Source organism: Molothrus aeneus, chromosome 8 (genome assembly GCF_037042795.1).
Source record: "Molothrus aeneus isolate 106 chromosome 8, BPBGC_Maene_1.0, whole genome shotgun sequence".
Lineage (NCBI taxonomy): Eukaryota > Metazoa > Chordata > Aves > Passeriformes > Icteridae > Molothrus > Molothrus aeneus.
In genome coordinates this window covers 29,195,049-29,266,979 of record NC_089653.1, presented here as the reverse complement: position 1 = coordinate 29,266,979, position 71,931 = coordinate 29,195,049, and the positions used below count along the sequence as shown (strand labels likewise).

General features: G+C 41.9%; 1 protein-coding gene across 1 annotated transcript; it reads left to right on the top strand.

Moving 5' to 3' along the window:
- Positions 1–11,726: 11,726 nt before the first annotated feature.
- On the top strand, positions 11,727–65,253 carry HSPA12A (heat shock protein family A (Hsp70) member 12A). The gene is made up of 13 exons (XM_066554396.1): positions 11,727–11,835; positions 23,531–23,684; positions 25,439–25,524; positions 27,399–27,526; positions 33,754–33,940; positions 34,774–34,878; positions 36,727–36,843; positions 51,999–52,170; positions 55,194–55,280; positions 55,830–55,934; positions 56,851–57,109; positions 58,767–58,870; positions 60,100–65,253. Exons 2-13 carry the CDS (start codon positions 23,669–23,671, stop codon positions 60,732–60,734), a joined length of 2,001 nt encoding a protein of 666 aa, XP_066410493.1. The 5' UTR covers positions 11,727–11,835; positions 23,531–23,668; the 3' UTR covers positions 60,735–65,253.
- The last annotated feature ends 6,678 nt before the right edge of the window (positions 65,254–71,931 follow it).

Sequence of the window (71,931 nt, the reverse complement as noted above, 5' to 3'; positions counted from 1 at the left end):
AAAATAAGTTATGCTCTGAAAATATCCAACATCACTTATATCTGCTGATTTATATTTCATGAGCATTCCTAAGACATATTTTGTAAAACATCTGTTACAAGAGCTTAGCCTTTTATTTTTGAATAATATTCTTAGAAGTAAAATTCAAATTATATAATATTCATATAGATGATGTTCATATATATATATGATATGTTAAAGTTTGTAAAACCTATCAAAATATATTTTTAAGGATAAAAAAAAAAATCAATATTTACCAGGCACTTCTTAAGAGTCAGAGGATTCTTGCTTATTCTTCATTTCCCTGCAGAATCTAAAATTTCCCTGCTGCATTTAAATGTCAGATGGAAGCTGGAGGTCCATGGAATTCCTTAGGATTTACTCTAGTAAGTAATCGGCTTGTCCAGCCTTAGGTGGAGCCACAGATGCCTCTGTATACTGCAAGTAGCTACTGGTGTTATTTCTCATTTACTCAATGACTTTGCTCACCTCCATTCTGCAGTTGGCCTTTAAAGTCCTTTCATTCCTCTCTCTGTGTGTGTCTCAGTGGGATCCCTTCCAACCCCTAGACAGAGGTGAGGTGGATTAAATATGATGTGCATCCCAGTTCCCACTTTTCCACTTTATTCTCTTCTAATCTGGAGGATCTGGGTGACATTTTTATTAGGTTTGGATATTCTCCACACAGTTTCTTAAACACCTTAGGGAAAAATCCCCAAAACCATTAAGCTGACATGCCCCTACATAAAACCTAAATGTCTGTTTATGAGCAATCAATCTGTGGAGAATTCATATAATTCTAGATTCAGATTTTCCCCTCAGATTCAGTTTGTTTTGGGTATCATGTCAATCATGTTTTTCTTGTCTTTCAGCATGCTGCCTTTTCTTTCAGCAGCTTCAGGAAGCAGTTAGGAAGGAGCCTGGTAGCTCTCATACGTTCTGTGTGTATTTCTGTGATGACATTTTTATCTGTCACAAGTGCACAGTGAGAGAATGGACTCCCATGTCCCTTGATGAGTCTGATGATTTTCTGAGTCCTTTCCCCTTTACATTGGCAAATTTTGTATCTTGAGCTGCTGCAGGATATTTTTAAGGGACAGAACTCTTAACTCACTGTTATTTCAGAAATAACCCTGCAATTTTATAATGCTGTATAATTCAGTGAAGCAATCTGCAAAGCAAGGGTGTGAACAATACCTAAACCTGCCTCCTGAGGGGCACAACTTTCTCTGGGACAGAGAAATAAGACATAAATTAGGCAGATGATTTTGCAGAATTTTCTGTAGTTCCTTGGTTTTAGAGGTGGCTGAGCCATCTGCCACTTTTATTGACTTCAGTGGGAGCCAACATGCTCATCAGTTACTTGAGCACTGTACATGTTCAAAAGAGCCATGTCACAAAACTATATTGATTGTTTGATGCATTTAGAGCTTTGCTTCTTTTAGAGTGATGAGAAATGAGTCGTGAAGCAAGCCAATATGGATGCACAATCTGGCTGATATTTTAAAAATGCCTTGACAGAACAGCATTTTTTACTGTATATGGATGGGTGCATGTTTGGAGAGTAATGATGGGGTGACAACGTTGTTATGTAATAAATCTGTTTCTTCTGGGATTTTGTTTATTTGTTTGAGGTTTGTGGGGGTTTGATGGTTGTTTTTTTTAAATTTTTTATTTGGCTATAATACATCCAAGATAGAGGAAGGGCAATGGATTTAAAGAAAAAAATGGTGTTCAGGACATACAGCATGAGTGGAGATTTTTGGGACTGAACTTACTTTTTAGTTCTGTGCACACAGCAGCTACCACAGACCACTGGGTCCACGAGCAGACTATAGAACATTTATATTTTGGGAGTGCTGCTCACACCCAGACAGTGTGAGAACTTCTCACTTGAAAGTACTCTTGAGATAAGCGAGCCAGAGATCTGTGAGCATAACACACTTCAGTGCCTCCAGCCCAGCAGTTTTCCTGGAAAACCATCCTGCTGAGAAATGCAGGAGAATTCTTTGCAGGCAGTGTTTCCAGAGTGATCCACTTCCAACAGCTGTTGGAACATTGGAAATGAGAAATGTATAAAAGACAGGTGAAAATTATATAACCTGCTCCTTATGAAGAAACCCTTCATGTTCCTCAGTGCACAAGAAGCTTCTTTATTGAAAGGCTGTGGCAGTAATGAAGAGTATTTCGTTCTTTTCATCTTTATAGAGATTTCTTGAGTATTAAAATAAAAGGCTGGTTTTAGGGAGGGGGAAGATAAAATTGCATCTCGGCGAACAGATTGCCAGTTGGCTCTGTAATAAAAATAATTTCTAAGTTTTTATCCCAGGAATAAGCAGAACTGGAGAGGTTAAAGTGCTCTAAAGGTGAAAAAAGTTTTTGCATTTTTTGGAGGTTTTTCTTACGATTTTTTGGGGATTTTTTTTTTTATTTTTTCCCAGGAAATTTGGGGATTTTTTGTGGATTTGGGGCGGGGGGGATTTTATTTGATTTTTGGGGATTTTTGGAGGATTTTTGGGGGGATTTTTTTTATTTTGGGGGATTTTTTTATTTTTGGGTTTTTTTGGGGATTTTTTTGATTTTGGGGGATTTTTTGTGGATTTTTGGGGGGAATTTTTTGGACTTTTTGGGGGGATTTTTTTTTTGATTTTTTTTGATTTTTTGTGGGTTTTTGGGGGGGATTTTTTTGGGGTTTTGGGTGGGGACTTTTTTGATTTTTGGGGATTTTTTGTGGATTTTTGGGGATTTTTTGTGGATTTGGGGGGGGATTTTTTTTGGTTTTTGGGGGGATTTTTTGGGGTTTTTGTGGATTTTTTTGTGGGAATTTTTTTTTTTATTTTTTTGCCCAGCACCAGCACCCATGCAGTCTCAGGGGGTGGCCCGGGGTGAGCCCCTCCCCCCTCCCGCGGGGGATCCCATCCTGGAAACTCCTCCAGCTGCCCCCCAAGGCTGCCCAGGTGACACAAAGGTGCTGTCACCTGCCCTAGGCTGGGGACAGTGACAGCGCCACAGTCTCGGGGGACAAAAAATACCAAAATTGTACAAAACTAACCCAAAAAACCGCATTGAAATAACCCAAATTATCCCGAAATTATCCCAAAAACCCCGCCCAGGTGACCCCAAACCCCACCCAGGTGACACAAAGGTGAAGCCACCTGCCCCGGGCTGGGGACAGCGACAGAGGCACCGTCTTGGGGAGAGAAAAACCCCAAATTAAATAAAATTAACCCAAAAAAAACTGGGACTGAAATAACCCAAAATTATCCTGAAATTATGCCCAACATTATCCCCAAAATTACCCTGAAATTATCCCAAAATTACCCCAAAATTATCTCAAAATTATCCACAAATTATCCCAAAATTACTCTGAAATTATCTAATTTATCCCAAATTTATCCCAAAATTATCCCCAAATTACCCTGAAATTATCTCAAATTTACCCCAAAATTACTCCAAATTTATCCCAAATTTACCCCAAAATTACTCCAAATTTATCCCAATTTTATCCCCAAATTAGCCTGAAATTATCTCGAATTTACTCCAAATTTATCCAAAATTTATCCCAAATTTATCCAAAATTATCCACAAATTATCCCCAAATTACCCTGAAATTATCATGAAATTATACTGAAATTATTCTAAATTTATTCTGAAATTATCCCAAATTTATCCCAAATTAATCCTCAAATTATCCCAAAATTACTCTGAAATTATCTAATTTACCACAAATTTACCCCAAATTTATCCCAAAATTTAGCCCAAATTACCCAAAATTATCCCCAAATTACCCTGAAATTATCTCAAATTTACCCCAAATTTATCCCAAATTTATCCCCAAATTGTCCCCAAATTAGCCTGAAATTATCTCAAATTATCCCAAATTTATCCAAAACTAGCCTGAAATTATCCACAAATTATCCCAAAATCACCCTGAAATTATCTCAAAATTATCCACAAATTATCCCAAAATTACTCTGAAATTATCTAATTTATCCCAAATTTATCCCAAAATTATCCCCAAATTAGCCTGAAATTATCTCAAATTTACCCCAAAATTACTCCAAATTTATCGCAAATTTACCCCAAAATTACTCCAAATTTATCCCCAAATCAGCCTGAAATTATCTCAAAATTATCCACAAATTATCCCAAAATTACTCTGAAATTATCTAATTTATCCCAAATTTATCCCAAAATTATCCCCAAATTAGCCTGAAATTATCTCAAATTTACCCCAAAATTACTCCAAATTTATCGCAAATTTACCCCAAAATTACTCCAAATTTATCCCCAAATCAGCCTGAAATTATCTCAAATTTACTCCAAATTTATCCAAAATTTATCCCAAATTTATCCAAAATTATCCCCAAATTACCCTGAAATTATCATAAATTTATCTTAAATTTAATTTATCCCAAAATTATCCCCAAATTATCACCAAATTACCCTGAAATTATCATGAAATTATACTGAAAATATTCTAAATTTATTCTGAAATTATCCCAAATCTATCCCAAATTAATCCTCAAATTATCCCAAAATTACTCTGAAATTATCTAATTTACCACAAATTTACCCCAAATTTATCCCAAAATTTAGCCCAAATTACCCAAAATTATCCCCAAATTACCCTGAAATTATCTCAAATTTACCCCAAATTTATCCCAAATTTATCCCCAAATTAGCCTGAAATTATCTCACATTATCCCAAATTTATCCAAAACTAGCCTGAAATTATCCACAAATTATCCCAAAATCACCCTGAAATTATCTCAAATTTACCCCAGAATTATCCCCAAATTACCCTGAAATAACCTCAAATTTACCCCAAATTTATCCCAAAATTAGCCTGAAATTATCCACAAATTATCCCTGAAATGACACCAAATTTATCCCAAATTTATCCCCAAATTATCCCCACATTACCCTGAAATTATCTCAAATTTACCCCAAAATGACCCCAAATTTATCTCAAAATTACTCCAAATTTATCCCCAAATTAGCCTGAAATTATCTCAAATGTACCCCAAATTTATCCAAAATTTATCCCAAATTTATCTCAAAATTATCCACAAATTTATCCCAAATTACCCTGAAATTATCTTTAATTTATCTTAAAATTATCACCAAATTACCCTGAAATTATCATGAAATGATACTGAAATAATCCTAAATTTATTCTGAAATTACCCCTGAAATTATCCCAAATTAACCCAAAATTATCCTGAAATCATCCCTGAAATGATCCCAAAATTATTCCAAAAATTATCCCCAAATTTATCCTCAAATTATCCCAAAATTACCCTGAAATTATCTTAAATTTCTCACAAAATTATCCCCAAATTACCCTGAAATTATCTTAAATTTATCCCAAAATTATCCCCAAATTACCCCAAATATATCCCAAACTTATCTCAAAATTATCCACAAATTATCCCCTAATTACCCTGAAATTATCTTAAATTTATCCCAAAATTATCCCCAAATTACCCTGAAATTAACCCAAATTAACACCAAAATTACCCCAAAATTATCTCAAAATTATCCTGAAATTATCTAAAAATTATGCCCAAATTTATCCCAAAATTATCCACAAATTATCCCAACATTACCCCAAATTTCCCTGAAATTGTACCAAATTTATCCCCAAAATATCCCAAAATTACCCTGAAATTGTCTTAAATTTATCCCAAATTTGCCCCAAATTTACCCCAAATTTATCCCGAAAAGTGCCGCTGCCGTAAAAACTGCTGTAAAAACTGTCGTAAAAGCGGCCGTAAAGCGCGACTGTCGTAAAAGGTGCCGTAAAGCAAAACTGTCGTGAAAGCGGCCGTAAAGCGCGACTGTCGTAAAAGGTGCAGTAAAGCAGAACTGTCGTAAAAGGTGCCGTAAAGCAAAACTGTCGTAAAAGATGCCGTAAAGCGCGACTGTCGTAAAAGCGGCCGTAAAGCGCGACTGTCGTAAAAAGGTGCCGTAAAGCGCGACTGTCGTAAAAGGTGCCGTAAAGCGCGACTGTCGTAAAAGCGGCCGTAAAGCGCGACTGTCGCAAAAGCGGCCGTAAAGCGCGACGGTCGTAAAAGCGGCCGTAAAGCGCGACTGTCGTAAAAGGTGCCGTAAAGCGCGACTGTCGTAAAAGCGGCCGTAAAGCGCGACTGTCGTAAAAGGTGCCGTAAAGCAAAACTGTCGTAAAAGGTGCCGTAAAGCAAAACTGTCGTAAAAGGTGCCGTAAAGCGCGGCTGTCGTAAAAGGTGCCGTAAAGCAAAACTGTCGTAAAAGGTGCCGTAAAGCGCGACTGTCGTAAAAGGTGCCGTAAAGCAAAACTGTCGTAAAAGCGGCCGTAAAGCGCGACTGTCGTAAAAGGTGCCGTAAAGCAAAACTGTCGTAAAAGGTGCCGTAAAGCGCGACTGTCGTAAAAGGTGCCGTAAAGCAAAGCTGTCGTAAAAGCGGCCGTAAAGCGCGACTGTCGTAAAAGGTGCCGTAAAGCAAGACTGTCGTAAAAGCGCCCGTAAAGCGCGACTGTCGTGAACTGCGACTGTCGTGAAAGCAGCGCCGTTGAGCCGTGCTCAGTAGAGCCTTTGCACACAGGTGTTTAAAGCACTTTAATGGCCTCCCCCTCCGGGCCACTCCCAGCCCTCAGGCGCTGCTCGAGTCCCGTTTGCTGCACGGGCGCTGCCCGCAGCCGCCGCCCCGCCCAGCTCCGCCCCTCGCCGCCGCCGTGAGTCCGCAGCGGGACCCACCCCCGCCTCCCCTTGGGACCGCACGACTCCGGTACCCGCGGCCCCGCCCCCTCCCGCCCCCGCCGCTTCTCCCCCGTTCCCCGCGAGTGCGGCCGTTCCTCCCCCCCCCCCCGCCCCCCTCGCCGACCCAGCGGGGCCGGTGCTGGCCCCCGTCCCGTCGCTGCTGCGTCTTTGCAGTTCCCTGCTGCTCCCGCTTCTGCGGCGCCGAGCGTGCCTGGCGCGGCCGCGCCGCGCCCCCAGCGCCCCCTGTGCGCGGTGCCGCCCCCCAACCCCGGCGTTCCGAGCTGCCCACGGGCCCCGCGGCCGGGCAGACGCTCACGGTTCACTGCCGGCGTTTCGCCGCCATCCCCCGCTCCCGGCACAGCACCGGTGGCTCCAGCCCAGCCTCTCCGGTGCCGCCGCCCCTGCCCGCCGGGCCAGCAGCCGCCCCAGCTCCCAGCGGCCGCCCGCCGCGCTCCAGCCGCCCGACCAGCCCGGCACAGCTCGCCGTGGCCGCCCCGCAGCCCCTCCCGCCTTCCGCCACCCCCCCGGGATCATCTCCCGCTGACGGGGCCGCTCCGCCGCCGCCGCCGCCGCCGCGGTCGCTTCCCCGCTCCTGCCGCCGCCGCCGCCGCCGCCGCCGCCCGTGGTCGCTTCCCCGCTCCTGCCGCCGCCGCCGCCGCCGCCGCCGCCGCCGCCGCCGCCGCCGCCGCCGCCGCCGCCGCCGCCGCCGCCGCCGCATGGAGGGGCGGAGCCGCGCCTTCCCCACCGCGGCGCTCCAGAGCTGCTGGACGGCGCCGCCTCCTGCAACCGCGGCAGTCCCGGCGTTCCCTTCCGCGGCCGCAGCCCCGTTGCCGCAGCCCCGCCGCCTCCCTCACCCCCGGCCATGCCCGCCCGCCGCTAACACGGCTCCCTCACGCCGCCTTAGAGACGCAACGCGCGCGTATCCCACAGCGCCGCTTCCGGGATCAGCCGCGCGCATGCGCAGTTCAAGCTGCACGGTCCCGCAGCTCCTAGCAATGAGTGGGACTACTTTCCCCCCGAAATCCCACCAAAATTCCCCCAAAACTTCCCCAAAATCGGCCACAAACTCCCCCAAAATTTGCCCCAAAATTCTCCCCAAATTGTCTTCAAATTCTCCCAAAAATATCCCCAAATTTGCCCCAAAATTCCCCAAAATTTTCCCCTCAAAATCGGCCCCAAACTCCCCCAAAATTTGCCCCGAAATTCTCCCGAAATTGTCTTCAAACCCTCCCAAAAATTGCCCCAAATTTTCTCCCAGTCCCCAAAATCACCTGAAGTTCACCCAAATTCACCCAAATTTCCCCAAAATTGGTGAGGTTCAGATGAGGATTCCAGGTGAGAAGGACCAGGTGAGGGGTTCAGGTGAGCTGGAATGAAGGAGGAGACTGCAATAACAGTTACACAGGTGACAAATAAAAACCAGGTACTGTATGATTAGTGATGCTCCAGAAACTGCACAAGAGGAAATTTTGAAGTCAGAAACCATTACTCTTGGAATTTTAATTGAGCAGATGAACACAGTGCTTGATGAAGGGTTCCTGAGCTGCCAAGATTCAAGGCATGCTTACCTGCCCTCTATTTTGTTTTAAATGTGGTGTAGTTTATTTATAGGTTCAACTCTCCCTGGTGCCAGTACTGACCTGGGTGTTGGGCTTCAGTGGCTCACTGGTTTCTAATAATGTCTGGACATCTTGCTGCCAGGTGCATTGAAAACAATATTCAAATAACTCTATTTCTTCCAGATCTCTGTGCCTGGTGTTTCCATCTCACTGATTCTCAGTGCTACCCCATCAGTGACTCACTTAGACTCTGGTTCTCAGGAGTGAGAAGCACATAGCTCTTTTCACTGACCAGACCCAGTTTTGTGCAGCTCTTACCACGTGTGGGAATGGCTCTGAGAGGACACTGTGCTGATCTCCAATTCTCTCATGAAATTTTTATTGATGCTAATGGATAACATGCATGTGGTAGCTCTGCTAAAACCAGGGCTAGGTTAAGCAGCTATTTGTCTTGTACTGTCAGTTTATGCCAGTGTATCTGAGCCCTTTGTGTGATGAATGGAATGGATTGAGGCTGCAGCTTTCTGGGGATCACCCGGGCTGCAGACAAACAGTACAGTGTATTAAATCACTGCTTGATGGCTCCTGAGAGTTGTTCATTCCCAAGCAGATACAAGGGGGAATTACCAGCAGACACTGCCCCAAGCTTCTTCAGAAATCTTGATTTTCTCCATGGTCAGAGTGACACCATAACAACTGAGTTGGTGCTTGAGTTGAACACTGATGGGTGCCTTGGCTGTCTGACACAAAACCACTTTGATGTTTCAGGGTCAAAAAAAGGGTCTTCCTTTCTGCTGCTACTCCTCTGCAGTGTATTAAGCCAGCTGATGTCAGCTTCCTGAGAAAGAAAGAAACTCTTTCCAGACCCACACAAAAACTGACCCTTGGGCAAGGGAAAGCTAAGGTGTCTGTAAGAGCAGGTGTTCAGAGCATGTAGATGACTACTTGTGGCATCCTTTTCAAAGTTTGACCATCAATTTTTACATTTTGATCACTATATTTTGACTGATTTTCTGTTATGCTTATAGGATAACCTTTAAAATCACAGATTCCAAACAACCTTGCAAAATGACGATAAGAATGACAAACTTCCTATGGAGTAAGTAACAAAAATGAAGCCCCAGGGCAGGCTCACTTGAGACACTGACCTTTTGAAAAAGTGTTTTTCTTTCACATGAAATGTACTTCTTATTTTATTTTCAGGAGAGAGAGATGACAAGAGAAAAAACTGCAGTATTTTATTGTTCTATAATTTATTTTTCTATTATTTTTTTGCCTTTATAAAACAAAATTAAATTAAACGAGCTTTAGATCTTAATTTTATATTTCAGATTGAGAATCTAATTTTATTTCAAATGCTTTTTTTTTTTTAATGTGGTTCCTCTCATTAGGTCTTAAAAGGGCATACTAAGCTCTCAGGAAAAGGGTCTAATTTCTGAAACTAGCAGTCAGTCACATGCCTTCAAATATTCTCCTTCTGCATTATTCAAAACACCTACAGCTGAGTGTGTAACTTAGGCAACCTGGCTTGATATTGAATAACGTAGTCACTGCCGTGGCACTCAGAAAGATGTCTGTACCCAGTAAATGCTACTTTTGTCTGTTGTCTTGTTGCTTGAGGGATCACAAAAAACTAGCCTGAGTACTACATTTTATTTCCCAGAAAGTATATGATTTGGATATGTGTTTACGAGTTTCTTGGTTGCTTCTTTTCTTTTCCTCTGCCTTTGTTAATAACCTCAATACATGTTTAAAGCCTACCTACCATTAATTGCTATTGAAGTGCATTTAATCTGAAGCAAAAGTTTCTGCTATTTAAGTCTCTTGTCAGGAAACCAAGTATTAGAGTTGTTTGGTTTCTTATTTCCGAGGCTGTTTAATGACAGCATAAATATTCAGCCTGACTCTGAATAGGTAATTAAAGCTGACTCCTGGCCAGATGTTCCCCTTTGTTGCCTGGCGTGGAGCTGAGGGAAGAGCAGGAAGCTGCAATTCCAGCACCCCTGTCCCACTGCACGCTGTCCTTGCCTTTGGGAATTGTGCGAGTTACTGAGTGTCCCCAAGGACAGAAGGTTTCTCCCATGTGAGCAGAGGAATGAGCTGCTGTCCCCCTGTCCCAGCATGCTCCTTCCGTTTAGAAAATCCCATTTGTGCAGCTGATTTTGGGAGGCGGGAGAAATGAGTTCTGCATTTTCCCTGGATGAGACAATGGGATTTCAGGATGAGACAGTTTTTTAAGTGTGTGCAGGGTGCTGAAGGCTTTTGAGATGAGTCAGGTGTGCAGATGTGAAGATATTTACAGGTTTAACTTCTGTGCCACACCTTCAGTCCTCAGAGGCAATAAAGCTCACAGGGAGCAGAACAAATGCCATGAGAGCAAGAAACCAGGGAGCAAATAGAGGGAGGTGCTGACAGGCACCTGCAGTGCTGCAGGCTTTGCTTCAAAATTCCATGGTCCTCAAGGGCTTCAAAGGGATCCTACCTTGTGTGAGCAACAGCTTTGGTGAGGAGACTTGGGAGAACTTTGGGTGGATTTTACACTGTCCTGAATATCAGTGACCTCCTGAGCTCAGGAGTCAGCAAGGACCGAAGCTGTGCTGGAGTGAATGCCCTTATTTATTTCATGTGAAATACTAGCACTGATTTCAAAAGATGAATGGCTACTGAGGCTGGAAAATAAAGGAGAATTACACCAAGAAGCACGGGTGGACAAGAGGAAAAACCTGTTCTGGCTTCAGGATTGTTCGTGGGAGGGTACCAGCCTTATTTTTATTCTCTTGTGTTTGTAATGGTTTGTTACTTAGTTTGGAAAACTCTTAAACTTCATCCTGGATCGAGTGACAGTAGGGGTGTCTCTCTCCCAGGTCCTGGAGACAAGTAGCTCAAAATCACTGGAAACAAGAAGTTCTTGGCCTGACAGCACTGCAGAACCATGTGGGAGAGCTCACTCCGAAGACAAATATAAAGAATCCCATGCCGTACAAGCCACCCCGTAATACATGATGCCAGGGGACCCGTTCACGATTTCTGCCTGTCCGCGTTAGCTGTAGCCACACCCGTGACAAGCGGGAGAACAGCTGGGGTAACCTCCGCAGCCTCCTCACGCTCCATCTCTGCAGGACCCCAGCACCCTCAGCGGGGCTGAGCCGGGCCGTCACCTCCGGCCACAGACAGGGGTCTCTTTCTGCGGCTGTCACCGCGGAGGGCTTTCCGCTTCAGCGGCCGTGAAATCCGCATCTGGGGCCGGGCCGGCCCTGGCAGGCGGCCCCCCCGCCGGTGCCGTCCTTGTGCGGCTGCGGAGCGGGCGGGGAGGGGCGGCGCAGCCCCGCAGCCGGCGCGGGAAGCCGTCAGCGCCGGGCCGGCCGCGCAGCCTCTCCCCCTCGGCTCCGCACCGGCCGCAGGAAGGCGCAGCGGGGCGGGGACTCCACGAGCGGCGGAGCCTCCCCCGGGGTGGGCAGCGCAGCTCCGCCGCCGGCTCGTGCCCCGGCGAGCGCGGCGGGAGCGGGCCATGTCGGAGGCAGAGAGCGGTGCCGCAGGTGAGGGGGCCCCGCCGCAATGCAGGAGCGCTGCCGGCTTCCCCCCGGTTCATGGGGGGAAACGGTATGGAGGCGGAGGGAGCCCCGTCCGGAGCAGGGGAGGCGGGAGGCGGCAGACAATGTCCCGGCTGCGGCCGCGCGGGCGGGGCAGGGCAGGGCAGGGCCGGGCCGGCGGCCCCGCGGTGCCCGGCTCGGGGGATGCCCCGCGGGCAGGGCCGGCTGCGGGAGGCGGCGGCTCGGTGCGGAACCCCCGCCCGCCGGGCAGCGCCGCCGCTCCTCCACGTGCGGTGCCCGGGGAGCCGGTGCCGCACCGCGGGGGGACCCAGGTGACAAAACAATGCGGCGGCACGGCCGGGCGGCGGCGAGGTGGGGCGGGCGCCCTGGCCGGCGCCGGGCGCTGCGGCGGGCGCGGCATCCCCGCCGGACGGGCCTTTGTGGCTCCCTCCTCCCCGCGGGTCGGGGTCTCTCCCTTTGCCGGCAGCGGCCAGAGGGAGGAGGGCTCGGACTGGAGCTCAGGGGCTGCTGCTGACATAGAGGCAGCTCCCCTGTATAGCGAGAAGCCTGATGCACTGGAAAAGAAAGACCTGGCAGCCGGGTGGGAGAGACGGCGCTGTCTGGCTGAGCTCCTGAGCATCCTGGCGCAGCCCCGGGGACCAGGCAGCTCCCTGCGAGGTGTAGGGGTGGGGAAACCCCCAGCGGTGCCGTTTTACCACGTTAAGGGGGCCACATGTCTCTGGTTCTGCAGACTTGACTCGAGCTGAGCTGAATCTTATTTTGCCTGGAACAAGGATGCTGTGGGTTTGATCCGTTTGGGGTTACCCTGACCGATAGGAACAACACAGCCTTTGCAGGACGGGGTGGGCATTCCTTGTGTGGGAACGGAGCTGGGGGAGGGAAGAGGGTTCCTAGGATACAAATGATATGGGTGAATAACCCTAAGGGAAATGCAGACTCAGCCTGATTTCATTCGATCTCTCCATGCCTTCTTCCTCACTGTAATCTGCAGACTTGAGGAAACTGCAATGCTGAGCTAACGGTGCTGGCAGAAATGTATGGGGAAACTTGAAAGTTTAAGTTTGATTATAGTAGGATTTGGGGAGCGTTTAGAATGACATAGCTTATTTTCAGTGTAAGTGGAATAATAGAGTCATAAAGTGTCCATTAAAAAACCCCAAACTAAACCAAGAAACACTACTTAGAAACTAGTCGAATCTTCAAGATGCTCCACTGGGTTCTTCTGCCTCCCTTCATCTAAATGTTCTCTCAGTGCTTCCTAATTGAAGTCTCTGATGTCTGTTTGGTTTGAAGTAACCTGTAACAATTTTCCAGCATGCAGCTGACAAAGGGAAGAATAGACTGACAGGTTCATTTGTCTTTCAGATGGCAGGGTCTCACGTTTGGTTTTCTGCCAGGTTGCAAGGTTGGTGCAATGCAATACTGAAATGAAGTAACTTGTGACATAGGGAGAATCTGTGCAGGAGGGATTTGGTTAGAAGACAGAAGACCAGGTAGTAAAGCAATGATTTGTGATGCCAGAAATCTTTATGTTCTTTCCATGCGCTGGAATGCGGAGGCTGTCAGGAGAAAAAAAGGCTTGAGGGATAAAGCGTGATTTAGTGTGTGTTCTATTGACAGTATTGAAGCTGCAGGCACTTCTTGCAGCACAGAACAATGCGTAAAGGAAATGTCTGTATGTAAAATAGCTGAGTGCTGTATGCAGTGCCTGCCCATCATCTTTATAGCTCCACTTAGCACAGCACTGCGGTATCTGCAGCTTGCTTAGTGAAACTGTTCGTACCCAGGAGCTACTGCATGTAAAGCTTCTAATTATACTGATTTTTGGCATTTTTCAAGCCTTTGGCTTGTAATTGGGTAATGCTGGTTGAGCTGACAAGTTTTCCTTCATGACAAGCACCCTGTAAGCTTTCAGCCTGAGTGTTTAGTTCACTCCCATGGGGACAGCACTTGGTGCTCAAGAGATCTGCCCTGCTCTGTCCCTGCAAAGTCTCCCCAAAGCTTCAGTCAGCTGTAGAGAAGCCCCAAGAGGTCTGTTCTGTCCAGAGGCATTTTCAGCTGATGCATTTCTGGGTAAAGGGGCTTTATCCTTGTCCACAGGGAGCGACCAGGGTTTCTGACAAATGCCACTGTCACCAGGAGCTGGAAGAGGCTGCTGCAGCCTTGGATGTCAGCTCAGGTTAGAGCAGGCTCTGGGAGGCCAGGTCTGTGCAGCAATGCCAGAATGCTGCCTCTGCTGTAAAAGACCTGATCCCTTCATGAACATGTCAGGGTTTAGGCCGTGTTTTGTTTTCTAACTGTGTCACTGCTGGTTGGGGTTATATGGGACTTGACTGGTGTCTCATCTTGTGCTTTTTTTTCTGCCAAATGCTTCTTTTGTTGGTTGAGTTGATGTGATCTGCCATGGACAACTTTTCCCACTTTCATGGCAATGCTGTTGAAATTTTTTAGGCCCCTTCTGGACATCATATCTGCTGTTGCAATTAAGTCTGGATTTCTTTTCTTTTTTCCTTTTAAAGTTACCTATCTGGTCAAATATTTTAAAATTTCCAGTTACTTATTCTTCTAAGCTGTTCCAGGGGATTAATTCCTTTCTGCTCCCCTCTACTATGATTTCACCTGTTCTCTCTATAAATTCACAAAGCAACCATCCCTTTCTTAAAAAAAAAATCTCAAGAATATACTTTTTACTTTAAAACAATAATATTAAAAGATCCCATGGTGTCACTTTTCTGTACCTGAATTGGTTCTGCCTTTTGACGATGTGTCAGATGGGATTTCACAAGTATTTGACTTCAAAGAGCATACCAGTTACGGTTTTAGAAACTTCTCCCTGTGGCTGTTTTAGTCTGTAGGTATTGTGAAGAAGCAAATTACCTTTTTGGATTTTAAAAAAGCTGTGCTCTCTCCCAGTAAATGATAATGGAAAATGAGAAGGGAGTAAAAACAATGCACGCAAACAATGCTACTTTCGATTAGGAGGATGAGAACAGTCATGACCTTAATTTGCTTTGAAGCAGCATGACCTTTTTGGGGAGTTTGCATCTGTTCCTTTTTTTTTTGTTTTCCTTAAGTGAACTAGCTGTTGATATTTTCATTATGCAGCTTTAGTGAAATCTTCGTCCACCCATAGATGTCTTCTTACATAATTACTCAGCTCTTGTGTGGCACTTGTCACATTTCTATTACACAGCCTGGCTGGTTGAAAAGAAGGATGGGTGAAGCTCCAGCTTTCATCAGGTTGGTGTTTCTGCAGTGGTGAGAGGGGTGCCAGGAGGGCTTGGAGTCTGTTTCAGGGATGAGCTCTGAAGTCCATGGGCCGTGGCAGTAAATGGTACACTTGCTTCACAGATGTTCCACTGCAGAGTGTGCAGCTGTTTGGTGCTGTAAGGTCACAGATGTTGGTGTTGCACTGAGGGAGTGCTGCTGCCAAGGCTGAGCCTCAGTGATCTGAAATGCCTGTGACAGATCCATGGCTTCATCTCCCTCGCTGTGACAAGTGTCCTGGCTCCTGGGTCATTACATCCAATCTGCCTTTTCTCAGTGACCAGGCACATTTTTCATATTGGAAGAACATGCCTTAGCTCTCATTATTCAAAATGTGTCAGCTCTGGCCCGTGTTCTGTGCTGTTAAGAATCATAGTGATATGCATTTAAAATAAACAAATGCAAGTTTAAAATTTTGCTAAAACTGCTATTAAAACAGCAACTTTGCAGTGTTTTAAAATTAGCATGGCAGTGGTGATCTGTGTCAGTAATCAGTATTAAAACAGGAAATTCCTTCAAAGCCTGTCTCAGAGGGATTTGAGAAACGTTTTCATGTAAATGAAGAGGGAAATGCAGTCATTTCTAAGAAGTAAGCAAATAAATAAACAAAACTCCTCAGAATATGGTGGCCAGAAAGCCTAGAGTGCCTTTGTTTTTCCCCCAGGAGTGCACGAGGGTGTGTCAAGGACACCAGGGTGGCTTTGTGAGCTGTGCTGGTGCTCCCCTGCCCTGGCTCACTGATTCCACTCCCCTGTGAGTCACTGGGTGCTCCCTGGCCCAGATCAGGAGCTCTGCTGTTACAGATTTGAAGGCTCTGACCACATGGATCAGCTCCAAGGGTGCCTAAATTTGCAAGAATGGGAGACCTGAAGAGGATTTTGCTTTTAGATTTTAACTCAACACTCTCAGGGTGTGCTCTGCAGAGGCAGTTTCTGAGGAATATTGAGAGAGATTTCTAGTAATCATTACCAGTTGGAGTCCAGAAAAGTGTGGATGTGAATGTAGTTCAATTATAGCAATTCCATGTCATCTGAGGGAGTTAATCCCCATTCTCTCTCTGAAGAAAATCAGTTCCTATTGCAGGAGCCTGTCCAACCTGCGCTAGTTTCCTTGGGCAAGGAAGCAGAGATAAACTATTCTCCCTTTGCTACTTCCTTCCCCCAGAGGCAATGATCTGGGAACACAACTTCTGTTTGTCCATTTCTGGATACATCCCTAGTTCTCAGTGCTATTCAGGACCAGTCTCTAGGGTTGAAGCAGTTTCTCTCAAAGGGCTTTACAGTCCTGAGTACTCTATGTCCACCTGTCCCTGCGAGGTTCTGTGCATTTGTATCCATGGCTTTCTTTTTTTTCCTGTTCCCTGTGAGGTTGGAAGAGTGAATATTTGGGTGTGTCTTTCCACCTTACATGGATTGGGATATTTTTCTTGCTCAAGAGATGATAACATCATTAAAATAACAGTTCCTCAGTGCATCTTGCCCCCTCCTTTTGTCATTGTTTGGGAAATGTGACCATTTGGCCAGTTTCACCATCATTTGAGGACTCTTGATGCCTTCTCCATGATTAAAGATCAGAATACCTGTGATTAGACTGGGCTGACTGGCAACTAGTCCCACTCCCTGATGCCAAACAGATCCAACAAATTTAACATCTATTTCTCAAGTTTCCATGGATACCTGAGCAGAGCACTCACAGTAATCAGAACGGCAGGGCATGCCACTTAGAGCAGCGTTCAGTACTGGCACTGTGGAAGGGCTGCATTCAAAAATCAACCTTTTGTAGGAGCTCTCTTGCTTACTCAGCTACACTCCTGTTACGATTTTAGCCACAGGAACTCCTCTGAAGGTTGTGCCAGGAGCTTGTCACCGTGACAGTGTAAATTTGCAGTTGGTTTTCTGGCTGGTCACTGTGGTCTGTGCATGCACTGTCATGGCACTTGAAGGTAACCCTGATGGGTGTTAGCATAGAAACCTCTGGAAGTGGATTTTGGTTGGTGACCCCATGATTTTGTGATCTACTCTGCAAATACTCTATCAGGTAATTTCTTCTTTTATCATAAAGTATTTTTTTCTTTAAGCTTTTCTTTAAGCCTGCTAATTATGTGGTTTTGAGACCATCAAATAAAAAGAAAGAAAATCTGGTTTTGATACAGCAATGAAATATTGCTCAGAAGATAAATCAATAGCCATAGACTATGGTTTCATAGATGACTTTGCTAATGACTTTTGCAAATGTGATACCTATATTTGACATTTCGTCATAGTTGCTGTTCCTTTATTTTTCCATCTTTGAACAAAATTTGGTTTAATAGCCTTGAAGAATATGAAGGAATTTATATACAGCATCACTCATGCTGACTACTATAAGTAATGGCTATTCTAGTTTGGCTTTTCTTTTTACCCTGCCCCCTGCTCATCCTTTTTTTTTCCCCTGTGGATTGATGAGAGTGGTTGGTTTTCTCTTGTCAAGGCTCTGTAAATGTGTGAATCATGTTAAGCCTTCCAGAAGATTGTCAAAATGAAGACAAACATATTCAAATTTTTTTCCCAATTCATGTTTTAAGAAAAAGGTGTCACTACATTCATCCAGCTTGATGCATGGCGAGATGTTGTTCCTGAATCTAGGAATGCTTGAAAAGTAAATAACCTTTTTGCCTTCCAAGTGAACAAACGCCTCCCAAAATGTTCTTATTCCTGTGTGCTGGATGCACAGTCTGAAAAGGTGAACAGTGATTCTTTGAATATCTTGGTTGTGAAAGGTAGGATTGCATTCTTTTCAGGATACAATTGCATCTTGACGTGGTTCTTAAACAGAAACTTGTGGTAAAGCATGTTTATAACTGTAATATTTTGGTCTTGTTTTTTAAAAAGAAAAAGCAGTGAACCAGTCCAGTTGAGCTGGGAAATGGTGATTTTCTCAAAGAGAGTGATTAACATCACAAATGTTCTGTTTTATGAGCATGGTCCTGGGGAGCATAATCTTAGTAGTGCCATTCCTGACAACCAAGCAGTGGAGGAGATAGAGGACAGACATGATGATGAAGCAGCAGGAAACCTTTTCCAGGAGGGTATCTTTTCATTTAAGTTCTGTACATCTTGGGGTTTGTTTTCTGTTCCTTACCTGTTCCTGGAAGCAGCGAGGGAGGAGGTGAGAGATACAGGAAGGCAGTGCTTGCTCAGAGGCAAATGGTGCCAGGAAGTGTGAAGGAAGCAAGTTCAAAGAAGAGCTTGTTGAAGGGAGAGAAGTTTAGTTAGTGTGCACTGAAGGTGTCTCTTACAGAATTGTGTTAGGGAATATTTAGGGAAATCATGGAGAATTTTCTTTTACCACTCTGAGCTGCCAGATCCGTTGTTAACCCACCCTTATCACAACATAATACCTGCTGCCTTTTGCAGCAGGTAAACCAATATCAGAACTGTGAGACACAGAATTGTGTCTCACTACTCTGGCAGTAGCGCACGGCCGTGGAAGAGCTGGGATGTGGGAAGAAAGGATCACTGCAGGGCACTGCTGGTGAGTTCCTCTAACCCCAGGCTCTGGGGCATGAGCAGGTTTTGAGCACACTGCAATCCCATCAGGGGGTGGGGAAGGAATGGGAGGGAGAAGGGAGCTGGCTGATCACAGGAGCTGGAAAACTCTCAGGTCATTCAGGGTGGGGCTGGATTTGAGACCTTGCAGTGTAGATGGTGAAAGGGTTTGAGTTGAGGGCAGCTTAAGGACACACTTAGCTGTTGGTGAGGAGCTGCTGGGGCATCACACACCCAGTGAGTGTGATTGCTCAGCTTTAGTCCATCTTACCAAGCATTAGAGAGATCAGATGAATTGTAAGTAAAGTATTTTAGCCTATGTCCTGTCAAATGGAGGAGGAGTGAACATAACCCATGTGGCATTTTCAGAAGGTTATTGCGAGTTCTTGCGTGTTTCTTTCATCTCAAATTAAGTTCACAGAAAATTGGTGGCGTCTTTTGGTCTCCCTTTGCTGCCGAGGCTCAGGAAAATGAATTTTGTCCACAGAGTGAGTGATGGGATGAAACTGGGGTTGGTTTTTGATACTCTTAACAATAATGGTAAAATCTTAAAATTACCTTAGAAAGCATTCATAGTGTGGTAGAAATGTAATTCCTCTAGTCAAAGCATAATTGTGATGGGAGACAATATAGAAGCAATAAATGGAAAAGGTCAAAGTTGTAATGACAAACATGTCTTATTTTTAGAATTCTGTACCAAGTATTGGGAATTTTTTTTTTGTTGTTACTTAGGAAATCCTTGTGCTCTAATTGGTATCAGTGCAATGAATTCCAGTTCTTTGGGGGACTAGATATTATGAAAGGGTATCAGGAAACTTGGATTTGTATCAGATTAGCTATGACTGTACTCATGGAAGAGAAGTGTATTGCAGTCTTCAGCAGACCAGCTGGATGCCTACTGGCATTTTAAAACAAAGAACTCTAATTCCATTGATGGTCATAACAGTGGTGCCATTGGTTTCAGTAGGAACAGAAGGTTCTTACTTCTGCTATGAAATATGGGATCTTTTTATTATGCATAAGGATATTTTAAGATTTTTTATTTGCTTCTCTCCATCTCTTTTTTTATTGTTCTGTAATTATTTTAAAAGGCCATCTTTGTATTTACAGTAAAATGCTCTAGGTTGTCACATTGCATTTGGGTGCTCTGACATTTTGTGCTTAATGCAAAGGAAAATCTCAGCAATAGGAAAAGCTGGATAAGGTTTTCTTCATCAGTGCAGCAGTTGCCAGCTAATAGCAATATAGTAAACCCTTCTTTTCTTGTGCAAATATCATTAGGAAGATTTGCTTGGGTCAAAATTACTTTGATACTCAAAAGGTTATAATCTTTTGAATGAAAAATAATGAGTTTATTCCATTCTTTTGTTGCCTGTTGGCTACTTATAGCCACGTTTGGCTCAGTACATCCTTCTTTTTCCTTTTTATTTCCCTTCTTTTTTCCTAAATTTTAAATCCAGATATAGTGCCTGAATGGGAAAGAAAGAATTTGGCTAAGATTTTGGTATTGCCCACAACCTGACTGAGAGCAGAGCAGTGTATATACACACAGCAGCAGTCACCTTTACCACATGCTGGATGGCTGGAAATTCCAGACAAAGGGCCACGAGATACGTGCAATGTTTGATTTGTGACATGTCCAGTGTGTTCCTGGTGAATTCACTTAACATGGATTTATTGGAGCCACAAAGATCAGCTGCAATAGTGACATTTTTAGTAGGTCTAATGCATCCCAACTTCCCCTGTGCACCTGGTTCAGCAGCCTACAAATAGCTGAGTGCTGGGATGATTTGGCATTTGGAGCAGTGGATGTGCATTATACAAATCAAAAAGAGTTATTGCAGCTTTCCTTTTGAGCCAGGGTGGTGTCCTGCAGCCACTCTCAGCTGGGAGTTTGGGAGAGCCTGGAAAATGCTGTGCTGGGACTCACTGATGTCTTTATTGTGAAAGCACTCACTGAGATACTGGAACTCTGATCTGAAATGGGGAATGGTATTGATCCTGTTGTTGATTCAGAAAATTCTGGGAAGAGTTTGTGTTGGGTTTGTGGCCACTCAGTCAGGATAGAAATATAAATTAACTTGTGTTGATTGGGATATAAGACACCCTGGTGTTCAGGCACGTTCTTACAGCGGTGATACCATAGTGATGGTCCTTTGCTTGTTCTTTGCTTTGTGAAACTGCTTTAGGAGAGAGATCCAGTCACATGGGAGTGAGGTCTGAGAAGGTTTGGAAAGTGCAATTTCTCTGGTGAAGCCTTTGCTTTTGTAGCCATCACTCCAAAATAGTGCAGAATATGCCTGAAATGGCAGACTTGGGGCTTGAATCCTTATTTCTTCTTTTTTAAAAAGTTGTTTCTTCTCCATACACAGAACTGGTGACACGAGGCACATTCAGAAATGTCCCCCCTTCCCTGGTGTGACAGCATTTCTGGGCATTGTGCTGCACAGCCCCACACCCTATTCCCAGGTTCCTGATTTACTTGTCCTGTTAAATTCTGCCTGCTGACAAAGCCCCCTTTAGCTTATCCATTGCTTATGGCACCTGGGTTAGACAGAATCCACTGCTCTGGCATCTGCTTCACTGGGGAAATGAACAAGGTCCGTAATATGTGAAGCAGAAAATTTTACTGATGCTTTATGTAGCTGAATTATATACAGGTGAAAAGTTGAACAGAAAAGAGAAGATTTTGTGTGGCTGCTGAATTTTTTTTGTTTGAGTACCACCTTAGTGGCTTGTGGCTGGGAGGTCCAGCAGTCACCCTTCTTTAGCTGCTGGCTTGAAACTGATTATCTGGGACTGTGTTGGTCCATGTCTGGCTTTTTTAGTAGTTCCCTAAAGTTCATTTTTCCAGCCCTGAATAGGAATGTGTGGCAGGGGCTCTCAAAAATTCAGAACAGACTGATGGCCTTCCAGCTGCCATTAACTGATTTCTCTAATTAAATAATGAGCTTGGTCCTGCTCTCCAGATCTGTCAGAAAATCAGATTCAGCTGAACACGCAATCAGTGAAATATCCACACTGCATCAGCAAAGTTTTTATAAATGTTCTGGACTTTGCTTTTAGTCTGCATTCTTTGACACTTAAAGGTTAATCCTTCGTTGCATTTTGTCAAAATCTACAATGTTGCTGATAATTTACTGAGAAACAGAAAGAGCTAAACAGATTAGGCATTGCAGGAAACCACAGAAAATAAACTCTTGCATCTGTTTAGATGAAAAGAAGGATTAATTTAAATTAAGTCTGCTAAACCAGCAATTGGAGCTAATGTGATAATGGACATGATTTCATTATTAATACAATATCTTCTGATCTCATAATTTTGCTAATTCTGTAATGGTTTGGGAATCTGCCTGGAAATGGGAGCCTTCTGTCTTTTCCCTTCAACTTCTGATCACCTTAAAAATGCACAAGGTGTTCTTTGCCAATTGGTTAGGTTAGGACTTAAGTCAGAAATCCTGATGTGTTCAAATTTAGCCTATACACATTTATTGAAATTTCCCGAACCCAGGTTAATATTCATATCAAAGTAAATATAAGAATTTTTATTCAAGAAGTTTGCATCATATTTAGAAAAAGATTATTTTAAATACTGGTTTGTTTGAGGACTTATTTAATTTGGATTCTAAATCAGATTCCTCAGTTTAATTTGGTGTGTAAATTGGCAAGAATTTAAGTGTTTATTTAGTGCATACTGTTTAGCTGTGTTTTTGTCATAGCATGTAGTTTGACAGAGATAAAGATCCTTAGTAAACATGGAGATAAAGCTGGAACTTGAGCTATGTAGAACATTACTGGATTATGTTCTTTTGTTGCAGAAGCCATAAAAAGTCATTCTGATTCTAAGAACTGTTCCAAATACCCTGATCCTATCCAGGACAATCTAGGCATCATTTTTCAGTTTCATGATTGCAAATCAGGGTCCTTGGAACCCTTTTCCCATTCTCTGGCTTGGACCAGATGCTTTTGTTTCTGTTAGATCAACCAATCACAGTGCTTTAGAGATAAGGGATTTTTAAATATCCTGGAATATCCATGCATTTACTGTTCTTCAGAACACAGCTGTAAAAATTGTTACACATGCACATTTTTTTCACCATGGAAACACTAACTCAACAAGATACGAAAGCTCCCACATAGACAAATATATTTTAACACCTTGCAGTTCAGATGGGGTAGATAGTATAATGCTATAAATATCCTAATTTCATTTGCTTTTAGAAGTCCTTTCACTACCTGTTGAGAAGTTTTGGCATTAGATCCAGGATGCATTGTAGAATTATTTTATTTAGCTGGGTATTTGCAGGAGGAGCCGTGAAAGCAGTGCAGGATGGTCATGGGTTTGGAAGGGTCTTTTTTATTAATTAACTAGAATTAATTGTTGGTAGGACACCATTCAAGTTAGTGGTTTCACTGGATGGATATCAGTATTGCTCTGGATATTTATTCACTGCTCTCTGAGATACAAAAATGTGTATCCTGTCACACAGAATTTGCACACAGAGATAAAAATAACTTTTCAAGGCTGATAGCTGAAGACAGGTTGGAAAATGCATCTTAGAAACATAGTTTGGGAGGTTGGAAAGGACCTTGAAGATCACCTTGTTTCAACCCCCTGCCGTGGGCAGGGACGCTTTCCACTGGACCAGGTTGCTCCAAGCCCTGTCCAGCCTGGCTTTGAGCACTTGCAGGGGTGGGGCAGCCACAGCTTCTCTGGCCAACCTGTGCCAGTGCCTCTCCAGTGTCACAGTAAAGAATTTCATCCTGGTGTCTGAATGTCTAAATCATGTCCTGATAGAAATCTGCCCTTTTTCATTTTAACGCCCTTACCCTTCGTCCTGTCATTACCTGCCCTTGTAAAATGTCCCTCTCTGGCTCTTTTGTAGGCCCCCTTTAGGTACTGGAAGGTGCTCTGAGGTCTCCCTGGAGCCTTCTCTCCCAGCCTGTCTCCACAGCAGAGGTGCTCCAGCCCTGTGATCATCTCTGTGGCCTCCTCTGGACCTGCCCCAGCACATCTGTGAAACATGAGTGCCGAAACAGGTAACCAGAAAGTGGCAAAGTGAAACACTGAAAACTCATGGATTGGCGTCTGCACTTTGTGCTTGAAATCAGCATCCTAATTGTGGGTAAAGTACAGGTTTCCAAAGATGTTGAGTCAGTGTTGCAATGTCTTGGTCTGCTCAGGAAGTACAGTTCAGGTCCAACCAGGAACTACAGCTGGATGCAAGGAATATATTTTGTTAGTTATTTAATTTTTTTTTTCTGTGTTGAGATACTGTTTTTCAATTCTAAAATAAATACCATATTGCTGGTGGAAAAATTAAGAGGTAAAAATGGCACAAAGGAGGCTGATAACAGCATCTGTTCCAAAGATGTCTTAATGAACCGAGCAGATTCTGTGCTTGTCACATTTGGCCTGTGACTTTTTGTACTTCACTGCAAGAGGAGTAACTTAATATATTCCCAGAGAATTTGTGTAGAAAATGCAAATACTGTGCTTCTGCAAATGCTTCTGAAAATCAGGCTGAACATGCATGTTATAACTTCAAGAAATAAATGAAGTTTCAAGAGCAAAATTAAGATTTGGAGGAAGATTTTTTTCCCTGCAGGCAAATTCCCTCCTACTTGCCCACTGCAGGGTTTTTAAGTCTTCCCTGGGAAACAAGACATATTTGATTGCCATTTTTCCCTATGTAATTCTGAGGTCTTGGAGAGCCAGTGTCATCTTGGAGTGATGCTCTGAATTGTCAGTTGTGTCTAGGAATTACATGCTATGAATAAATGTGTGATGCATCCAAGTAGGTGATAAAAATACATTGAAATGTATTACTTATTATTTAATTATTATTATTCATGTTCAGAGGCCTATTACATCATTCTGCTTTACATCTAATTGCAGCTTGTATTCTGTGGAGGAGAATTCAGTGAGCACTTAGGGCTTAAATTTTGGAGCACGGGGGTATGAGCATGGACAGGGTGTGTGGTACCTTTTCTACATTCTATTTTGATAAACTATTGCATTCTTCAGATTTTATATAAATCCATCTAAGCTTGATTTGTTTTAAGCCATTTCCTTTTCTGTCATCAACAATGTAAATGAAAGAATGAAAAATAAAATTATTGCATTACAGTATTTGTTACTCATTTGGTCTATGCCTTTAAGTGAAGTTTTAGTACTGTGTGCTGGGTAGAAATATTTCTTTGATGACTTGTTAATAATGCTTTCCTTTTTCCCAGCTGGATTCTGTCCTGCAGTAGTATTAACAGCTGCAGGATGTTCCAGTGCAGAGTGTAGTGAGGGATAAAAACAGACAGTATTGGGAAAGTTTCAGAATAAAGGCTCAGGATGGACGAATTGCAGCTTACTGTTCCTGCTTTCTCCCGTTGCTGTCAGCTCCTCTTTTTCTTGTAAATGGGTCTGTCTTTTTGGATCTCACAGCTTGTGTTTAGGTTCTGCATTCATGCATTTAAATCCTAGGCAGTGTGTGGTGCTCAAGCTGCTTGTACCAGCTATGATTTTTGAATATGTTTAGGAAGACTTTTAAGATTGTACTTGACAATGTAATAAAAGAATGGTAATAGTCATGAAGGTCAGACAGACATTTTAAAACCAAAACAACAGTTGTGTCTTAGCATGTTTTAAAGGCAAAACATGTTTTAGATGGCAGCTATGGAATTTGCTTTGTATTTTAGCAGATTCTTTACAACTGGAAAACAGTTTAGCAGTATGCAAAGTAACTGTTGTATTTACTCATTCTGCTTGCTGACACTGATGGGTGTTTGTTTCCTTTTAGATGCAGTTTCCACATCTGCTTACTCATCACCAGCCAAAAGCTTGGGAGACCCTGGAATAACTCCACTGTCTCCATCACACATTGTGGTAAGAAATGCACTCTTACTTACACTGCATGCTTACATTACCTTCTCCTGCCTGTTCAGTGGGACATCATTTCTTTAGAGTTGTCATTTCCTCCATACTGATCCTCTTTATGCTATCCATAGTATTAAGTGAGATTTTGGTCACACTGTAGTTGTTGACAGAGCTCTGATTCCTTTCACTGGGCTCCTGTTTTGCTGTTTTTCATTTGCTAAACTCATAGACATGTTCCTGCCTATTTTTGTATCAAATACAGGGGCTTCTTGATCCTCAGGGTTCCCCAGGTCTGTCCCTGTCTTTATCACTGATTTGTTTAGACAACCCCTGAAAAGTCTTCTTCCTTTCAGAAAAAAAGATCTATATGGTACTCAAACAGTAAAACCTAAATTCTCAGAGAAAAGAATCTGCCCAAAGAGAGGGAGAGAGAGAGGTAGAAGCTCAAAACAGAAGTAACTGGTTTTATTTCTTAAGGAAAATAGCCACTTCTGTAAGCTTTTAGAATCAAGAGCATGTTCCATAGATAGTGTGTTTTAATCTCTTGTACATCATGCTAATTTTGTTGATAAACTCCTAATAAAACTAACTCCCACCCTTTTTTAAGATCATTTGTATGATTCGTAACACAGTACATGCACAGTGTGCTTCAAGTTATTGCAAGGGATTGTGTTCAGAGCACAATTTTATCCTTGTCAGCCCATGGTGGAACACTGCCTTAGCTTTCTGATTCAAGTTCAGAATTGTACAAAAACTCATCTTCAGGATTTCCAGTGCTCTTTCCCATAGTTTTTGGCTCTTATTGCCTTCTTTCTCTAGATACTCTTGAAATTCCTCTTTTACTTCTGTCATACTGATGAATTGCATCATATTTCAGTTAGATTTGCTCCTTAAATTCTTTGAGGAAGACACTGTCCTAGTCGAAAAACTTTTTTAGGAGAATCCAAGCAAGCCTTTTATGATTGGAGACCAAAACTTGTTGCTCTTGTTTCTCCATTTCAAGTAGCAGGTGTATGGAGAGATCTTGGAAAATGTAGGGATACAACAGGAATGTGCAGGAAGTGGGAGGTGTGGAATTAACAGAGATCTGTGGTGGAACACTGCCCATGGAGTGAGGCCATGAGGCAGCTGGTCTGTGAATGGTAACATCACTTGCTTCCAAGTGTTTCTGGGAGTACAGGCTGAGCAGTCCTGGTGGATTTAGGGCAACAAGGCTGGTGAAGGGTCTGGAGCATACTGCCCTTGACTGTGCTTTTCAGGGATTGCAGGATTACAGGTGGAAGGCAGGAGAAGGATTCAGATTCATCATGAGCAGCTGAACAGCTTCCCACATTGCAGCACAGGCAGGAGGAGTGCAGCATGGAGTGCTGGCTAAATAAGTGTTATATAAATTCTGCTTTGTAACACGGGGTGTAAACCTTATTGCTGTGTTTTGGGTGGGTTTGTCTCTGTTATTTCTGAATGGTAATAGTATTTCATGTTCATACTTATGATATAGTTAACTCCTAAAACCACCAAGTAAATCCCAAATATATCACATAGATGGACAAACCCTTCAGTTGATCAGTTTAAGGAAAAAAACCAACCAAACTAGCCCCAAACCCCTAAGTTTTAATAATACAGGATAAGAAATATTCCAAAAATGAGCATGAAGGAAGCTTTGATATATAAAAGGCTCTAGCATCCATGTTGAGTCATGTATTGAATTTCCAATTCCATTGGAATGTGCAGCCTTCCTATATCAACTTTGGTCAACAAGGGCAAATATAGGGAGGTCCCCATTTTCACTGAAGAGATATTCAGGTCTTGCAGAGCAAAACTTGTGACAGGTTACAATGATTGTGGTCAGTGACTGTGTCTGTTTTGCTTCTGCTGTTTAACAGAAGGACTCTGATGCAGACGATGCTGTAGAACAGTTATTTCTTGTTGTTGTGGCTATTGATTTTGGCACAACTTCCAGTGGCTACGCCTACAGCTTCACCAAGGAGCCAGAATGTATTCATGTAATGAGGTAAGGGCTGCAATGCAGCATTTGGTTTGTGACTCTGAGAACATGGGTTGCCTGCAGTAGCCATAGATATTTTCTACAGGAGCCTGAAGTGTCTGGATTTGTCTGGCATTATCACAGTGTGCAGATTTCTCATGGTTATGACTTTTTGTTGCATCTTATTGTATTCTGATTTGCTTTAGCAGTCCACGGGAGCACGTCCCCGTTCTTGTTTTGCTAAGGTTACAAGATGACAGAATAGAAGGAGGAATCTGAGTATTCAGAATTATTCAGGGAGCAGAGTTAATAAGTAAGTCAGGATGCCGTTATCTCAGACGCTGATTTTCCAAGGGTCATGGCATCCAGGAGGTGCCCATCCCCTGGAATCTCACTGTGTATAGTTGGGTGTACACCACCTGGTTACTAGCACTGGGAGTTTGTTTGGCTGATTTAAGTTTTGTGGTATTAAATCTGAATCAAATCTATTATAATGATCCATTGATAATGGGTAATAAGCAATTAAAAGGCATTAATGTGAAAATGAAGGTTTGATGTGTGAAATCTGTCTGTGTTATCTGTATGTAAAGGAGAGACTTTAGCTGCTGTGATGTAGGGAGTTTTTTTTATTCTTTTATTTCTTGATTAATTCAGCTCAGTATAACTCTATGCAATCACAAATGCAAAAACTGTTATGGCAGCTATGTGAGATGTTTGCCCTACAAACCATTGCTATAATATTTTATAGTATTTTTAAAAAATTATTTATAACTTAAAACATATTTAATTCTTATCATAGTATATTTAAAATGACCATATTCTAATGAGAGCAAGATGTAGATAATTTTAAACATAAAAAATTACATATGGAAAGCTCAACCATAGCTGTTCTTGTAAATGATGCTGCTGTTGCAGAAGTAGGTACTGTGCTGTAATGCTGAGAACAAAAGGTCAAAAAGCCTAATTTGCTGCAGTCCAGTGTGATATACTGCATTTTTTCTAAGCAAAGGTGGTGGCTGAATGCAGCTCCCTAAATCTCAGCAGACACTATTGATTGTGCAGTCAGCCTGCATAGTTGGTTTGTGTATGGCTGCAAACTAACGCAGCTGAGGGATTTAAAATGCTGTCTAAAGGAAAGTAAATTTAGAAATGGTATTCTGCCATCCAGTTGCAAAGCTATCTACCTTTTGCAGGATGGACAAGTAATGCTTTCCAGATCTCTGCATTTCAGCCATCTCTTGCTCTCTGAGCAGCAGAGGAAGATGCACGAGGCTGAAGTCAAAGGACACACTCGGTGTTGCTGCCTCGGACAGCTCTAAGGGTGGACAGGCTGGAACCCGTGTTTATCAATTCCTATTCTCTTTGGCAGCAAGTAATTGATTAAAGTCCTTAAAGAAGTTTGATGGAATGAGAGAAAACATCTCTAAGCTGTATCTCAGCCGAAATTGTGTTTAGAACAACTCTGTGTTGTTCCTGTAAATGCTGGAGGTTGTACAGTGTGGAATCACTGCTGTTTCTGGGGAAGTCCTTGAGGTGCCTTGGACTCAAGTTTTACCTTAGGACCTGGTTTTGCTGCTGGATTCACAATATGGATTAGATTCTCCTTCCCTGGGGAAATCCCTTCTCCTTACCAGGCTTCCTGCTGTCAGTCACTGGGACACTGAAATCCAGGTGCTGAGATTATATTCCAGATCTCAGCTGACATTTTGCTACTTGTGGTTCAAAACACGACATTTTCCTCCTTATGCAGTAATGGCAGCATGACTGTGATTTCAGAGCTAGGTAGCTGTGATACGAGATACTGAAGTTGAAAGAAATGAAATAAATTACTTCATGTGTTTCCAACCAGAGGGGAGGAACTTTTTTTTTTTTCAGGGGGGTGTATTCATATTTCCAACAGGTATTTCAAACAATGGCAAATATTTTAATACCAAGAATTATTTTAATTTTTTTAATAGATATTTCTATCTGGAAAGAATTTTTGCAAGAAATAATTGAAAAAGACTTAATAATATATGTAATATTTTTATATATATTTATGTATTAATACTCATGAAATGATGAAATTCAATCATGAATTCAACCATTCAAAAGAATGGTATGTTCATTAAGGTAAGTCCGCAGTAGTTCAGAAGGTATTAAGGGCTGTATATAATGAGGCTTACATGCAGGATAACTTACAAATATTTCAGCAGAGTAAATGTAGCTTCCCACAGGCACTCGAGAATGTTTACATTAAAATAAAGCATACCAGTGATGCATGGTCCCCTCTACTTCCTAACATTTTTTCCACCTTCCCTCCTTAGTGTTGATTCTTTCCAGATACTTAGTTTTCTGACTGCCTTTTAACAAAGCTGCTTTTCTCTAAAAGGGTTAGATGGGTTTATTTAGAAGGTCCTGCTTTGGAAAAGAGTGAACACACAGTGCTTTAGCTCCAGGTTTGAGTGTAGTGCCAGCAGTGCCATGATTCTTGTTGTGTAATTAGGAAGCAAACAAAGTCACATTTTTAACTGTGTGTTTATTTGCTGTGATGCCCAGTGCTAAAAAAAAAGAGTTTATAAGCATTGACTGAACAAAGTTCTTTCCGCATATATTTATCTTTAAATGTATGAGTGGCCTCACTCATCTCAGCGTGTTTGGAGTTGGGTGTGGGTTTGTAAATGTTCAGTGAATGACTTCACTTTGATTGCAAAACATTGGTTACTGTTTTATCAGTTTAGGTAGTACTGACAACTCTTGATAGTTGCCCCCAGCTTCTGTTACGGGTAGCTGCGGTTCAGGTTCTTTTTGCAGAGGGAATGTGTTACAATGACTGCTGTTTGCAGCCTAATTTGAGCCTGGAGGAAAGGCATCTGAGCTGCCTGGCCATGAGCTCAGCACTTCAGTGAGCCGGGCAGTGCCAGAGCCACATGGAAAATTTGCTGCTGTAGAATGAGTTAATAACATCTCATTTGGAGGGAATACATGAGATATTGCACAGTTCTGAAAAACTCCTCTTGAGTTATGTGCACTTACATGAAGTTACAGATGTTTTGGCTACTGGCTAGATAGCTGAATGGGAGTATTTCACAAATGGAAATAATTGAAGAAATGCATGTGGCTATGGAACAAATGGCAGTCTGTCTTTGGAAGGAGGGAGAATGTGGTCTCTTTTCAGTGCAACTTTAGGTTTTTCCCCTTTCTCTCTCTTCCCTGTTTGACTTTAATTAATTGGGAGGCACACACCTGCCTTTTTTCTGCATACATACTGCTGGTGGCATTCAGCTGCATTTTGATGACCCCAGTGTTTCATTTCCTTGCCTGTGGTGCTGCAGCTCTGGATCAAATCCCCATCACTTTGCACAGGTCCCTGTTTGGTCTGCCTTAGCCAGATTGAAGGCATTTCTCTAACCTTTGTATAACCTCGTCCTTCCTTCCTCACTGACTCTCCTGTCTCTATTTTCACTTCTAGTATACAGTTAGATGCTCTGTGGTTATAAACAGGTCTGTGTTGTTTATATTTCTGTTCAGATACTTCACTTTATATCATCCTAGGAACTCATATGTCTGCATTTGAAAGAAATCTACCTTCATTCTCTTTGAATAGTTTTTTTAACTGTGATTCTGCACTGCAAAAATATCCCCCACATGTATTTATAGCAGTTCTGGCTTGTATAGGTTTATGCTTTTGGTAGGCATTTCCTTTTTATTTTTCCTGATTTTTACCATTATTTTGCCTGTATTGGAACCATGAAAGGAAACTGCAAACTAAAGCATTGCAGTCCTAGTCCTACTGACAAATCCTCCTGTAGCTGGAGTGAGGTCAGGGCTCCACCTGGCAAGAGTGTTCAGCCAGGAATTACCATTCCCATGCTTTAGCATCTGCTTCTCTCTAGAAAAACATCACACAGGAGTATTTCTAAATCTCTGATTGCAGATGGTAGAGTCCTGCTTCCCCTTGTCTTTCCTTGCTGTCCTTTCTGTGACTGAACAGTAATACAAGCTGGGGGCTTTAGAAGGTGCTGAGCAATTACTGTGTCCAGTTTCCATCAGAAACTCATCAGGAAGCAAACATCCAATTCTCCAGGTGGCTTTGAAAATTTCATCCCAGGGCGTTGAACGTAAATTTGTCTTCATTTAAACTGCACCTTAAGCGTGCTTATTCCGGAAAGAGAAAATGTGCCTGGCCATAATGAAAAACAAAGAAGCATTGTTATTAGCCACAGCCTATTTATGGCATTTCCCACCAGTGACTCAGAATGAATCATTAATGATTCCAAGCAAAAACGATAGCAGTCTGTCTCCTCTCTGCTTGCAGCGGGTGAGTGGGATTTAACAATCTGCTGGAATAGCAGTGTTTTCTGTTCATGAGCTGTGAGATCCCAGCTTCTTCACATTGGAACCATATGTTTGCTGTAACACCTACTCAAAGATTTTGGAGTTGACCAAGTGCATTTCTAGCAGCAGGTTAGAAGAAATTACCTGGAGCAGAGCCCTTGCCAGCTGATCATGGCTCAGGGGCTGAGCAGCGGAACTGGGCAGATTTAGGGAAGTTTTTTCAAGTGGATGAATGTGGAAATCATTCCACTCCTCATCACGCTGTTTCTGCTTTCAGGGCAGTGGAATTGTCCTCTGCACTGAAGGAAGTTCTGATGTGTTATTCTCTGCTGCTTGAGCTAAAAAGAGAGAATTTGCTCAGTTTGATCCAGTTGAATGATGTGAAGGGGTCCCAGCCCTTCAGAAGATCCCATTCCTTGTTACTTTGCCAAGTACCAACCCCTTAGATTGCAGTTTGCCGTGTCAGTTTCTGCCTTGGTCAATTAATGTTCAATGGATTCAACTGTTTCTGAGTGAAACGGGAATTATTTTTTCTACATACTCTTCCTATGTCACATAAACAGCTACCACAGAGCAAGGCAGACTTTTTGTGCTTCAGAATGAGGGCTTTGGCAGGAGTATGTTCTGAAAGTACGTTTTGCTATCTTTAGAAAAAGCAATTGACGTGTGGTTTAATAATGAATGCAGTTGCCTGTGTGATCTTAACTTGGCTCCTGTTTGAGCTGTGTTATGATTATGTCTGAGAGTATAAACAGATTTTCCACTGATGCCTTTTTAAGAAAATGTTTTCTGGTAAATGTTTGTTTCTCATACAGAAAGTACTTGTATATGGTGGGGGGAGGAACAGTAATGTGAGTTTCTTCCATTCTGCCTTTTTTTTTGGGATGGAGAAGGAATGCTCACAGCTGTTTCTACAACTTTCTACTGTCTGACCTTTTTGTCCTGCCATGCCCCCCTTCAGTTCCTGCTGCTGGGTGTTCCCATATTCAGTGTTCTTATTTATTTCCTTATTTATTTCCTTATCCGTTCTGTGAAAGCAGCTTTGAGTTTACCTTTGCCTTAATACTTTCGTGGGTATCCCCTAAAATACCTTCACAATCTTGATGAGATAGGATTGTTTTATTCACCAGTAGTGACAGAAATATTTTGGTGCCTTTAGCATTCTTGGAGGTTGGGGAAGTCTGCTTCATTTTTGACAGTTTGAAACTTGTACAGAATTTTGGGTATTTGAAACACAAAATCCATCAACTTCGCATGAGTAGAAAGTGAAGTGCAGAGAGCTCAGCATCTGCAGGCATGGATGCCTTCAGAGTTTCAGGTGTCTAGGAAATGAAGCACATGATCAGATGTTGGTTGAACTGGCTTGTCTTGTTTCAGGGAATGTTCTGGGACAGAAGTGGGGATTTACTCAACCTCCCCATGGTGATGTTAGATGACTTAAGCAGGTCCCTAATTCAAAATGGGAAAAGTATCCCTTGCAAGTAACCATTCATGAAGTCTGAATCACAATTGGAAGGGCCATATTTGGGTTTTTATTAGTAGTGTTCTTGGATAATTACTGATTATTTTTTTCCTCTATAATATATATTACATGTGTTGGCTTAGGTAGAAATTTTAAGTACAAAACGGTTTCCTTAATTGTGTATGGCTTACTTCAGGAAACCTGTGTTCTTATCTGAGTGTGATGTGTCCTTAAGAATTATACATAACCACAAAAATGTGTTGAATTACCTGAAATGAAAATTGCACTCCTTTTTTCTTAGGTGGAAATAAACCCACTTGATTTTGGTATGGTAAGGTTTGAAATTACTATCTTTGAAGGGAAAAGCAATCTGTGTAATTTGCCACCACATAGCTTTTTCTCATGATACACGTGTTTTTTCCTGCTGCTCTGACCTTGAGCATCACTTACTGGAGCTGTTTCACTTTTTGGCCAGGCGATGGGAAGGTGGAGATCCAGGTGTTTCCAACCAGAAGACCCCGACCACAATCCTCCTCACACCAGAGAGAAAGTTCCATAGCTTTGGCTATGCAGCAAGAGACTTCTACCATGACTTGGATCCCACTGAATCAAAGCACTGGTTGTATTTTGAAAAGTTTAAGATGAAGCTGCATACCACTGGTGTAAGTAGCACCAAAACTGTGTTTGCTACTCGAGTTGTTTTCCTCTGAACACTACTAAATTTTTGTCAACTGGAAGTGAAGCATCTCTACGTTTGGAGAGTAAATTGAGGAAATTAAACTCTTCAGTTAGTGTTATGATTCCTTTTGTTTCTCACTGCATTTGGCAGCTGTATCTTGCCAGCCTTCCTTGCAGATCTTTAAAGTTCAGTATCTGCTTTGCTTAGATCTTCATGTCCTGTCTGCATAAGGTTGGTTTGTTCAATAAATCTGGTCAGCAGGAATGGGATATAAGAGCCAGACTGAGCTCTAGAGCAGCCAAGAAAATTCACCCAGAATTCATTGCCAGAACTGCAAGTGCCAGTGGGGCTGTTAATTTGACATTATTCCTACTGATTGTGTTTTTGTCTTTAATCCATTTTAGAGCTTTGGGAATTGGCCAGTACTTTCTGTTTTGAGGTGCTTTCTGGTTTCATCTGTTGGTGGAAAACCAAAAATCTATACCTTTAACTTGGATTAAGTTTCTTGCATCTGAAACTTTATTGCAGTTATTTACAGAGGTATATATTGCAGTTGTTTAATATTTAGTCCACATTTCTTTCTCTGCCTACAGTTATCTGTAGGCATGGTAAGTGTTTAAAAACAAAGTCTAAAATAAGGAGCAAAGTGTCATGATCCAGGAAATTCAAGTGATGAGTTAAATCCTCTTCAGAATAGTTTTGTCACTTTTTCCTAATCAGGTGAATAATGAAGAGTTCACTGTCCTCAAGCAGTGGGAATTAATTTGATGTTTGCCTTTTTCTTTTAATAACTTCCAGTTATTTTCTTTCATGTAGAATCTTACCATGGAGACAGACCTGACAGCAGCAAATGGCAAAAAAGTCAAAGCACTTGAGATATTTGCTTATGCTCTGCAGTTCTTTAAGGAACAGGCATTAAAGGTGGGGTAATGCTTCCTTATCAAGATTTTCTGTATTTATAACTAGTATAAATATGACCTTAATATTTTTAGCCTTGCCAAGCTTCGACCTAAGTTGTATTTGATGTAAACAAAGCAAGGCAGGTGTAGAAACTCTGGGCAGGCTGTGGACTCTGGAGAGCTCACAATAGCCTGAAGTAATTTCCCCTTGCACAGGTCAAGCTTGATTCACTAATAGCATCCCTGTGATGCAGAGTTCTGAATAGCTTTTTACTGGCTTAGGTATTTTCTACTGTATTTTTAATGGGGGAAAAAAAAAGGTACATTTGACAAGAAAATTTAAAAGCTTATTATTTTCCATATCTAATTTGAAATGTTGCAGTGCTCATTTGTTGCAGTCTTCTTGGATTACAAGATTGTTTTCCTTATTCTCCAATGGAATACATGTCCCCAGTAAACAGGTTTTGAGATGTTAAATCTCGTGTAAATAGTCAATTGTGAGTTAAGTAAACATTGGCTTCCAATGCCACTACATTGTCAGTGTGAGCAGAGCAATTCTTGGGTCAAATCAGAGTATTCATCCAAGCAAGTGTTGTTTAAAATAGCCTTGTGGTTAAGAGCTAACCTACTTTTTTGAATGGGTTTAATTTATTTTTTCTGAGATCCCAGTCTGTTCCTTATGGCTGCAGAGAAACAATCCTGCCACTACAACTCAAATGCCTCATCTTGTCAGGGACATTTTTAACTGTACTTTTTTGGGGCTGGTTGTGGAGTCACAGACTTGGACCTGTGTGTAGACTGGGGACATTTTTAGCAAATATGAATGCTGGATAAAATCCCATATATTTGCTGTGCCGCCTGCTCAGGGCTACATCCTTTTCCTGATGTTAATAACTAAATCCCTGGCATTTGTGAGTGAATCCTGGAACTAATTAGACATGCCATGTAAGTGAGCTGTTACTTTGCACTGTGCTGTGGCTGTCTGTGGTGCCCTGTGCAGTATAAAGGTGCTACTTTTTCCAGCATGGATTTTTGAACTGCAGCATAGCTAAACAAACACAACACCTTGGCTCAGCACATGCAGAAACATTTTTTTTTTTACATTCTAAAGGCCTGTTGTCCACCTTTCTGAACCTTTCTCTGTTTGGATGGAGATTTAGATAGGACATATGGTAATGACATTTTACTTGGAACCTTGCCCAAAACATGTCAGTATATCACCTAATTTGCAAATGCAGTACAGACTTCCCTCTTTTTTAAGGGGAGAAGAAAAAGGACAATAAAAGTACTAAACTAGTCTTGAATGTTTGCTTAAAGCAAAATTTTGAAGGACCAATCACTCATTTTTTTAGAGGGGTTAACTGTAACTTCCCCTTGTTAACTGCATTATAAAAGTTTGATTTAAAGGTAAGTGGTGTATAAAGAAGTCATTGAAAAATCCAGATTGTAAAACATAAATGCTCATCAGTGATACCCCAAATATTTTTCTGTGTATTAATCAAGATGTAAGCGTGAATTCTTCAGGCTAACAGCAAATCCCACACCATGGCTAAAGATGTACATAAATATGCTGTAATATTCTGTAAATTGCTGCTTTTGCAAAAGCCAACTTTTCTGCTTTATTTTGAGCACTAAACTTTTCTATAGGCCTCCTTGAGAAAGCTTCAACCTTATTCCCACCTTTTGGCACAGTAAAGCATTCTTGGCAGGTTGGAAGTAATTCTGATTTGTAGCATGGATGTAACAGGAAAAAAATTGAAAAGAGTGTTACTGTTATCAGAGCCAGCAGAAAAAAATGTTTTCCTGTAGACACCCATCATTTTACATTCACCTCTATTTTCTTTCTTTTTTTTTTCTTTCCCCTTTTTAGGAGCTCAGTGACCAAGGAGGCTCGGACTTTGAAAACACCGAAGTAAGATGGGTCATTACAGTGCCTGCTATTTGGAAGCAGCCTGCAAAGCAGTTTATGAGACAAGCTGCCTACAAGGTAATGTTACAGGCTGAATGTAGGAATGCCCCTTTAAAGGCCTACTTTATAAGCTAAATGATAAAATGTATTTGGGGCAATTTAGAAACGTTGAAAGAGCAATTAGCTCTACCAAGCAGTAGCTGTAGGTTGTATGTATTCACCTCTTAAATGTCTTTTTCTTACTATTTATTTTATATATTGGTGTCCCTCGCTGCAGACTCTGATATTTTAGTCATCTTGGACAAAGAATTCCTGCTGAATTCAGTGCACGTGGAACAGATGCAGTTTTGAGACCCTAGGGAAAGTTGAGTTTAAAATATTGGACACAGTTTTGTTTTGTTACTTTCTTTAGGTCATCACAGACTTTAACATTTAAAAAAAAAGGAAGGAAAAAGGAGGGAAAGAAAAGAGCCTCCTTGGTGGGACTTTTTTCCAGTTCCCATTTTCCCACAGTAGGAATGAAAGGACTGTGAACTGGATAGTCTGGATATAAAATTAAATTCAAATGTTATTTTCACCAGCAAGAGTTTTATCTGCATTTAATTCTTTCCCCCCAACCGCCCCTCAGATATTTGCACTTTCCATATGCATGTCCTTTATTTCAAATGCAGTTTGTGTCTCTAATACATGAGATGTACACATTCTTCTTTTCACCAGGATATTCATTTTTAGTTTGTTTTTTTTTTTTCTTTCTGATTTTTGGTCAGAGACTTGTGTAACCCATTGGCAGCAGCTATGCAATGCACAGTTTCTAAAATATCTTCTAGTTCATGAGTAATTTGCAGAGTGCTCCTGGGAAGCACCCAGATTTTTCTAACTCTGTTTCTAACTATCTCTAATGTTGAGCAACGTTTTTCTTAACAGTCTGTATTGTGGGATTGCTAATGCTAGTGCCAGAAGCAAAACACTCTTAAAGTTCTGATGGAAGGACACGGTTGTAGGTAAATCTGAAACACTAGAGACCCATTCATTCTCTCTGTATATTGTTGTCTGCCTGCTGTCTGTGTGCATGTGTGCTCGTGAAGTGGGAGCTGTGTAAGGAGCAGGGCAGGGTGCAGGTAGATCTCTTGGCATTTCTCATTTGTGGCACAGTGGAATGTTGTTAATTAGTGTCTGTGTCTGTGGTTGTGTCTGTGGTTGTGTACTTCTATGGGCCAGCTTGACAGACAGCAAGGGCTGACAAGGCTTTTAACTCAGGGTGTGTGATCCACTGCAGGAAAACTTGAGTTTAGGGAAGTAATTCATGTTAACTTGACACATGGCTGGATTTTTTCAAAGCAGTGGGGATGAAGAAACAGATGCAGAAAACAGAATTCTGAATCGCCATTCAGTCTTCCTGATTCCTGTTGCTGCATCCAAATGTTCCTCATGGATGGATCAGAAGTTGCAGCTCTTGTTGTTAGCTACTGGAAGATGGAAGCATCTTGAAAATGAGGGGCATCAGGTAGAGAGGAGTGTGAAAAGGCAGTGGTAGAAACCTTGTAGCAGGAGACACACTGAAGTACAGCCAGTCTGAGCTGAGAGTTAACTTGCAGAAAATATTAATGAGCTGTGGAAATCTGCTGAGCAATCTGTGTCAACTGAGGTAGCTCCAAGAGAAGTGAAGTACTAAAACAGCTTCAGTCACTGGCTCACAGTGTAAAGGCTCCAGCCTTTCTGGAATGGTTAAGGAGTTCTCCAGGCAAAGCTAATGGAATTAATAAAGTAAAGTGTTGGAAATCTACTTCTGTGCCCAACACCCATCAGCTTGTGACCAACCTGTGATCTCAGTGCACCTCTGATGTCCCCTCATCTCTGCTTTGCCTTAACAAAACCTTGCTAACCTGGAACTCCTCATCTGCCCAAGGGCTCCTACATTGTCCCCTTCCAGCTGCTGTGCTGCTTCCTCACTGAATGAGTAATCTATCTGCTTGTTCCCTTCAGCTCACAGCTCTTCCTCTCTCTTTCCATCCAGCCTATCAAAATCCTCCTAAGTCTGTCTGCATGACAACTTTTCCTGTCTTTGCACACTGCTGAGCTTTCATCCAGGCTGTCAGTGATTTTGCATCTTGGTTATTGCAACATCATTTCCTTGGCTTCAGCAGCTGTAGTCTGGCCTGGTTTGTATCTCCTCAGAGTGCTGCCCCAAAAGAGTTTTGTAGCCTTGCATTTAACAGTGAATCAGCCCACATTTGACTCCATCTGTGTCATCTCAGACATAAGCTGCATGAACATCTGCATTGCTTACTTATTTTCCTCTTCTGAAACTCTTTTTAAGATGCTGGGTTTTTTCATGCCTACAAAAACTTGACTGTGATTAACCCACTTACATGAGAAAACGACTCCTCATTGCTTCTTGCTGTTACTCTGCCTGCCCTATCTGTATCCATCTTTTGTGCTTTTTGTATCCTTAACAATTTTTATAGCTGAGTTACTACCTCTTTGAAGCAGGTATTTGTTTGTTCTCTCTGGGGCCTTCTGAGGGACTCAGTCTGGCAGGCTGTAGAGAGTTGCATGTCTTTACAAATTATGTTGCTGAATCAAAATGACTTTATTCCTGAATGACAGTTCACAGATGCTTTTTCCTGTGCCTCATGTTTCATTCCCATCTGTCCAGAGATGGCTCTGAGGCTCTGGGACACGTGCTGAGGTCTGGTCAGAACTGGAGAGAGCTCTGTGGCAAGAGCAGAGTGTTAACTCTGTAGGACTCACTTAGCTTTAAGTTTCCTTTCCCAAAACGTGTCTGCAGGGATTAGTGTGCATTGCATCAGTGTTCACCACATCCTTAGGAATGGCTTTCAGGGTTTATAGTCATATTTGCCATTCTCCCCACTGGTAGAATATAAGACGTCATAGATAGCATCAACTTTTCTTGTTTCTGTGTCTGTTGTTCTGCTTCACACTCTTTGGGCACAGGAAGTGCAGAACAGAATCTGCAGGCTGGAATTCCTTGAACATGCTAATAGGAATGAAGCCTTAAGGAAGAGTTTGGAGTGTGGCAGGGATATGTGAATTCAGAAGCTGTGAGATAAGAAATTAAAACATGGCATAACAAATGCACTTAGGGGGCAGGGCAAAAGAGCAGGAAGGCTGGTGCATTTTCATAAGCTTGCCCAAAATACTGTCTGGGCTTTCAAACATCAGTCAGGTGGTCTAGTCTGAGGTACTGAGGGTTCTTTTCTTTTTAATATGAACTCTTGAGTTTCGAAATAGAGTTCTAGAGCTCTGAAGTACATTTATTTTTTCAATTACAAATAGCAAATAAAATCATTTGCATGGTAAGCTCATATAAACAAAAAAAGAGGCAGTCTAGGTTGTAGGATTAAAGCATGTGAGCCTAAAATTCCAGAGGCTTTATTTAACCAGCTCCTATGCTGAACATTTATTATTGTTTTCACATCAGTTTTGTCATGGAATGTGCACAATGAGAATTATTTAGCACATTGTGTTCTGGGGTCAATGACATTACATTGATCAATATTGCTTTACTCTGGAGAAGCCTTCAGAGAAAAATAAACAAACTTGGCAAGAGAATAATGTGACAGCACAAGAAATTCCTTGCTAATAAAAACGTGACATGAAGTATATTTGATTTTTAAAAGATGGCTTGGGAGGCTTAACCAGATTGAAATTTGTGAAGCTACTCTTATTCCCTCATAAGTCTGTTCTGTACATAAAATACATGTAACTAAAATTTATTTGTGTAGGGACAGTTGTCAGGCTTCTGCTATAAAGTGCCTAAGAAGGTGTAAGCAGCACTGGGAAGCTGGTTATTTTCCTGAAACAGTACTTGTTAGTGAGGCAGATGAGGCAGAAGTGTGTTAATACATCAACCATCCTGATTATTTGTAGCTTGTGGGGGTCTGTTGAGTCTCTGATTTCACTTTCGTGGTATTAAGATATTTTTAATTATGAGGATTAAATTGTTTCTCGAGTGATGTTGGGGAAAATTCTGCATCTTATAGCTATGCTTAATTAGGAAATGATAACTAATTGAGGGGTGAAGATTACAGAAAATGGGAAAATGGGTACTAATTGATCTCTGCTCATTTGAGTTCCTCAGCCGCGTTCACATGAAGGCAAAGACATCTGCTAGTCCAGTTCTGTACATTTCTGTTTGTCCACTTCTCTGGCACAAGTTGCAGCATTTGGAGTCTTTTCTTCTGCTAAACAAGTAAAACAAGAGGTTTTAATAGCATTTTCTGTAAGAGTCAATTTGTGCCTTTCTTTTATACAAAGTTTTGAAACACACTTCTCAGGTTCTTAAAAATTGACTGAAAGCAACAGAAATAGCCAAAAAATAGAATCTTCATTCTGCCTGGTGGAAAGGCAGTGCTAGGTGGCATTTACGAGGCCAAAAAGAAAATAATGGTCTGAAAGGCTGCAAACTACAATCATTAGGGAGTGATAGAATCCCACAAATGTAACTCAGTGTGGACAGGGTCTGAAACTAATGGGTTTGATTATAATAAATTCATACAAAGGGTCAATAGATTGGTCTAAAAGACATCTTAGATGCCAATATTCAGTTACAAAGAAAAGAAATATGAGCTGAAATTGGAACTGTAGTGAAAAATATTAAGGCGAAATGAGAAAGCCCAAGGTACAGAACAAGATGCATCTTACAGAAAATAGCAAGAAGGCATTTTTCTCAGTGCAGGTCCTTGTCAGTGAGGGCCACTTGTGTCTTTTTAGTAAAATCAGCCTGAGCCATGAGGACCCACAATGAGGATGGTTCTAAGTAAAGGGAAGGAGAGAGCCTGAGACATTAGGAAGAGACTAGACTTGAATAGGAAGAGCCAGGCTTTGCTGTTGTGGTAACTGGTGCATGCCCTGGGGACAAAAAGCATTTCTAGAGTTTTATAACATTAAAAATTGAAAAGCTTATGAGAATTTAATGGCTTCATTTTTCTAATGCACGCTACTCATCAAACTTGCAAGTAATGTTGTCCTGCACCTTGGGGGATATAATGTAATGCAGCAAAAAATTCTTGGTAATGCCACTTGGAGCTCAGCTTTCAGTTACTGCCCAAATGTGATCTGTGTCAAGAGTCCCTTGAGAAGGAGCTGCAGCAGGATCACCCTGGAGAAAAATGGACCAAATGCCACTGTGGTCCCATTCAACGTAGCAAGAACCATGACTTCTACTTGGTATCATCCAGCAGTATGTAACTCAGCTTTAGTAGTGCTAATTTGGATTTATTTGTGCTCCCAATAGCTGAGAAACTTTTTGAGGGTGCAACAAGACATGCAATTTGTGCAAAGAAAAATGTTGGTGATTTCAGTCTCTTGTGGTTATTCCTTACCTAAAAAATGATCCAAGATTATTCTCCTTGGAAAATTGGGTCTGGGATTGCTTCTGAGACCAAAATGTGATACACTGGATCTGATGTCCTAAGTAAGGTTTGCTGTAATTACTGGTATTCTTTCATGTCTCACAAATACAAGAAATCCTTTTCTCTCTCATGAGGAAGAAATCTTCTGCCTGGCCTGTGTGTAGCAAGAAATTATCTTTCTTATGAGCAGTTAATAAAAGATTTTTGTCAAATAGGCACAGGTAAACTCCAGAACATTCTCCATGAATTGTAAACAAAAGTGCTGCTTCATGATTGGTAGCCAGTGGTCATAATTCAGATATTTCCTGACTTATGTTCCATCTTTCTTCCTAAAAGAAAAAAAAAAATTGGTTTTATAAAATTAAATAATGGAAAACTCCATGAAGCTCAGTTCTTATTGAAATTTTCCTATGGAGAATGAAAAACATTGATGGGATACCAGAAGCATGTAGGAGTTTAATGTTTCTGCACAGTGAGCACTGAATGGTTAAGGAATCAAGAAACAATACTGATATGATACAGCAGGAATTCTGAGAGATGTCTTCTACTTGCTCTTATCCCAACTCTTTACCTTCATTCTATCAATAAAACAAACATTAAATTAAAAAGGGGAAATTGTAATACAAAATCCAAAAGACCTGATAAGTATAAATTTTACTAATAGAGCCAGTCTCTACAGTTCCAAAGAATCCCAAGCTCAGGTTGAAAATAAAAGAATAGATAATAGAAGTAATGTATAAAATACGAAGTATAGAAAAGCTCAGGTAAAGCAATTTGTACCCTTAGCTGGGTAATAACAACACCAGAGAAATAAATTGAGGCAGTCTGGCTGTGCTCAGCAAAGGCATTTATCTCAATCAGACAGCCTAGCTGTCTGTAACAAACTGGTTCATCTAATCAGTGGCCACACAAATGCAGCAGCTCTGGCTGCAGCCAGTGCAGCTCCACACATTCATTATTTTTAGTGTTCTGAAAATAAAAGTCACACTTCATTATGGTTCCAGGTGCCCCATTTGTTTCTTTTCACAATGAGATAATGCCATAGTTTCTAGGCAGCCATTAAGGGGGAGAAATGTTCCATGTTATTTCTTGCCACAGGAATAGCTTTACTGACAGGTTAGCAAACAGAAGTGAAATATCAAATGGATTCTGCTGTGGCCCAAAGTGACTTGCTAAGTAGCATGATCAGGTATGTGCATGCACAGCCAGCCAGGGTGATTATTCAGAGCCTGAGCACCCCTCATTCCAGCAAACTTCAGCAATAGCTCCACTGTAAAACTTAATATTGATTTGGGTACTCAGAAGTTGATGCTTTTTCATTAGTGGGTAGTTTCACAAAATTTGTTCTTAGTAATTTACAAAATGTTATGTAGAAGCATGAAGACCATTTTTACCTTGACAACTAATGAATTAATGAGTTAGGAACTGAATTTCCTTCTCTGACAAGACAGTGGTCTGAGGCAGGTAATTTTTTTGAGTGCAGATTGTGTTAGTGTTGTAAACTCAACTTGTGCATCCCTGATGCATTGAACCAATTGCTTTCCTTATGTTGCATCACTTTTTCATGTGGCTCATGGCTGATGTTTGTTTAGGATTACAGTACTGCTTGAGGCTGTTGTGCTCTATATATTTTTAGCTTTAAAAATAAAAAAAAATATGCTGTGATAAATGTTTCCTTTTGATTCCAAGACACTTGAACAAAAGTTCTTATTACAATCCATACAGAAACCTGTGAGGACCTCAACAGCTGCAGCAGTGAGTCTGGTCCTGCTGTCAGCCTGTCAGACACCATGGGCTCCCTCTCACTGATGCACACAAGGATTTGACACAAGAGCCACAAAGACAAGGGGAGAAAAAGTGTGAAGGTCCTTAGCCTTTGGGAAGGATTCCTTCCTGCAATTCTGGCCTTTCTCAGTGCAGGATACCTGCAACATTTTAGTCATGGAGGCATTGAGTGGGAGTGTTGGTTGGAGACCATCTAGCCTGACCTTCCAGGGGAAGCAGGGTTATTGCTGCACTGGGTCAGCAGTGGCTTTGTTGAGTCAAGCTTTAAAGCTCTCCAAGGACAGAGGTGCCTTTCTGAGCAGCTGTTCATGTGCTGCATCACCATCTTAGTAAAAAAGGGGTTTTAGCACCCAGTTTGGAGCCCACAAGCTGCAGTATGTGGCTTTTGTCCCTCCTTGTATCTCCTGGCAAGACTGAGAAAAAATGTGTTCTGCTTTGGACCTGCCCTTCAGAGAGCTGCAGGCAGCTGTTCAATTGCTCCTTGGCCTACAAGAGTTTCTTTCACATTAAAACTAGTTTTAACTGTAAGTAAAATGCTAACCTAAACCTCTTGGTCCTTCAGCATACGTGGTCATGCACATCTATAAAGGGGAAGTAGTGTAACTATTAATTGGAATTAATTTTCTATGGTGTCCAGTGATGGTCACCAAACCAGCTGTACAGATGCCAGTGTGAGGGACCTTATTGCCATCTGTCCTGATTGGCTGCAGATGGGAGGATTTCACCCAAAAACCCCTCACAGGAGTTCCCAGCTTGTGAGTTCCCTGCTTGAGTGGGAGCAGCAGTGGGTTTGGCCCAGGTGAAAACTGTGGGAAGGTTGTGAATTTTCTGTGGGTTAAGTTCCTTTATACAGGCTTCTGGTATGGGCAAGCCCTGGGAATTCAGAAAGCACTGCCAAGCCTGCACCCTGGTATTTTAAAAGCAGAGAAATAGTGTATAAATATATGGTGACAGTATCTACTTCCTCATGGCAGAAGGGAAAATGTCTCAGACCCCAAAAGAGCCCTCTCAGGATAAACCCAAAATCCCAAAGAAGGTTTAAAGGCTGATTTTTATGTTGGATTTTGTCCTTTTATGCCTTTCATGTTATTTCATCACTTATGTTTGTGTGAAGTGAGTAAATGAAAACTATTAGAGGGGTCTCTTAGCTTCCACTTTGTGCCCCTCCATTAGTGGCTTTTTCATCTTCTATAGCTTGTGTTCCTCTTGTCTGCAAAATGAAGTTACTACTATTTTACCATAGCCTGAGATGGCCTTTATGCTTTCTCAAGCAGTTTTCTCACAGAGGGATGAGTATCTTTGTCCTGTCCCCGAGCTGTACAGATGGGGAAGCTGACACTGAAAGAATTCTGCAGCTGTGACAATTATCCACAATGTTCTCACTTGTGAAATGCAAAGTATCAGTGACACCCGATCAGGCTAGGACGAAGGACAGCCTGTGCCACAAGCCTGATTTTAGTTCAGCCAGCAGTAATAGTGTGAAAATGTTTGCATTCATGTATATCTGTTAGGTATATGCATGTTGGTGTAGTGAGTGTTAAGAGAAAGCAAAATGCTCTTGTTTCTGTGAAGCAAAAAATGCCTCTGACATTGTAGATGTCAGATCTTTGCAGGATCAACTGCCACCCAAACATTGTGTTGATTGGATTTTTTTAAAAAAAGTCAATATTCAGTTTTCATCTAGGCTCTTCTATCCAGAGTATATAATTTTGAAAGAAGGGAAGCACCCAGCAGCTCTTCTCCTGCCTTTGGCAAACCCAGCCTCTTTGCTGCGGTCACCAAGAGGAATCTTTGAAAATCCTGTTTATTTTGTGGTTATTGAGCAATTTTAAGAATCTGTCTTTGAAGAGATAAGTGGGCAGAGCTAACTGGGCTGGCTGACCTCAGTCTATTCTATTTACCCACTATACGTCCTGTACTGCAGCACTCCTCATCACTCTGAAGTCTAAGGGCAAAGCATCAGGCTATGTGATGGTGTAGTGAGTTTCAAACATTTTTTTTAAACCTTCTCCAGGCTGAGGATCCAGTGAAAGTGCATTCACTGTGCTTTTCCTGCAGCTTTGTGGTACTCCCTGCCAGCCCTGCTTCCCCTCCAGTGCCTCTTTGGGATAATGCTGGGCGTCTTTTCCCATGTTGCTCATCTTCTTTCCTGGCACGCTCTGCGTCCGTAATTAGATCTCAGTGGTTTATTTGTGACATCCCAGTCTGATGCCACAGGACTGGAGAAAGTGCTAGCTAGTGAAAAAGGAGGAGGATTAGAGGAGCTCACTTCCCAAGGCACTAAGTGGATGGTGTTATCATGAAGCCCTTAACACAATGAACTGATTAGTTTAAACACTGGAAGGCACTTAATTTCCAGCCGCTGTTCTGTGTTGCCTTGATTCAGCCTCACAGCACTTTCTTCATGCAGCCTGCACAGTGCTTAACTTGCAATCATGCCTTTCCTATTGTTACTAATTATGATAAGTATCTTGGAAAATAGGAAAATATTGATGTTAAATCTCAGCTTTTCTTGTTTTGGCTGAATGATGTTGTCCTCTAGAGCTTTGTTTCCTGATGAACCCCATTGTTTTTACAGAGCTGTTTCGTGGGATCCAACTTCTAAATTTTATCTCTGGTGCTTACAAATGGGGTGAAACAGGTTTAAAAGGTTTTTCCTACTGACCAGAAGAATGGATCATTGCACTTGTCTGGTCTGCAGCATTGCTTCAGCAGTGATTAAAGCAGTGCAGTTGGTGGAGGTGACAAAGTGGGAGAGGAGAGTGGGACCCAAGGCTGTGGAGGTGATGGATGAAGCTGTTCCTGCAGCTTCTGCATGTGCTCCGTGCCATGGGCAGACATGGAACCTTGCTGGTTGGGGAAGAGTAGCATTTGGCTGTGACACTGGAGTTCTGGGGTTGTGGAGGGTGTTCCCACCTTGTTGTGGGTTCCTGTGCAACCTTAGGACAGCCTTTTAGTCTCCGTGCCTTGTTTTTCCAACTGTGTAATGAGGCCGGCTCTTTTTATCTTTTTTTTTTGTGTCTATCTGTTTATTTTATTTGTGCTACATTTTTGTATCTGGAAATGCTTTATTAATTGAGAATGCAGTTCCTACAGCCCTGCAGCAGTAGTGAATCAGGTCTTAAATGACTACAAAATATATTAAAGCAGGAAAAAAGTAGAATTCATCCAATCAGTTCTTTTAATAAATTTTATAACTCAAAAGAACAGGTGCACTCCATGTAAGGCATGTTCCTTGTGGTACAAATGAATGGTCAGGCTATTTTTTTCCCCATTAAAAATATATCTGATGTATCTTTCTGAAAAACAAAACAAAACAAAAAAAAAGAAAAACAAAAAAAAAAAAAAAGAAGAAACTTTACCTGTTGCTTTCAATAACTTGCAAGGATAGGAATAGGAAAGGATAGGACTGGTACCTTGTCAATCACATGGATTTCCTAACATTACACTTCTTTTGAGGTCACAGTGGTGTAATAAATAAAGAACACATCTGTTCTATCTGGCTGTGGAGTCCTGCAGCTAGATGCTGATGTTCTAATTACAGCAGCATTCAGAGATGGGACATTTTCATCTAGGCCTACCTTAAAAAGACTGACAACATGGAATATTCTATTATAATGCTGTCTTTAATGTGATATACGTTACAATAGTAAAAAGAAATAAAAGGGCATTGTATTTTTTTTTTTTTCTGTGTGTTGTGGCATGTGAGACTGGGTTTTAAAAGCAGCATCTTTTAATCTGTAGCAGTGGTGATTCTGCATGTGGAGTGAGTGGAAACAGTTCTGAAGTGCTCAGACTGCTGCAGTGAGCTGCAGTCCAGACCTCAATATTTGCTAGTGGTGAATTACTCCAACAGCTGGCAGCTGATGCTGCTCAGGGAATCAGGAATGTGTTGTGGTGAGCTGTGGCTCTCTCCTGGTGACACCTCTCTGGCTATGAAAATAGCTGGTGGCCAGGGTGAGAATTCACCTGCATCTGGATGGTGAAATTATTGATGCTCCACTACGTGAGACTTTGAAGTTTGCTGTCCATGATGCATCTTGGCAAATGAGCAGCAATGAATTGGCACCAGCACACAGACCTGTGCTACTGGAGGGAGTGAGGTCTGGGAGTTCTCTTGTCTCTAGTCCTCAGGCCTATGAGCAAAGTTGAATTTTAGAGCAGTTCTTTTCATAGTGTTCTTTGCTTCTTCCAGGTGTATAAATGCAGCAGTATCTTGCAAATTAATTTAAGAAATTTTTTGTGCTCAAATAATTTCTGTAATCCCATGATGAGTTTTCCACTTTTGTGTTCTTGGGGAAATTGCTCTCTGCTTCCTTCATGTTGCATAAGTGATGACTGCTAGTGAGTGTTATGGGAGCAAGAAAATGTCCTTAGCAGTCAAGACACTGCTCTGTTCTAAAGTCTGCTGTTAGCTGCCCTGGGCAAAAGCAAATTGGTGTGTCTGTCCCACTGCCAGGATGATCTCTAGAATGTTGAATATTGAGACATTGTTTAGATCTGCCCTGCTCAGGCCTGTTAACTTGTGAATCCCTGGTGTTTATTACAGTAGTGCTTGGGCAGCAGTGGGCAAGAACACAGAGCGAGGCAGACAGAAAGCAGAAAGTGAAAAATACAGCGAATTCCCAAATGCCTGCAATTAATAATTTTAACAAATGCATCACTGTTTCTTCATGTTGGCTGCCTGCTGTTTCCACTCCTCTTTCTCTGCATGCTCAATATTTTTCTCCCATCTGTCCCTTGGCCGTAATGATGGGACAGATGCACTGCCTAAGTCTTCCTCTTGGAGCTTGGATTAAAACAACCTCATTGCTCCATTCCTCCCCAGCAGTATTTATGTGCTCATGCTTCATCATCTCCCCCTCTCCCATTTTCTCTGTGCTGTCTTATAGATGTATAGATATATATGTAATATGCTCTCTTTCATGGTTTGAATAGAAATACTGTATACATGAGGTATGAAATATTGATTGTTACATACACATATATATATTTTTATATGTAAATATATATATGTGTGTATATATGTACATATATCTGTGTCTACATATAAAATATGTGTTGGATGCCTTGTACCTTTCACTGTAGAAGATGCTCTGCATGGTCTTTTTATGATGTGAAACAACATATTCTTCATTCTAACTGGCCCTTCCAACTCTGTAAGAAAAGCTTTTAAATTAAAAACCTCAGCAGTTTCTTCATGAGGTTCTGTTAGGATCAGCTGTGCTTTGAACTGTTAAAAACTGTCATCTCTGTTGCATGTTTTCCTCAGGAGATATTTTGGGTATGTTAAAATCATAGCTAGGGAGAAAAAGGAGCAAGAATGGCATCTGCTGTGCATGGAGGGTCTGAGAACACAGCTCGAGTCCATCCGCTGCAGGTCACTGCCTTCCTCTCCTGGCTGCAGTGTGAAAAGTTCATGGTACAGGCTGCTGGAGGAGGGGAGGAAGCAAATGTTATTGTTAATGATTTACTGTTTGCTTTTAGCAGGACCAGTCTTGGGAGTTTGTACTAAAATTCCCCCTAGAACAGATGATTTGGCAATTAATACAATCTTCTCCCCACCAGCACCTCCAGTTAGGAAGTACCAGTGCATTCTGTGTGTGTGCAACTCAGTTCTTGTCACCTCTGCAAATGCTTTAGGTTGTAGCCTTTGCATTTTGATATCTTTAGCAACAAACTATTTTTTCCCTAAAATACAGTTTTGTCTTCAGTGCTTAGGTTAGCCTGAGACTAAGAATTGTCTGTGCTGCTGACACATGCCCAGTACAAGGAGCAGACTGAGCTCTCTTGAGTTCATCCGCATTGTTAGATAGTGAAAAAACCCACTCGCTGCTCAGATTCAGAGCTCTCACACAACATGGTAATGGATTTAATACAAGTAAAAACTGAAGCAGGGTAGTCAGGAGCTATTTGTTCTCCAAGCCCTTACTGGATAGAGCAGGAAGTGCTGCCCTAAGAGCTGTAGCAAGATCCAGATTTGGCTTTTAGCAAAACTCCAAAGGCAAAGACAGTTTGTGTGCAGACACCATACATTTGTGGAATTCTTTAGCAGATCAGATCTGTTTGTCAGGGACCCAAGTATTGATTCATATCTGGAATGTTGCTCTTTCCAGTGCAACAAACCAAAACTTGCTGTGTGGAAAAGCTCAGCTGCAGATAAGTGATGTTGAAGTGAGCCGGCATGAAACCAGCCCTGCCTGTGCCTACAACATCCAGATGGGTCACAGGAGGGACTGGTCTGTCCTGAGGCACATCTTCATCCCCAGTACAGCTCCAGGGCTGCTTCTGCCAGCATGCTCACAAACAAGTGATGTGATGGCAGGAGAGTCTCTGCCTAATTGATGCTCTTTTTATACATTTTAGGGTAACTCTGGCTGATGTAAATCAATTTTCCAAAGTTTGAAAGTTTGGTTGCAAACATTCTTTTTGATACAATATTTTTTTCAATATGTGTTGCCACAGAGCTGGCAAGGTTTAAAATTGTGTAGTATTTGTTCAGTATTTTCCTTCCCACACAGTTCTGCTAATTTTGGATCATGCTGTTTAGTCCAGTGGATGTAACTGAAGCAGAAAGGTTTGCTCAACAGCAGTAAAGGCTGTAAAGTGACCATAATCCCAGTCATGGTGTGCTTGTAAAATAATGAGCAACCATGATTTAAGAGTTTAACTCTTAACTAATTTTAGAACTTATTTGTTGTTGTTTTGCCTTTTTTTTTGTTGTTGTTGTTACCAACAGTGAGGTAGATGCTTTCTTTCAGAATCTGTTTATGTTACTTATTAGGATGGAGAGGGTAAAGTGAGTCAGTAAATATGAAGGACAGTTTCGTGTCTCAAGTCTTATCCTGGTACTGCTTTTTAAACCAACTTTACTTTGAGTTTCTGGCTGCAGTTGTCAATGAGGCAGCAATTCCCACAGCCCACAATGTAGCTGTATGAAAGAAGCCAAATTCCAGTCCAGGTCTGCAGACTTTCCATGTCCTTTCCAGTCCTTCTTTTGGGGATGCTCTAGAGACACCACAGTGTGTGTGTGTGTGTGTGTGTGTGTGCGTGTGTATGAGTTGAAGGCTGGAAGACTGACTGCGGAAGCAGGAAAATGTTAATTTTGTTTCATTTGTTTGCTAGCAAGCTTTAGTGCTCAGCACTTAACTGAAGAGTAATAGCAAGTAACCCAAAAGTTGGCAGAAAGAGTTGGAAGTTGTCTTATTTTGTAGACAGAAGTACCGGGGAAAAGAAATTAAAACTGAGTTTTGAGAACTGTTCTTTGAATATTTTTATTTAAGCCCAGTTCTGAGAGTGATGTAGTTACATAAGAACTTGTGGCTTTTTGAAAATATCTGTGTCTGAAGGCTGAAAATCCAGTAAGAAAATAGAAAGAATGGCAAACACTGATTTTATAATGTGGTATTATTTTTAGGTTTGTTCTCATTACATTTTAGGGAACCTGCCCTGTTGTATTTTGTCTCCTTGAATATACTGAGCATTTCGAAGATGGTATAAAAGCAAATGTACTTTAAAGCATTTTGGAATAGAAAATGTTGGTTGTAAGACAGAAGATGCATTGCTGGCAAAGTGTATTGTATATTCCTATACAGTTAAACAGTGCAGGAACCTCATTTTGGCAAGGACTGTGAATATCTGGGACATAAAGACATACTTCAAATATTGTTGTGGCAAGGAGAGGCAAAAGGAGGCTGAAAGGAGGCCAGGGCCCCTATTAGCTGGCAGATTCACAGGTTAATTAGAATTGAGTTCAGGTTTTAGGCCAATTATAACAGGTTTCAAACCGATTTCCTTCGTTTCTCCACCTGTCATGTACACAAGTGCTCGGTTAACCACTTAGCATGGTAAGTGCATGCAATCCTCCCTGTTACAGCCTGTGCAGTCGTGCTGTGCAGTGTGGGCAGGACAGTTCCCAGATGCAGACCTTTCCCCCTGGCAGCAGCTCCGTGCTGGGCGAGCTCTGCGGGGTGAGCCAGCGGAGCGCAGGGGCTGGGGACAGCCTTGTGCTGAGAGGGGCTGCTGGGCTGCAGGGTTCCCCACCCCACTTCTCTGATCCCTTCTCTCTCACAGGCGGGAATGGCATCTCCTGAAAACCCCGAGCAGTTGATCATTGCCCTGGAGCCCGAGGCTGCCTCTATCTACTGCCGAAAGCTGCGCCTGCACCAGATGATAGACCTGAGTAGTAGGGCACCTGTCAATGGCTACAGCCCGAGTGACACTATTGGAACTGGATTTACACAGGGTACTTCTGTTCATTCACTTTGCAGATTCTCATTGCTTTGTCCCCCAGGGCTGGTTTCTCACCTTTTCTTGTTGTCTTTGTTCCCTTGAAATGTTTCAGGCTGGCATCAGTTTGTTTTAAAAACTGTTTTGCTGCTTACCGTAGTTAGACTTGTTTATATGTTGACCCAGCAGACATCACAGAATGATTTGGGTTGGAAAGAAACTCAAAAATCATCTAGTTCCAACTCTCTGCCATGGGCAGGGACACCTTCCACTAGACCAGGTTGCTCCAATCTGGCCTTGGATACTTCCAGGGATGGGGCAGCCACAGCTTCTCTGGGCACCCCTCACAGGGAACAATTTCTTCCAAATATACACTTGAATTTTAGCATGCAGGTAGCTTCTTTGTGTTGCCTTTATTTGGATGTTGTGGGAGTCTTTTAGTATTTTCACACCAGTATTTTTCTGCCTTAATTTAAGTTAGTACTTCATGTTGGATCATTTTTTTCATTTAATTTGTTGGAAGCAGTTATGTTTTTGATTATCTGCATTATTGAGGCAGTGCTAAATAACTGGATCTGCAATGAAATGATTAATCTGAGGTGTTCCCAAGTGTTGGCAGATGCTTTTTGATGTCATCTTTATGAAATATCATTAATGACTTTCAGTGTTCAGTGGGACACATGGCATTGGAATGTAGCAATGAATTTATCTGCATGTTGAAGAGCAACTGGATAATGCACTTCTGATTTATTGAGCTGGGACCTGTTGCTACTGTCACTGTTTGAAGGGGAGGGACAGATTGGAGCACTGTAAGTCACTTGACAGAAGATCCTTCACCACCAGAGTTTTTTGAGCTTGGCAGCCTACTGAAACTGGAGGCAAATAGAGGAAACAAGAAAGGAAAATGGCCTGCAGCAGTAAGATCTGATAGCTGCTTAATGTGCATATCTCTCTGTATCTCTGTGAATTGTAACAGTTGCCCTGATACTGATGGTAGTGTGTCAGTCTATCCTAGAAGGAGTTTTTCAGAAGAGTCTGTGTTTTATCACATTTGCTAGGTCAAAACAGGAGAGGCAAGTGGGAGGTTAAGCTAATAGAGCTATTCCTGCACTTACCAGAACATTTTATTTTTTTTTTAAGTTAGGCAGAGTGACTACATCATTCTCTCCAATCCATGGCTCTCCCAGCCAGCAGTTGTCAGATGTGTTCAGTGTTTGGAGACCCACACAGAGTACAGGACACAATCTGTTTTCAGGATTCTGTCCCTTCAGGGCCCCTTGGCTTCTGTCCCCCTCATTCGTACCCTGAACTGTTCCAGTTCCATGTGATGTTACATGAACTCACTTTCAGACAACACAGGGATTTGCTTCTGGGAAAATAACAAAGGTTTTGAAGCTGGACAGAATCTGGCAGATCATGGATTTCTGCTAATGGGCTTTTTCTTGGGTGGGGGTACCACTCTCATTCTTGACTTTGTATGGTAAAAAGCTATTGGGGATGAGAAAGGTTTCATGTCAAAATTAATGAAAACAAAGTTCGGAGTGAATTAATTCGGGGTTGGAATTAAAATTTCATAAAGGCATGGCAAGCACCCAAGACAAGCTGAGAACAGATTAAGGAGAAAAACCCTTTAAATATAAACAGAGAGAAGCACTCCAAGGACCATATTATTGCTGTGAAGTCAAAACAGAAATTTTAGTGTTCATAGTAGCAAGGATAAGCTTGCTTCAGTTGTAGTTAAAGACTGGGTCTTGTGTTCACTTCTAGCCCACAGGAGGGAGTGAAAGGATTGCCATTGATTTCTGTGAGCTTGACAGGCCCTCACTTGGACCTAGTTCTTGTTCTGCCATGGAATTCTTCATCTGAGCTCTCCCTGTGCTGCCCAGTCCCTGAACTGGGGCTGGGGCAGCTTCTCTGCATCGTGGAGTCTTCCTGGGGAGGGTGCAGGAGCAAGTGGAGCTGATGCTCTATTTTCTGATGACAGGCACTACAGAAGTAGGAAGCTAAGTGCATTCTGTGATTTGCATGCTGGAATTTTCAGAAAAAATTTCTACTCATGACAGGCTGCCTCTGTTGTAGTGTTTTATGAAGTGCCTTTGAAGGTGAGTGATGATAACACAAGGAATGTAGGTTTTTTTGATCGTTCAGTTATGGAGGTTGATTTAGAGGCATAAATAGCAGAGGTTCTCACTACTCTGCTTTCTCCTGACAGACTGTTCTGCATCTTTTAAATGTCTAAGTAGCAGTTAAGTCTTGTAAGTTAATGGGTTGTTACAATAAGTAATAAGTATTCTTGCAAGATTACACTTAGTTTTTAATTGATGTATATTTTAAATATTGTGAGGGTCAGCCCTGGTGATCACTGTGTCCTTGAGACTAATTCTAATTTTTACTTGTCCTTAAGATTAATTCTGAATAATCTGAGCAGCAGTGCTTCTGGCTGCTTGTTTTGGGGTGGACTGACATCCTGAGAGGCTGGGGAGGCGTATTTCCCTGAGCACTCAAAATGAGCAGTGGCTTTTGGAAATGTGGGAATGTTCTCCCATCCCGGGTGGTGGGGGGGTTGTCTGGGCGTGGGCTGGGGCTGCCACCTGCTGGTGGTGGAGGCTGCTGTTGGCACAGCTGGCTGCTGTGGGCACAGCTGGCTGCCAGCCCCCCACCCTGCTGCCAGCACACGCTTTGCAAGCCAGAGTGTATTGAAAAACTGCAAGTCAGACCTGTTTATAGCTTTCTTATTATTAGATTGTCACTATACATAATTAGTTTGCATTGTTTCTATTAGGTAATTTATATAGATTAAAAGACAAATAAGTATATATAACAATATCAAGGAAGATCAGGGTCGTTGTAAACCATTTTTCCTTCTTTCCAGGAATTACATTCTAACATTCCTGGTCCCAGTGCAATAATTTTTGTACATTTGTTAAGAAGGGATCCATACAGATCTGTCAGCCTGCTTGCACTTGTTTCCTGCAATTTTTGATTCTATTTCTTCAGGCTTTTTTAGACTCAATAGCTTTTTTTTTTGTCGATCACTAGGGAAGGAGCACGTGCGCCGGAACCGGCAGAGCCGAACCTTCATGGTGGAAAATGTCATAGGAGAGATCTGGTCTGAGCTGGAGGAAGGTACTGTCCTTTCTTCAGCAAACTTTGCTCTCACTGGTTTTGTATTGCAGGCAAATATTGTGTTTCCCACAAAGGTGCTGTGCACTGCATTGTTCTCACAGTGGTTATAAAGGGGAAAAGGAAAAAACCACAAGTTCATGTGCTGCTCTTAGTTACAAGTGCTGAATTGCAATTCTGTATGCTCTAGCATAATAAGATTTCTTAATGAGATAGTGGAAATATTATTCCATGCAACTGGAATATTTTCCTCAGAACAGGCTTTGTAAATATGGTATAATATTTGGTAGCCCACTAGGATGTACACCAGCAGCATGAGCAGTCCCACTTTTCAGCTGTGTTACATTAACAGCTTTTGACATCTGACTTTGATGTTTGTTATCAATCATTGTGTTGTAATTACTAGCAAAGATCAGGTCTTCAGCAGGGCCATTGCTGGCTGTCTGTAGGCCCTTATCTCCCTTATCTGGTGCCCTCAGGAGCTCTCACTGCAGTGAGCTGCTGTGCTCACAGTGGTGTAAATGGCCCTGGCCTGTCCCCTTGGCATTCCAGGTGATCGGTACATCGTGGTTGACAGCGGAGGAGGCACAGTGGACATGACTGTCCATCAGATCAGGCTTCCTGAAGGACATCTGAAGGAGCTCTACAAAGCAACAGGTATTCACAGAATCCACAGAATTACTAGGTTGGAAGAGACCTTAATGTCATTGAGTCCAACCCATGCCCTAACACCTCATGTAATGTCACTTCCACTGCTTGTTTTATGTAATTAGATTGTGTATTACATATTTATGTTATGTTTTGGCTTGTCAGTGAAGGAAATATGTGCCTTTATTGCATTTTACTGACAGTTTTTCCTGAAATTAGACCAGCACACAAAATTAGTATAAACCCAGTGTGGCATTCACATTCTCTGAACAGAGAGAGACATAATTCTCTCTCCCAGGATTTTTCCTGGGAAAGGCAGTGAGAAACCTCAGAGAAGAAGACAATTCTTACCTCTATTCACTGCTCCTCTTGTTTTGCACCTGTGGAATGCCTTATGGCAATTGTTTACCGAAAGTGATTTGGTTATTGGACACCAGTGAAGATTGTTTTGTTTCCTTGGCCAGTTGGGTCAAAGCTGTGTCCTGGCTGTCTCAGACAGTCACGGGGTTTTCTTTAGTGTCTTTGTATGGTATAGTATAGTATCTCTTCAGTATAGTTTTAATATAGTATAGCTTTAATAAAGCAATTGTTCAGCATTCTGAATCATGGAGTCAAAGCACATTATTCCCTGGCTGGGGGATCACCTGTTTCTACGATAACCCAGCTGCTGGTTGGATGAATCACTCATTTATAGTGGTAGTGTTAGAGTGGCTGTGATGATACAGGAGTAACAGTGAGGCAAAGGTAAGATCATGTTGTGTATTAGACCAACTGTTACATTTAGCAAAGATCCTCTTTTTGTGAACCTTCTCCTATGACAGTTGTGAGAGTGTTGTTCTTATGTTTGTGTGTGGCCAACTCAAAATGTCATAGGAATATTAAAGCATATCCCGAATATTAAAGCTGTGTTTTGTCTGTGCTACAGGTGGCCCATATGGTTCTCTAGGGGTGGACTACGAGTTTGAGAAGCTGCTGTGTAAAATCTTTGGGGAAGATTTCATTGAGCAGTTTAAAATCAAGCGCCCTGCGGCCTGGGTGGATCTGATGATCGCGTTCGAGTCCCGCAAGCGGGCGGCAGCTCCCGACAGGACCAACCCCCTGAACATCACCCTGCCCTTCTCCTTCATTGACTACTACAAGAAGTTCCGAGGGCACAGTGTAGAGCATGCCTTGAGGAAAAGCAAGTGAGTAGACAAGCACGTGGATGCAGAATTAACTAGCAAAGACAAGTAATTAAAATATCCTAATTACATTAGGACTGAAAGGGAATAGCGTAGAAGTGTAGTGCAAGGATGAGAAAGTGGGGTTGCATCTGGTGCAGTTTCCAGAATGAAAAGTTCTAATCAATTTCTTGCGAAAGCTTTTCTGTACAAGACTTGCATTTTACAGGCATTGCTTTCTATGACTTGTTAGGTCCCCACTGCATCACTTTCTTTGACTGTATATTGTGAGTCTCTTACATGTTAATTAGGAATGTCAGATCAAACACAGAATTTGTTGCCTAGAACCTTAATTTTTAGCAGCCTGGATCCTGGAAAAAACCTTAATTTTTAGCAGCCTGGATCCTGGAAAAAATCCAAGGTTGTGAGATGTGTAAATATGTTTGTGGCTTGAGGGAAGTTATTAACAGCATCAGATCACTGGAGAAAACACACATACACTACTGCATAAACCTCTGTAAGGGGAAGCATTCAGCTTTTGAAGTGATGGCAGGCTTTGCTTCTTATCTTGCTTCTTTAACAAGTTTGATAATTTACTTGTTAGGCAGGGAGACATAATCCCCTCCAGAGATTTTAATTCATGTTTTTCAGTATCAAGAAGTCTCCTTGAATGACAAGATCGTGGGCTGCTGTAGAAAAGGAAGCGAGCAGAAAGTAGAAATGGGCATTTTGCATCTCTTGAAGTTACATATTACAGAAAACCTGGAGTTTAATGAGAATGAGCAAAAGAACCTGTGAATCTGGGACAGAATGCTTGGGACCTGAGAGGGGAAGATTTAATATTTAGTTCCTGTACCCTAATTTTTTAAACTAGCCAGTGTTGAATGTAATATGCAGGCTGGAACTCCTGCATCTCTTTCAGAAGTTATTGGTAAATGTACTGGAAGCTTAAGTGACTTGGAATCCAGCTAAAAGTTTCTTTCTAAATGAGACTGAGGTTCTGAAGTCATTAAAAATTTCTGGAAATCCTTCTCACGAGGCCATCTCCTTTTTATTAGTAGTCTTAATGGTGAATCTTAGAGGAAATGATAAATGCTCCCTTTAAATGAAATGAAATCAATTGGATAACAGGATAGAGTGAGTGTAAAGGTTAACATATAATGTTCATGAATGTAAGGGAGATTACTGAGCTATACAGATGTGTATCAGTGATAGAATAGCATAATGCCTGTGTTCACTTAATAAATGTTATGCCTCATTAAAAATGCAATTCTCTCTTCTGCCTCCTGAGGCTTCCCAAGTTGCTTGTTTTCCTTGTGTGTTTCCAGTGGCTTTGGCCTGCCACTGCTATAATCTAAATGTTGCCCTTCTGGGGATGAATCAGTGCTGTTTCAGATGAGCGAGCACTGCATTGACTGCCAGCTGTTTCAGAGAGCAGTTGAGCATTGCTAATGCTGCAGAAGGCAATCAGGCAAAGAAAACAACAATTAGACAAGCCAAAATAATAATTCTCCCTTCAAGTTTTACATAACTGCAGTTGGTATGGGGCTAGGGTGAGGTGGAGCACTTTGTTCCAAGGAAAATGCATGCAGATTCTGTAAACTCATTAATTTATTTAATGCTGGTTGTTTCACAGCTCAGCTGCAATGCTTTAATGTTCTTTCTCACTGTTCCTTTGCAGTGTGGACTTTGTGAAGTGGTCCTCCCAGGGAATGCTGAGGATGAGCCCAGATGCAATGAATGCTCTTTTCAAACCTACAATTGACCAGATTGTTCAGCACCTGAGTACGTATCTGTGTGGGGTTCCACTTCCTGGCTGAGCTCAAACTGAAGCTTTGCTCACCCTTTTCTACCCACTGACAACCCTCCTGGTATGCACCAGTTGTTGACAAGGAATTCAATTCTGAAACTTGCAGTTCTCTACAAATCAGCTAGGAAAACAATAAAAGTAAGGGATGTGTCCTGAGCACATACTCCTGTCTAGCTCTAGTGCTAGTTACTGAGTGTGATTCCGTTCTGTTACTGCCTAGCTCCAATTATTCTATGCTTCCAGGGCTGCAAGCATTCAGAGGGCTGACATCCACTGAGAAACCCAGATCCTGCCTTTCTTTTTCCTGGTTCAGGCAACAACCAAATTATGCCAGAGTTGTATCTCATTTCTGACTATTGCAGCTATTCATTCCTCCCTAGTGGAAGGTCACATTTGTTCATGACCATCACTGACATCTCTAAAGCACAAATAGTAAATGATGCATCATGGTAAATGTACTTCCAGGCATGGCTTAAGCAGCAATGAATTTATTTGTCCAGTAATGGAAAGTGACATGTGCTTATTGGGAAAGTTATTATTTAAGGTCTTCCTAGCTGAAGATGAAATTAGTATCAAGTAGAGTATAATGTTTGTGGTGAGAAAAGTGTGATTTTTACATGATTTAAAGCACCATTTGGAAGAAATATGCAGCTTTGCTCATCATGTGTGAGGGATTATTAGCTAAATTTCAGAACTTAATGAGACAAGTATAGAGCAGCTTATATGTGAGCAGGGAGGGAGACACCTGGAACTGCAACAGTTGTGACAGGTTACTCACTTGTTTGAACTAAAAGTGAGCCTACTACTGCACTGCATGGTTTTCTTGAAAGTAGATGTAGGCTTAAGAAGGAAAATCTGTAAAAATGTAAAGAGGGATTATTTTACAGGTGGTATTTATTGTGGTTCTGATAGGGTCAGAAATAATAAGTGAATTTGAAATGGAGTGATTTATCTGGAATGCAATTTATGTTCAGTTTTAAGTGCCACTTCAAAAATGTTGTTTGGTTTGAGGTGAGTGAATTCATAGTGAAATACACTAGAGATAACAGAAGTGGGACTGGTGCTGAGGGGGTGGCAGTGTGGGCACGGATGCGGCAGTTTCAGATCATGTGCATGGAACACTCAGTGCACTCAGACATTGCCATTTTCACTTGCATTGCCGTGTGAAAGTGGATTTTATTGGATGCTCTCTGTTTCTGCTCAGGTGAGGTGTTTGATAAGCCAGAGGTGACCAATGTGAAGTTCCTCTTCCTGGTGGGCGGCTTCGCTGAATCCCCCTTGCTGCAGCAAGCCGTGCAGAGCGCTTTTGGCTCCAGGTGCCGGGTCATCATTCCCCAGGATGTGGGGCTGACCATCCTCAAAGGGGCTGTTCTCTTTGGCCTCGACCCTGCGGTCATCAAGGTGCGGCGCTCCCCGCTGACCTACGGCGTGGGGGTGCTCAATCGCTTCGTGGAGGGCAAGCATCCCCCGGAGAAGCTCCTGGTCAAGGACGGCACGCGCTGGTGCACCGACGTCTTCGACAAGTTCATCTCAGCCGACCAGTCCGTAGCCCTGGGAGAGACTGTGACCCGCAGTTACACACCTGCCAAGCCTTCTCAGTTAGTGATAGTGATCAATATCTACAGCTCGGAGCAGGACAACGTCAGCTTCATCACCGAGCCCGGCGTGAAGAAGTGCGGCACGCTGCGCTTGGATCTCACGGGAACTGACGCCTCCGTGCCCAACCGGCGCGAGATCAAAACGCTGATGCAGTTTGGGGACACTGAAATCAAAGCCATGGCTGTTGATGTTGCCACCTCTAAAAGTGTCAAAGTTGGTATTGATTTCTTAAATTACTGATGGCCCTTTCCCCCGCCACAGCCTGTTTGTGAGACTGATCTTCCACTGTTCCGTTTTTTGACTTCTGTCTGTCATGTCATCACCGTGAATTTCAGCAGGCTACATGAGAACAGCTACTGAGGTGGGGTGTGTTGTGTTTGTGTCCTTTGGTGACCAAGGACTGCATTTTGAAAGACCCTTAAAAAGTTTTAGGAGCAGAAGTTCCAGAGGTAGTAAAAGTTACCAAGTTACTCACGCATGCTTATAGGTCTACCTTTATAAAATAAACACTGATTATAGTTGGGTGCTGAAGGTTAGTTAAAAAAATACCAAGTTGTAATCTCTTTGCCTTGTTCTTCTTCCTCTTCCTCCTGAGAAAAACTCACTAACCCACGTGGCTGTTGTAGGGGGGTGTATCTGTGTGGGATATCTGTTTAAACAGCACCATCCTCTGGCAATGGGAACAAATTAGTAGTTTTGTTGTAGTCTTCTGATTTTGCCCAGTGCTTTCAGAATTTAAAGTGCTGAAAATTAATGACTCAAAGAAATAGGATCTCAATTACTTAAATTCTGTGTAAAGAAAATCCCCAGAAATTCTTAAATTTATATTTAGGAAATACATATGTGTTTTGGGGGCCTAATATTGATTGCTCCGGGTTAAAAACAAGGCCTTTGTTGTCAGAGCTCTCAGAACAAGCTGTCAGATTAATTAGCTAGCATTACCCTCATTATACTTTGGAAAATAATATTAAGAACAAACCTATTTCTCTTTTGGGTCTTCTAAGGCTATTTTATTAGTCTCTATCTGAAACCGCAGAATCACAAAGTAGTTGAGCTTGAAGGGGACATCCATTGACTGTCTGATAAAACCTTTCTTTCTAACCAGTATCACTCGGAACAAGTTTCTTTTTCCAATTTTATGGTCTCCAAAATGAAGATCCCTAAACTCCAGGCAGCTTATTTGCCAACCCTCACTGCAAAGGTTTTTTTCTTACACTTAAAAGGAATTTATTGAGTTTAAATTTGTGCGTGTTGCCTCTTTCTTGCTCCTTCACTGGATACCTCTGAGAAGTCTGGCTCCATCCTCTTTCCTGTCTGCTCTCAGACATTCCTAGGATCCCCTGAGCCTCCCTGAGTCCAGCAGCCCCAGCTCTCACAGCCTCTCCTCACAGGAAAGATCCCCCAGTCCCCTCTCCCTTTGTGGCCCTTTGCTGCTCTCAGAGCTGTGTGTCTGTGTCTCTCTTGTCCTGGGAAGCACAGAGCTGGCCCTGGCACTCAGACATGGTCTCTGCAGGGCTGAGTCAGGGCATGATGCCTTTCCTGACCTGCTGGCAGTGCTGCTCCCAGGGCAGCCCAGAGGCTGCTGGCGCTCTCCCTGGCAGGGGCAGGCTGCTGGCTCAGCTCAGCCTGGCTCAGTGTCTGCCTGCCACCGTGCCAGGGGGCTGTGCTGCCAGGCTGCTCCCAGGCAGCTTCTCCTGGTGCACGGGCTCCTTCCTGCCGCCTTCAGGACTCTGCACTTGCCTCTGCTGAACTTGATGAGGTTCCTGTCTGCACATTTCTCAACATCCCTCTGACCCATCTGCTTTATCAAGCACTTCCCCAGGTGATTATATTTCTTTTCTTGTTCATTCCTGTGTTAAGATTTAGAAGCACAGCTAGATGATGGCTGTCCAGAAACATTTAAACAATTCACAAGAGACAAAACATTCAGATCTAAAATACTGCAATTCATTTTTTTGTAGCAAACATTTTAATTCAGTAAAATATATTACTGGGTTGATTTGAATGGCCAATGAAGTGGAAGGCAAAAGCCAATAGAATGAAACTGCAAATAGCATTAAATAAAGCATTCCTTACCTGGCAGTGAACACAGAGCTCTTGATGCAGGAGAAATGCACTGATGGCCATGGTAGCATCTTGTTTTCCAAATAAGAACTTTGTGAAAATGTTTCCTTAAGCATGCTCACCTGGCAAATTTCTTTTGCAACTAGAATAGTTTTTATTTTGCAAAATGCTACAGGAAGAAAACTTCTGAAACCTACATTCTGCATCTGTCATGAACTGACAATTTCAGATTCAAATCCTAATTCCACTCTGAATTAGCAGAGTGGTACAAACCTGCAGAATCACCCTAAAATGCTGACACTTCCCAGTGCATTTATACAGAGCTGCCCAATTACCTGCTGGAATTCATTACATTTTCAAAATGTTGCAATGTTAATTATTAATCTAAACCTTCCTTTTTAAAAAGTTGAGCATGAGTTAAATCCATTACTGACATTTTTGGGAGATTAAAGCTTTAACAGTTATTTCATTAATTTATGTTCCAAACCTGCACTTAAACTTTCTGTGTTTATCCTGGAGTTTTGCCACAGTAGAGAGCTGGACAACTGATCCACTGCATTTTGTCATTGAGTTTTCTGTGTCTCCTGCAGAATTCCCTGATTTAATGGGAAATGTGTTCTGCATTCAGCTTTAAAATAAATAAATAAAGGACTATGGAGAATGCTAGTCACAGTATCCTGCTGGATACTTTCTATAATTACAAAGTGTGCTTGCTAGCAGTCGATTTCCTGCTGCCTGCTAAATGCTTTAAAAGCTAAATACTGGGATTTTTTTGTGTGTGCTGCTTTCCATGGTTTACAAACAAGAGAAACTTTAAGATGAGTTATGAACAATATAATTTTATGTATATACAATATTTAAATATTGTACAGACTCTTTCTTTCTACAGTGCTATTTTCTTGTATAAAAATGCACTTTGCCTCTGTTGATTTCATTCAGCTGTTAATTTTAAATAACACAGTTTCTCAATCAGCTTCTGTAATTATAGGCTTTTAAAGATGGTAAGATATGAAATGTAAAAGGCCGATCTTATAATAATAGGAAAGAAATGTTGGTGTGTCAGAGAATACAACATTCTTCCTGCAATGCAAGTCATACCAGCTAAGCACATCACACAAATGCAATAGTCTGCTGCTGGGGTTTTCATTTCTTTGTTTCAGATGGTGACCATTCCATCTCCAGCAATTCTTCATAATAATGGATGAATCCTCCTGTAAAACCAAAAATCAGATTGTAAAATCTGGGTATACAGCTTCTTCACTAGGTTTTGGGTTTTTAATAAGGATCTTCTCTAGTTTAAAAAACAACAACAACAACAAATGAAAAACTACCTCCCAAAGCCAGGCAACACTCTTGTATTGTCACTGCAGGTAAGACACAGTCACTGTCTGCTACTTCCACCTGCCAAAAAACCAAAATTCTTACAGAAAAATAGGCTTTGCTGTCTTTGCATGCTATGTTAAGCTGAATCTGTCCAGTTCTGCACAGATTTGTTTTCAGTGGCCTTAACACAGGATGTGGTTTAATAAATGGCTGCCACCCCCTGTCCCCCCTGTGAAGAGGTGGCCTGCAAGATCAGGTGCCCCATGATTTTTGTGCTGTTTGCAGCCTGTCTGCAGAGAAAGCTACAGGTGGATTCTGCAGCTCCTCTGAAGCACAGTTCCCTGCACAGCAGTGATTCTCTGCCCTTTCTAGTTCACCTTTTGTAAGATCCCATCTGGATCCAAGCAGGGGCTTGTTGCTGAAATCCCTGTAACTGTAAAACGTGGTTTACATATTTTTGCACTTCCTCCTTCAGTCTGGTGAGAACACTATCAAGCTTATCTTTGCAGAGCACTGAACTACTGAACAAACTCCCAGCTGTCCTTGTTGCCCTCTTTCAGAATGGAAAATTAGCTTGTCTCTCTAAGGAATTAGAATTGTTAAGTAGAATATTATGCTGTGGTCTGTAGACAATAACCCAATTAAACAACTTTACATTTTAAGAGGCATGTGGATGCCCATTTCGATAAAGGATGTTAGGTTGTAAAATTTACATGAAATTTACTAGGAAATGAGGCATTTTTAGAATTGTAGTTGTGATACTTTTGCAGGACGTTCCCCTGCAGAGCACTTTTTTTGGTAGGGGTTTCAGATGACATTGTGCAACTTAGTGTTGGAAAGACAACAAGGCCAGCTATCCATAGGGAAAGCAGAAGGTCTTGGCAGGAGTTTTGCTGTAAGCAGCAATTTGCAAGTTTGGGTCCAAGTTACTGAACTCTAGGCTGAAGTTTAGCAGCTAATTGTAATGGAATGGTTAATTGTGCTAGAATATGATAAATGTGCAGTGGTGGTTAGGACAGTTTTCAGTGGTATGAGTATACCAATATTCAGATACAGGAGTTTTAATGCATTATTATGAGAAGGCTAATTATATATTGCAGAGATTTAATAGCCAAGATAAGCTGCATATTTATGATATGAAGTGGCTTAAGCGGATGAATAGTATAAAAGTTGTTGGGCATAATGTCACAGTACTCACCTGCTTGAAATAGTCTTAAACTATATTATAAAACCAACCATTGTGGTCTTGTTCACCTCTGTGCAAGATAAATTCAGATTTCACTGATACTTGGAGCTGTTCACAACTTGTCTGGATTGTATCTTGAGTGTTCTTGTGTCTTCAATCATGTCAAATAAAATACCTTAAAACTAATTTCTCTTTTTGGGTGCTACTATTCTTATGAAAATGGCTGTAAAAGGAAACCTAATTTATTATGAGACAGGCCAAGTGGTTATGCTTGAATTTGGATGCTCCTTCATGTGTGAAACTGAGCAGAAGTGACACCAGCCATCTGTATGGCTTTGGTTCACTTGTGTGCCCAAGGTGGAACTTCACTGCTGCTCGTGACTCAGCTTCCAGCAAAATTGGTGTAGCTCTCTGAGTAAGGTGTTTGTTGGGCAATACCAAAAGCAGGTCAGGTGTTTTCTGTAATGATGCTCTCAGAGAGCCGAAAATGAAATACAAAATCTGATATATCAAAGAGAGGTGTAATCTCTTAGTTCTTGTATTATTAAAAGCTGTTTTATTGTTAAAAATGCACTATCAGGCCAATAAGCTGGCCAGTAACCAGGCATATTAGCATGAGAATGTGCCTCTTTATAGATGTAGGGATGTTCAGTAAGGTCCAGCTGCACTGCAAAAACCCTTGCATAGCAGTTTGTGCAGTATTACATTTTTCTGCAAACAGCTGTAGGCTGTGTCCCTCTGAAATTCAGCAGTGTTGGCACAGGCTCTGGAGGTGATTCAGTGGCACAGGTGACCTTGGTCCATGATGCTGCAAAGATGCAGAGGGTGAACTGAGAGGCTTTAGCAGCCACTACACCCAACTTCCACCTATTTGCTGCAATGAAGGTGTTTTACAAGTGCTTTATGACTATAATTATAAACACCATCCTAATAGGCTAGGTACTGTATTTAACTTGTAATGAACTTGATTTCAGCTAAACATTCAATTAATGTTACTAGTACAATGGGAAATATAATTACAGTCTTCAGAGACGCATTAAGAACCAAATTTTGCTTTCAGTGTTCTACCACACTGCTGAAGATTCCAGTGGAGTTTCATGTGTGTGCATTCAGAATTTGGTCCTTACACTGGACTTTTCTAAATCTTACAACTTCCTCATAAGAGTGTGTTTAGATTTAAAGCTACAGCCCCATCTTGATAGAAGGGATTTTGTTTAAGTTGTTGGTTCTACGAAATCACATTAGTCCTTACTGAAATTTGCAGATTTTGTGTTCATGTGAATAGCTATGGGATAAAACAAATTGTAAAAGGGCCTCCCTGACAGCAGTGTCCAGCTCTCTGGCTGAGGGACAATGGATTCGGAATTCCTTTACTCAGTGCAAGAACTGCTTGGTTTTCAAGAGATGCAGCCTGGATAAATTAGTGAGAAGTGCAGATGCTTTGTGTGACTGGAATTCAAGCCTGGTTGTTGCCAGTTGCCAGTCTTGTACTTCATTTTTTTTTAAGGAATAAATTCTATTTTATTAGTTCTCATTCATGCCTTGCTGTGTTCTAACAATCAAAAGCGATTTTGTGGTGGAATCAATGCAGAGTCACAATAAGGTATTGTGCTTTTTTCCGTCAAGTTAGAAACTTGAATGTGAGTATTTTAAAAAAAGAAGTTGTTTCCACCACACCCTGTGCAGTTCACAGATGCAAAGATCCTTACAGCAAAAACTGTCTTGTGCCATCCTTATGCCATCTATTGAGTCAGTTAACTGCAAACATTTTTCTGCAGACCAAGAAATTCTGTGTTGTCTTTAGTTAATGTACAATTGATTAGGTACTGGCTATGATTTTAAAGTAGTACCTGTTTTCTAATTTTCAGGGATTGTAATCCAAGGGAAAGGTGTACTAGATGCCATATCCCAGGAGCTCTGGCCTTGTGTCCAGAGCAGAAGTTACTGGATGAGGCCATGGTGTTCATTACCATGCAATGGCAAAAAAATGAAGAACTTGGTAGATTGCAGCCTCTTATGATCCTTATGTCAGTGTCCACAGGTGAGCTGATACAGACATGGAGAAATGAAAAATAAATCTCAGCTTTCTCTGGGAGTATTGTGAGTGCAGCAGAGCCAAGACACCAAAGGAGGATGATGCCAGACGGAATGTAAGGATATGGGAATAAATCACATGGACTCCATTTTCTTCATGGTGGAAAAAAGCTCATTCTTTATTTATGTAACTCCTTTTTGTACAGTTTTACAGACCTCATGTGTGACTCCAATTGGTCAGTAGTTTTCTTGCCAATTACCTTTATTGGTTAGTAAGAAGTTGTTATCCTGTATTGATTGGTCACTCAAACCCCCAGTGTGGACGAGCAGGAAAAGTTGTTTGTGAGAGATAGTTTTAATTTTTCTGTCTAACAATATAAAAACAGTTTATACAGGTGCCAGTTGTTTTTTTACCCAGGAATAGATTGTTATGCTAAGAAAGTGCTCACACCAGGATTGCTTTCACATGGGAATTTGCAGGGTGCTAGCTTCCCTTAGAAGAAATGACAGGCTAACAGAGCAGGCCTGATATTATGATATTATGATATATTATTTTTCTTATAATTTTTCCACTTTACTGCAGCATAAGGAAAGAAAGGAATTGGCTGGAGAGATCTGTGAGCAGGACCTGGATGTGCTGGAACAGAGGCAGTGGAGTGCTCCAGCAGTTACAAACAGGGATGGTTTCAGAGTGGTGAGATGGAGCTGTGGCTGCCAGGGTTTGTTCAACTGCAGCAATCTAAGGAGTGAGAAAGGTGACTCCCTTTCCTAAGGGTAACAAGGAGTATTTCCTTCCCTTTGAGGAGTAATCTCTGCACCTCTAGTGGGAACTTCCTTCTGCCATCAGCTGATAAGAGCAGACACCAGACTGAACACACCCTCTTCCTTTGCAGAGAGCAGCCTCGGTGCTTCTCACACACTTGGTAACACCCACAGGGCTGCAGCTAAAGCTCTGCAGGGAATGCATTGCTCAGAAGGTTTATCCTTCATCTGTGGCAATCACAATGGATCTGTTTTCTCAGCCTGTGTCACCCCACCAATATTTTGCTTGGATGACTATTGACTGTTCAAAATGAGTGGAGTTGAAGGAAATTAGCTGTAAGTAGAGCAGAATCCAGCAGAGAAGGTGCTGGTTCTGCATGATGTATGCTGGAATTGTGTCTAAATGTGGTTTTTTCCCACAAGCAACATTCCAGCATCCTTTTCAGATGATTTTCTCCCTATGTTCCTTGTGTTGGCAGAGATCTGGATAGCAGCACTGTCTGCGGGGTGTTGTGAACACACAGCCTTGTCCATGAGAAATTCCTTACACAGTGGGCAGGAGAACTGATTTGTCTACTCAGGAAACAAGGTCAACATTTCAGCCTGATAGAAGTGTAAAGCAGCTGAAGAATCAGGTAACATCACTGAGGATGTTCCAAAACACTTTAAGATTAGTGTTGCAGTTCTTCTGGTTTGTCCTATGGGTGAAACACTTGAGATTGAAGATCAAAAAGTACCACACACTGATTGAGGATGTTACAGGACTGAGGAGATGTACAAACTAGGCTGATCATATCCCACCAAAGGAATTTTAATTTCTCCCCTTCAGAGTCAAGTACCATAGACTAATTCAATAGCATATAATAATTCAATAGCATATAATAATTCAATAATTCAAGTAGGATTTAATAATTTTTTTTTTCTTTTTTCAGATCCATCAAGTATTTTTGCTGACTGCAACTGCAGCTCTGTCAGAGCATCACAGGAGTTTCATGTAGCTGGAAAGGACTTCAGGTATCAATCATATATCACCTTCTGCTGCAAAACAATATTAGATCTGCTTAAACTACTCCCACGTTTTGTTTAATCTGGTTTTAAAACTTGTGATGTTTAAAACCTCTGACCATTCTGAAATGGTGTTACCTGCTCTGGCAGTTTGTTTGTTTCACTGTCCTCATCTGTCTGAAGTCTTACATAATGTCAGCTTTGACTCTCTGTGGTTGTCCTACCCCTAGAGAACATGGGAAGAATTAATCTCATTCCTGCCCTGACAGCTTTTGACATATCTGAAGACCAGTTTCATGCATGCCCTGAATCTAATTATTTAATTATATCCCAGCTCCTTCAATCGTGTTTTATAGACCTGTGATCTTTTTTATGGCTCTGTTGGGTGCTTTGAGGATTAGGCAGTGCATGCTGGTTTCTGGCAGATAAGCATCTTATTGCTGGGAGGAGATTTGGAAACTGATGCTGAAGTTGTTCTGGGGAACACAGGTGAAGGGCTCATGTTGGGAGCATCCCTGTCCAAAACACCCCTGGTGAAGCAACAGCCAATGACATGGGACTGGGGATTTGAGGCAGTTGTGGTTTTGTCTTTTGCAAACATTGATTAAAGGCCTTCCTGTGTTTAAGCTGAAAGGTATGTGTTTAAACCTTGGGAGCTTGTTGCAGGAGTTGATGTTATATTGGCTGGGTGTGTTTTGGATAAATGGCACTTAGGAGGCAACCACCAGTCATGGTTGTGAAGCAGACTGTGAGTTTTCTACTCAGAGTGCTTTTAGAATTTACATCATTAAAGCATTTTCCTTGAACTCCTCTACTGTGGAGATTCTGATAAACTGCTGGTGCTCTGCAGGTCTGAAGTGTGTCCAGCTTTTCAGCTGCAGGAAAAGTGCTGCAGTGAAAATCTTCACAGAGGGTGAGAAACCTCTGACTTCATGGATGACTTGAGGGGGAAGCTTTGGCAGGGTACATTGAGCTTTTTACTCTGAATTTAAAGTGCAGGAAAATATTCCAAGCACAGAAAATCAGGTTTCACTCTGAGTTAAAGATTAATTTAATCTGGTAGTCAGATTAAAAACCCCTACTTTTGACTAGATGTCAGCACCTCTAGGGGTCTAAATCTCCCTCACACACCCCGGTTGTTAAAATCCCTGGCTTTTCTCTGTGCCTGTTATGGGACATCCTGACCTTTGGAAAATTTAGATCTAAATGGAGAGTTTTGGAAGACAGTGCTTTAGACTCAATCATTTAATAGCTGTTTTACTCCAATTGATGGCTGAGGAAGAATCACCTGATCTCCTGAGAGATTCCCAGTGCTCTATCACCTGAAGCTATGAATGGTTTGATGCCAACAGTGAGTGATAAACCTTGTGCATCACTATTTCCTCTCTGCTTAACCGTGGAGAAAGCAGAGGTGCTGTAAACAAGAAAACAGCTCACTGTAGTGCAAACTCTGCACACAGGATTTGTTTCATTTGCTCTATTCTACTCCTCCAAAGCTGAAATTAAACATTTTTTACAGTTTCCCTGCCCAAAATACCTCACAGGAACAAAGAAGATTATAGGACTGATATGAGCAATTTGGTGTGCCCAGAAAACCCCAAAAGATCTGCCCTGTAGATGAGCAGTCCTGGGAGCAGCTGGACCAGTTTTGGATACTAAAGCAAAGCAAAAGCAGCTGGAGAAACTCCTCAACTCAAATTTACCGAACCTTCTGGGGGCTTTTTGTCTGTGAAGTTATATTCATCTTCCCAGAGTACTATTAGCATATTCACCTACATTTAAATAATTAATTTCCTTGTTATACGCCAACTCTTAATTTTTTGTTCTTTCAGAATTATTGAAATCTGTGACAAGAGGTAGTGATATGAGGAAATGCTTGGTTTCTGGTTTGTTAATCAATTCCATAATATCTCATTCTTCACAATTGCTTTATTTAATAGCACCAATTTCTGCTTTCAGGTCTTGACTTCCCTGTTAAGCATTTAAGTTTCAGAATTTTTTTTAATCTTTTAACCTTTATCCCTTTGATTTTTTTTTTCTCAGCCTATAATTTATTATACAGTCTCCTGTCAGAGGAGGAGGTAGACTAGGTGATTTTTACTGTATTGCAAATTATAATTATTATAGTTATTTGCATTAGTAATGGATTCATTCTTATCACTGAAAACAATTCCATTATCTGATCAGACAGTTATCTTCACACTGTCCGTGCTCATATACTTTTATTAGGCACCTCTTTCTCTGTGGGTCAAAAGGAGAATTATTCTTTGGTGCAGTCACTCTGCTCTCCACTTTTAACATTTTTCCCTGGTTAAAAGGAAGTTTTTATTAGCTTATGAGGGTCCTGGGCAATACAAATATGCTGCTTTCTGCTGCTGTGTTTCCATCCCTTCAGAGGCAGCAAGGGAGGGCACATGAGCAATGTCCCCTCTGTCACAGCCACCAGGAGAGGATTCCTAATTCAGGTTCTGTGGGAGGGAATGAGAGGCTGATTTTCATGACCCAGCAAGATATTTTGGCTCCTTTTGGAATTAAAGCAAAGGCTTGAGGATCTGACCTTAATGAAGGGGAGAAGGCTCCTCTGCCGAGCCTTCCCTGGGGTTTGGAGGTGGGCGATGGCAGAGGGAGGGTGCAGCGGGGCAGACACATCCTCTCTGACTCCCTGCTGAACTTGTTGTGCCTCTGCAGGGCTATAAAATGGTCAGGTGCACTGATTTCCAAACTGCAAGCAAGGGGGAAGGCTGGAAGGAGATGTGAGGTCAGGCCACAGAATCCCCCAAGGGACCGAGAGCACCTTGGTGAGAGCTGAGGGTGGTGGAGAACCCTTGTGCAATTCCCTCCGGATGACTTTTTTCCCCTCATCAAAAGAGAGGAGGCTGGTGTTTGGGTAAAGAATTAAAGACAGTACAGAAAAGGTTAGTCTGAACCAAGAGTTTAATTTCTTTTTGAGCAGCTCCTGTGGTAGTTTCTGGGCTGTAGGACAGAGTGCTTCGAGTTGGGAGAAGGAAGGGGTGGCTCCTGCTCTTCCATCACCCCAGGCAGGACAAGCTTATCCTGTGTTTT

Coding starts and splice junctions, on each gene's coding strand:
- HSPA12A (XM_066554396.1), top strand. Junction 25,525..27,398: donor TGTCTCCATCACACATTGTG/GTAAGAAATGCA, acceptor GCTGTTTAACAG/AAGGACTCTGATGCAGACGA. Junction 55,935..56,850: donor GGAGCTCTACAAAGCAACAG/GTATTCACAGAA, acceptor TCTGTGCTACAG/GTGGCCCATATGGTTCTCTA.